Raw genomic sequence first — 72,089 nt, 5'->3', positions numbered from 1 at the left:
TTTTGGCCTTACTGCATGATAGATTAGGTTGAATGTGTATGACTGCATAGCTAGGGGTTTTATTATGTTATTAATGTCTTTTAAATGGATCTAATTTTTTATTGTTAGATTTGTAACGTATTGTATTATTGCTATGCTGTGAGCCGCCCCAAGTCTTCGGAGAGTGTTCTGTCGGGCTCTCTGGTAGACTCCTCCCAAAAATTCACAGGTACAAATTTCAGACATACACACACGTTTGAAAATTCAAAACAATGTTCTTTATAATGAAAATTCACTTAAACTAAGCTCTCTTTTGGTATAGCAAAGAGCAGTCGTCTCCAACCAAACTGGTAATTTGTACAAGTCCCTTATCAGTTCTGTGATACTTTGCTTGCAGCTGTGAGGCAATTCACAGTCCTTCTTCTTTCACAAAGTGAAACACACTTTGCTCTGGTTTAGTTTCAAAGCGGGGAAAAATCAGCACACAAAAAGTCAAAGTCAGTAAAGCAGTCATGAAACACAAGGATCAGATAATCCTCCACAATGGCCAAACCCACAGGCTGCTATTTATAGCAGCCTCACTAATTACCACAGCCCCACCCAACCACAGGTGGCCTCATTTTCTTTGATAATAATCTCTCAGTTGTTGCTGCCTATGCATCGTTCTCCGCATGCGTGGCTGTATCATTAACTCTTGTTCTGAATCCAAGGAGGAGCTAGATAATTGATCTCCTTCTGAGCTGTCTGCCACACTCTCCTCCTCCCTGTCACTCATGTCTTCTTGGTCAGAGGAGCCTTCATCATCAGATTCCACCGGGGGCAAAACAGGCCTGCAGCATGTGGATGTCTCCCCCACATCCACAGTCCTTGGGGCAGGAGCTGGGCCAGAGCTAACCACAACAGAGAGATGCGGCATACAAATCTAATAAACTATAAGTAAACTATAAACTAAACTATAACTATAAAGTGGAAACGGCCCAGGGGAATCAATTTCCCCATGCCATGCCTTTTTTACGTTTATGAAAAATCTTAATGCAACACTGTTAAAAATATATCAGTGAGTCTTCTACATTTTCCAAGGAAGGACATGGATACACAATTAGATTAAGGACTGATTCTTTTTTGAAGCCACCCCAAATTCCTCCCATGTCCAAACTACATGGAGGAATGTGTACACTTTTTGCCTCAAACAACATGTTCTAGTGACTTCCTGGATACATTCCTAGAATCAGTGAGGGCGAGGCTGAATTAAATCAGTATTCTGGTTCAGATTATGGAAGATACCATACATGGGCTTCCTTTAAAAAAAAAAAAAAAGAGATGAGAGAATGATGGACGGTCAAAGTTTTAAAGGAAAATATAAGCCTCTAGGAAGATTATACATTTTATAATAATATATTTTAGCAAACTCTTCCCCAGCTCTTCCTGCGTATATGGCTTTGATTTAAGATGGTCCAACTATGAACCTTTATGCAGTTAGGTGAAAGAAAGATATCACTATTAATACCAAAGATAGGAATATTTTCTGTGGATGCAAATTTGGGAATATACTTCATTAGATATACTGGCTCCTACAATTACTTATGTATTGAATTCTAATACATTTCACTGCTATTTTAGAACTTGATTTTCTCTTATTCAGAAAATTTATTTTATTTATTTATTTATTTATTTATTTATTGGATTTGTATGCCGCCCCTCTCCGCAGATTCGGGGCGGCTAACAACAATGATAAAAAACAACATGTAACAATCCAATTTAATAAAACAACTAAAAACCCTTATTATAAAAACCAAACACACACACAAACATACCATACATAACTTGTCATGGCCTAGGGGAAGGAATATCCTAACTCCCCCATGCCTGGCGACAAAGGTGGGTCTTGAGTAATTTGCGAAAGACAAGGAGGGTGGGGGCCATTCTAATCTCTGGGGGGAGTTGATTCCAGAGGGCCGGGGCAGCCACAGAGAAGGCTCTTCCCCTGGGGCCCGCCAAATGACATTGTTTGGTCGACGGGACCCGGAGAAGGCCAACTCTGTGGGACCTTATCGGCCGCTGGGATTCGTGCGGTAGAAGGCGGTTCCGGATGTATTCTGGCCCAATGCCATGTAGGGCTTTAAACACTTTGAATTGTGACTGGAAACCGATCAGCAGGCAGTGCAGGCCGTGGAGTGATGCAGAAACGTGGGCGAATCTAGGAAGCCCCACGATGGCTGTCGCGGACGCATTCTGCACCATCTGAAGTTCCCGAACACTTTTCAAAGTTAGCCCCATGTAGAGAGCGTTGCAGTAATCGAACCTCGAGGTGATGAGGGCATGAGTGACTGTGAGCAATGACTCCCTGTCCAAATAGGGCCGCAACTGGTGCACCAGGCAAACCTTTGTTGCTTAAAATCAACTTTCTGAGATGAAATATATACTACTAAAATAAAATAAAACAAAATAAATTCAAAAAGCAAACAAGCTATGCAAAACAATTCTTGCCCACAACCATACAAATCATACCAAAACTCTACCACTGATTTTCTCCAAATTACCATTTTGAAGCCAACAAAGGAGACAGAAATATTATATTATAATATATAAATATTAGAGGTGATGAGTGCTACAGAAATTATAGCAGGTGGCCTCAGGTTCAATAGTGATCCTGCAATGGAAGGCAGAGCCCAACCTCTTTGACAGGAGTGGGAAAAAGTTCTCTGGGTACAAGGTACTGACATGGGCCATGAGGACATTGTTTATAACTAGCTTGATTTTGCTGAGAACTGCTCTTGGATATGCCAGTTGATTGACACATTTCCTCAAATGCTCCCAATATACTTTTGAGAATGACCTAAACTATCATCATTGTTGACTCTTCCCACTTGGCCAACAAATAATCTAAGAGGAAATGCCCTGAGGAAGTCAGCGCTATTGATGAAGCTGGGAAAATATAACATATCGGCCTTTTTGTCTCATGCCCATTGCATCTTATTGAGGGACAAGAAGCCCATGATCTCCAGGGCAGAATGCGGCAAAGATGGCCAAGGAACTAGGCAGAGGAAAACATAGGCCATTCAAGTATAGGTGTCCATGCTTTCCCTTGCCCCAGTCCTATGATGTCTTCCTTACATTTGGATGAAAATATGCCCCCACAGTAGAACCACTTTCTCATAGGTGGCCTGCTGCTAAGGTGGTCTGAAGCAAGATATGGTCTTGTTGGGTTGCAGAACCAAATCAGACAGTTATAGAGGTGGAGATGACAGACTCAATAATTCCTCTGTAGAGCCGTATCAGCAGCTCCTTGGGCAGTTTGAGCTTTCTGAGTTGGTGCAGAAAGAATATTCTTTGTTGGGCTTTTTTGATGATGGTTTTGATGTTAGGTGTCCGTTTTAGATCTTGCGATATGGTTGAACCTAGAAATTTGAAGGTTTCTATTGTTGATACTGTTTTGTCCAATATTGTAAGAGGTGGTAGAATGGGAGGGTTTCTCCTAAAGTCTACCACCATTTTTAGTGTATTCAGTTCCAGATTGTTCTGGTCACACCACAAGGTTAGTTGTTCAACCTCCTGTCTGTATGCGGATTCATCAGTGTCTCGAATGAGTTTGATCACTGTTGTGTTAGCTGCGAACTTCAGTTAAGTTTAACAGATGGATCGTTAGAGATGCAGTCATTGGTATATGGAGATAAGAGAAGTGGTGAGAGTAAGCAGCCTTGGGGGGGAGGGCTGTGCTAATTGTACGGGTATCTGATGTGATTCTGCTTAGCTTCACCTACTACTGTTTGTTGGGAAGCATATGATCCACTTACAAGTGCATTCAGGTATCGCTAGCTGATTTAGTTTAGTTAAAAGGGTGTCTGGAATGATGTTATTGAATGCTGATCTAAAGTGTACAAAGAGGACCCTTGGGTAGGTCTTTGGCGATTCAAGATGTTGTAGGAGGTAGTACAGAGCCATATAAACAGCATCATCTGTCAATCTATTTGCTTGGCATGCAAATTGCAGGGTGTCTAACTTTGGATATGTGATGTTTTTTAAGTGGAACAGCACTAGTTATTCAAAGGTTTTTATAACTACAGATGTTAAAGCAACTGGCATATCATTCAGTTCCTTAATGGAGGGCTTCTTCAGCACTGGGTTGATAGTAGAGCATTTAAATCAAGAAGGAGCATAGCACATCTCTAGCAATTTACTAAAGATTCGGGTGAAGATGGGGTCCAAGTAGTTATCTTGACTGGGCCTGGAGCTTTTCCTGGCTTTTGTATGTGAAATAGGTCTTGCACTTCCTTTTCTGTTATCACCAGGGGTTGTAAACTCAATGGTATGGGTGCAGTTGTAAGAGATTTGGCTGTTGTTGGTGTGTCTGGGATGGGGGTTGTGGAGATGGGTGGCTGTAGTTTCCTTTCAAACCTGCAGTAAAACATGTTCATGTCATCTGCCAGTTGCTGATTTCCTTCAGCCTGGGAAAATAACCAGTGATATTTTTAAGAGTTCTCCATAGGTTTGCTGGTTCATTTGTTGAGAACTGATCCTTTAGCTTTTCAGAGTGGCTTCTTTTTGCTGCTTGGATCTCCCTCGTTAATAAATTTCTGGCCTGATTGTACAGCAAAAATGAGGTGTACTTTTGTTTCTTAGTCAATTTAATCCTTTCCTTTCTCCACCATAAACATTCCTCCTTTACTAAAAGCATGTGGTAGAAATAGATTGGGGTGAGGAGAGGGCGAAATTAATTGGAAAATAGAAACATCTTCCATGAAATCAGAGCAGCTGTACTGTCTTACTTACTTATTTTATTTATTTATTCATTCATTTGTCCAATATGCAAATACATAGGAAGAAAAATAGACATGTAGTAATATATATAAGGGTAAAGTGAACTTAGAGGAGAGGATATATGAAAGAAAGAAAATATATATGATAAGTGAGAGAAAGGAAAGACAATTGGACAGGGGACGAAAGGCACACCAGTGCACTTATGTACGCCCCTTACTGGCCTCTTAGGAACCTGGAGAGGTCAATCGTGGAGAGTCTAAGGGAGAAATGTTGGGGGTTAGGGGTTGACACAATTGAGTCCGGCAATGAGTTCCACACTTCGATAACTCGATTGTTGAAATCATATTTTTTACAGTCAAGTTTGGAGCGGTTCGTATTAAGTTTGAATCTGTTGCGTGCTCTTGTGTTGTTGCGGTTGAAGCTGAAGTAGTCATTGACCGGTAGGACGTTGCAGCATATGATCTTGTGGGCAATACTCAAATTGTGTTGTAGGCGCCGTAGTTCTAGGCTTTCTAGGCCCAGGATTGTTAGTCTATTTTCATAGGATATTCTGTTTCGAGTGGAGGAGTGAAGGGCTCTTCTGGTGAAATATCTTTGGACATTTTCAAGGGTGTTGATGTCTGAGATGTGGTATGGGTTCCAGACAGATGAGCAGTAGTCTAGGATGGGTCTGGCAAAAGTTTTGTAGGCTCTTGTGAGTAGTGTGAAATTGCCTGAGCAGAAGCTGCGTAGGATATTGGCAAGGCACAGTAATGCACAGCAAGGCACTGTAGTGAAGGCAGCACTACTTACAGCAATAACACTTAGCCTTATATACAGTTTCACAGTGTTATGCAGTCCTCTCTAAGCAGTTTACAGAGTCAGCATAATGCCCCCAACAATCTGGGTCCTTGTTTTACCCACCTTGGAAGGATGGAAGGCTGAATCAACCTTGAGCCTGGTGAGAATTGAATTACTGAACTGCTGGCAGTTGGCAGTCAGCAGAATTAGCCTGCAATACTGCATTGTAACCACTGCACCACCACAGCTCTTATATTGAATACTCTCTTTTTAAGAAATAAAAATACCATACTAGTATTGCAGTGTGGATGAAACCTTACCACCACTCATAATTGTTGAGTGCCTTTCTCTCTCAGCATCAAAAGGGACAGATTGTGGCATTTCCTGTGGCTTGGAACATCTAGAGCAGTGTTTCCCAACCTTGGCAACTTGAAGATATCTGGACTTCAAGTCCCAGAAGTCCCCAACTAGCGTATGCCAAATCGCCAAAATCTCATACACATGCACATCCCCTTGCAAGATTTTCCTGATATGCACAAACCAAAAATAAGCAGGCACGGGCTTGCAAGAGAACTAAATCTGTGCGCACAGCACACCATTAGCTACCTGGTACGCCGTCCTCTACTGCAGTGTTTCCCAACCTTGGCAACTTGAAGATATCTGGACTTCAACTCCCAGAATTCTCCAGCCAGCATCTGGGAATTCTGGGAGTTGAAGTCCAAATATTTTCAAGTTGCCAAGGTTGGGAAACACTGATCTAGAGCACTTGTTTGCAAAATGCTCTCTTGTTCCACCTACATGGTACTTCATGGATAATTCAAAATGTGAAGGTTTAGAAGACAAATCCCACACTATAAACAAAGTTCTTGTGTGCATCAGCAATGGTTTTCTGCAAACAACGTGACTTTGCTATGTGGATTTGACAGTCAAAGACTCTAAGTAGTAGGGAGAAGGAGAGAGGCATGGCATTTCTTTTCCCCATACATAGTCACAATTCTTTGAGTCTTATGTCTAGTCTGACACCCATTGGATTTACACTCCCAAAATGTCTTGACTGCCCTGTTGATTTAGCCAACATAATTTATCAAAGAGGCTCAATTTAAACAGTTGAATTAATAGTTCCTCATTCCAGCCTAAGCAGAAAGTTGAAAATCAGCCATACATGTCCATACTCTTCACATATTTTATCACAATTGCTGAATCTAATCTTGCGTTGCTTAGGCAAATCACTGATGGGGATATTGTTGTGGCCATTAAACCAGCAGCATTGCATAGAATAGTTTAAACCCCAAAAGCAATTGTTCGCTTTGCAATTCTCCTAGGTCAAGGATTCAATTATAAACCATACCTGGGAGAAATCTGGGAAAGTTCTTCAGTTTCAAGAAAAGTTACAATTTATATTTAGCAATATAGGGTTAAATTCTCTAATGAGATCCATTGTATTCCCCTACAAAAAATCTGAAAACATAAAAGATCCTGCCAGGCTGGTGTTTGCTGAATCTTGCTCATCCATTTTGTCAATTGATTGGTCCAAATGGTTAAACTGGGCAGCCATCTACATCTGAATTGGCGGTTGTTTTTTTTTTACATTTTGTGTGAAAAGCCATCCAAATAGAATACCTGCCGGTGTCTTCATCCCCGGCACGTTTTGCGGCAGGGCCAGGGGACACAACCTTCGGCAAAGCCGCCATCTTGGGAAAGGCCGAGATCTCGCGAGATTTCGCGAGATCTCGGCTAAATTCAGGAGGCTTCGGCCTTCCTGATGACGAGTCCAGGGCGGAGCCTGCCAGCCCTATAAAAGGGCTGGGCAGGCTCAAAAGCCTCCTTTTCGCCCTGGACTCGGCAAGCGAACACCCACCCTCCCTCCCTATTCTTTCAGTGTGCCACTGAGGGTCGCCCTAGGGGGCCGAATAGGAATTTTTGGCAGTCTTGGCATTTGCTACGACCGTTTTTTCACCTATTCCACACTGCGGCAACGGATAGGCGGTTATGGGGTGCTTCGCCCCTGTTTAGGCTAATTGGCTTACCTTTGGTCATTTGGGTAGGCAGGTTAGGGGCAGAAAACTGGGTGGTGGTTTAGCAACTGCGTGTTCTCCGTTGGGCATCTTTGAGGATGATTGACAGGTTCTCTCCAAAGGCTTGTGGTTTGAGCAACCTGAGCTATTGGGGGGAACCTTTGGGTCCCGCCCATTTAATTTCCCTTGTAGGGGTTAGCAGGCGGGACCTCCCACATGCAAGTGCATGGCAGGGTCTCAGGTGAGGGCGCGGTCCCTCACCTGGATCAGCATGGAGCTACGCCCATAAGTTGCCCCGGAAGTTTTTCTGATGTCATTTTCTGCCCCGGAAGCAATTGTTTGACCCTGCGGGTCCTTGTTAGGGTTATAGTTAATTATGCTAATTTATGCTAATTTATTCAATTAAATTATGCAAATTTAATTAATAAAAATGACCCAGTTTAAATCCAGCTCTTGTGTCGTGTCGTTCCTCCTCCTCTTCTGCAAAGACATTGCAAAACTGAAATGAAATAAATATTCTTCTATCTCCCTGGTTGTCCTGTTCCTTCCTCTTTCACTGATTTATTTTGTCTTAGTTCTGAGTTTCATATTGTAATTGAATTCTGAATCCTTTCTCACAGAGGTAACGCACTGAGGCTACCAAACATGACATTTTATTATTCTCAGCTAGGATAATTGCTGCACAAATGTTATTACTATCTCATGGTATTTTGGTACTTCCACATCTGGTATGAGCTGAAATCAGGAAGTACTACGGCAGGGGGAAAATTTATAAATCCTGCATTCTCTAAGGCAGTGTTTCCCAACCTTGGCAACTTGAAGCTATTTGGACTTCAACTCCCAGAATTCCTCAGCCAGAATTCGCTGGGTGGGGAATTCTGGGAGTTGAAGTCCAAATAGCTTCAACAAGTTGCCAAGGTTGGGAAACACTGCTCTAAGGTGAGACCTGATGCTGTCTTGTTTTATGACCTGTATGACTGGTGTCAGTCTAGGTCTTCCCAGGGCCCTGACCCGTATCTCACTAACTTTATAAGTGATGCTTAGGCACACACAAGGAAGTAAACAAAAGAGACTCAGGGGGGCTTGGGCTCCATAAAAAACAAAAAGGAAAAATGCAACCTCTGCCAAATGGAAAAGGACGAGGGAAGGAAACTTTATTGTCAACCATTAAACAGGAATCTTGCAAACAAAAGAGGCATGTGAAAAACAAACTGAAGAAAAGACAAGGAAATGTACTGAGCAAGGAATCAACATACATTCGGGAACGGTACTGATCTTTAAGAAATATTTCAACAATATACGAATTAGCCCAGCCACCAAACTTCAGTAAAAATGTGTACCACCAGTACTATTCTAGTATTTAACTTTTTAACAAATCTATAGGTAAGTAAATTGGCACAATTTACTTTTCTAGATTTGATGGCAGGGAAGTTCGTAATCATCTTAACCCATCTGCTAATGAGTCTAAAGCCTGAAACTGAACATCTGTGGCAACCAGTGTGCCTTTCGTCCCCTGTCCAATTGTCATAGAAACATAGAAGACTGATGGCAGAAAAAGACCTCATGGTCCATCTAGTCTGCCCTTATTATACTATTTCCTGTATTTTATCTTACAATGGATATATGTTTATCCCAGGCGTGTTTAAATTCAGTTACTGTGGATTTACCAACCACGTCTGCTGGAAGTTTGTTCCAAGGATCTACTACTCTTTCAATGAAATAATATTTTTTCACGTTGCTTTTGATATTTCCCCCAACTAACTTCAGATTGTGTCCCCTTGTTCTTGTGTTCACTTTCCTATTAAAAACACTTCCCTCCTCAACCTTATTTAACCCTTATTTGTCTCTCCTTTATCTTATATATCTTTTCTTCCTTTCATACACTGTATCTTCTCCTATATTTTTATATCTTTTCTTCTATCCTTTTCTTTATATATATTACTACATGTCTACATGTATTGTGTATTGAACAAATAAATAAATAAAATAAAAAATATAAATTTCACCACAATTGTCAGAAACATCGAATTAACAACCTGTAATGGGCATCCCAAATCTTCTGGGTGAAATGGTCCAGCGCATACCATCTCTTCATGGCTGAGTTGAAAAAAGGTGTATAGAAAACACAAACAAACTTCAGGAAAATGAGGGATGGGGGGCTATTTCCAAAAGTGCCACCCGATTCCATTCTGTTTCTGAATTCCCATTTTATTCCCACCACAAAGTCAGTTAATTTCAGATAAGTTGGTTGTTTTTGTTTCTCCTAAAAGCTTTGGTACTAATATTATTGCTATCATTTCTATTATAATTTTATCTATCTATTCTCCAGGACAGTGATGGCAAATCTATGGCATGGGTGCCACAGGTGGCACGCGGAGCCATATCTGCTGGCATGCGAGCTGTTACCCTACCTCAGCTCCAATGTGCGTGCATGTGCTGGCCAGCTGATTTTTGGCTCACACAGAGGCTCTGGGAGAACATTTTTGGCTTCCAGAGAGCCTACGGGGGGATGGGGGAGGGCGTTTTTACCCCTTTGGAGCCTTTGGAGTCTGGCGAGGGCAAAACACAATCCTACTGGGCCCACCAAAAGTTGGAAAACAAGCCGTTTCTGGACTCCAGAGAGCCTCTGGGATGTGGGGGAAGCTGTTTTCACTCTCCCCAGGCATTGAATTATGGGTGTGGGCACTTGCACATGCACGACAGTGCACGTCCATGCTCTTTTGGCACCCATGGAAAAAAAGGTTCGCCATCACTGCTCCAGGCTCTCTACTTTAACCTCACAATAAAAGCCCTAAAAATTGTTCTGCCGGCGTGTTTCAACCGCCCATAATTACAGGGTAATTAGTCCAGGAAGACACATACCACATGATAAAAGGAAAACCCAAAAGTTTTTATAAACAGAAAAACAGAAACAGCTCCCTTTTTAAATGTCAAAGGAATTTTCTGGTATACACAAGGCACAGGTTAAATGCAATCCAATTGCTCACCCAATAACTGGGAAATTGAGTCCAATTCTAAAGTCCAGAGAGTCCACACACAATCTTGAACAGCACAAAAATCGTGGGATCTTGACGAAACCATGAATCAGATAAACTGCCATGAGGCTAAAACACCAGGTTGCACTTTTATCTGTAGCACTAATTACAGCAGCTCCACCCAACCACAGGTGGCCTCATTTTCTCTTGTAATAATCCTTCAGTTGTTGTCGTCTATGCATCACTCTACGCATGTGTGGATGTGTCATTAATTCTTGTTCAGAATGCAGGGATGATACAGATGATTGATCTCCTCCTGGGCTGTCTGCCAAACTCCCCTCTTCCCTGTCACTCACACTTCCTTGGTCAGAGGAAGCTTCGTCGGCAGATTCCATCGGGAGCAAAACAGGCCTGCGGCATGTGGATGTCTCCCTCTCTTGACCTAGAACATTGATGGAGAATCTTTTAGACACCAAGGGCCTAAACCGCGTGTGCACGCATGCCCTAACGGAAATGCGGGTGCCAGGGGCAGATTGCCATTACCGCCGCTATTGGTGCGCTGCGTGTGCAGCTTCAGTTCTCATGCGTCCCAGTGTCTTTTTGCTTCTGTGCACAGAAAGCAAAAACATGGCGAAATCTCAAGAGGGGATGTGCACGCACGTGAGATTTCGGAGATTTTTTTTGCTTCCGCGCATGCGCAGAAACAAAAAAAATTGCCAAAATCTCATATGCATGCACATCCCCTTGCAAGATTTCCCTGATATGCACACAGCAAAAATATGCTGGGATGCATGCAGAGGCTTGCAAGAGAACTAAATCTGTGCGCGCAGCACACCATTCGCTACCTGGTATGCCGTCCTCTATTGCAGTGTTTCCCAACCTTGGCAACTTGAAGATATCTGGACTTCAACTCCCAGAATTCCCCAGCCAGCATTCGCTGGCTCGGGAATTCTGGGAGTTGAAGTCCAAATATCTTCAAGTTGCCAAGATTGGGAAACACTGCTCTACCTTATCGGTAGCAACCCTCTACTGGATGCACTGCACAAACACGTGCTTGCTCCGACATGCATGCACACATGCGCTGACATGTGTGTATGCACACACCTACATGTCCATGTGTGCAGCAAAGACCCAAAGACCAGCTGGGCAGCTGGTGGTGGGATATCCCAACAGTGGCAGCACATTAAAAGGTAAGATCTTTTTCTATTGTGAATTTCTTTTTCATTGTTTGCAAGATTGTTGTTGTTGTTGTTATTATTATTATTATTGTTATTATTATTATTATTTATTAGATTTGTATGCCACCCCTCTCCGGAGACCCGGGGCGGTTCACAAAATACAGTACAAAACAATATGTATACAAATCTAATAGTTAAAACTGTAAGCTAAAATCCCATAATCTTAAAAAGCAGTCAATTTACTCAATCACATCCACACATAACATTTAATGGTCAGAGAAAGAGGGGGCATGATCTAGCTGCCCCATGCCTGGCGACATAGATGGGTCTTAAGGCTCTTGCGAAAGGCGAGGAGGGTGGGGGCAGTGCGAATCTCCGGAGGGAGCTGATTCCTGAGGGCTGGGGCCACCACAAAGAAGGCTCCCCTAGGCACCGCCAGATGACATTGTCTGGTCAATGGGACCTGGAGAAGGCTAACTCTGTGGGATTTGTGCAGCAGAAGGCAGTCCCAGTTGCGAAAGAAATGCCATGGAGATCTGACCTACACTTATTACAAATCTAAATAATAATAATAATAATAATAATAATAATAATAATAATAATAATAATAATAATAGTATGCATGAGACTTTGTCAATTTTTGGAGATTTCTTTGCTTCTGCGCATGTGTGCATGCACGCAAGCATCTTCAGTGAGATTTCACTTCCCGCGCATGCGCAGAAGCAGAATCACATGTGGGTGCATGTGTGCACGCATTGGGATGCCGAGATGCATGTGCACCTCAATTTTTCCAACTGGGACTGTGCCCCAGACCATCCATGCAGCAGCCCCCTACTGTTCACATCCCTTGTCCCCCACCCACAAAATTATCACGTTGCCCATTCAGATTGTGCCAATGTGGCACGGCCCTCCTCTGCTTCCGCCCAGGTGGTTGGGCATAGGATGGCCTTGAACCACTCGAAAGAACACTTTGTGGCTGCATCTGTTCCCTCATGAAAATCACCCCTCCTAAGTTCCCATAAACACCAAGCCTTCTACAGATAATGTGGCAAGCCTTTAATTTATCACCAACTTCTGCACCGGCTTGACACAGTGGTTCTATTATAGTCTATGCTGTCAAGTTTCATACTGACCATAAAGTTACCACATTGATGAAAAGCAGTAGGAATGTTTTCCCAATTTATTCTAACGAGGCAACTACAGCAGTGTTGTATTTGTTCCCATTCCTGACTGAAATCAGTTTTATAACTCTTTTATTTCAGGAAAATAAGACTCCTTGTTAAAAACATAATGTACCCTAGGCTGTTGTAAAGATGGGGATTTCGTTATACTGTGAGCTCCACGGCCCCCAATTCTTATATCACTGCCATCTGAAGGTGCTCGTCCTTCATGTTGATTGTTGGATTTAAAGCCTCAGAGTGGATATTTCATATCCTTGTTCCCTTAGCACATGAAACTCTGGAACAATAGGCTGGAGGTGGAAGGGGGGTGGGGAGCTGGCATCGCAAGATCCAAACTACAAACAGGAAACACTCTCCATGTCTTCAAAGCATTTATAAACACTGGAAGTAGAACAGGGATGAGGGGAGCATTTGGGCCAGACCAAACATGCTTGTATGCATTAGTGGACAGACATTTTAAGGCAATCACCCTCTATCCTGTTTTTGTACAACAAAACACATAACTCTCAAATGTAAAGCTTTACCTGGGGCTTTGCCATCTGAATTTCCAATTGTTTTTTTAATCAACAAATTAAGATTAGCGAACAAATCCACCCCTTGATTTTTGACACTTCAAATCTTACTATTTTTGTTATTATATTATTTCTTCCCTTGATGGGTATTCATCACCCTGGTTTTATGTTTCAAAAATCTGATGCAGTGCAACACAATTTGAACAATTTGTGTTTTGATCAATGGAAGTGTGGTGCCTGGCCACATCTAATATGATAATATTTATTTGTTTGTTTGTTTATTCAACCAATCTCAATTGCATGACTATAGACAGCTAATGATTTGATTTGATTTATTTGACTTCTATGCTGCCCAATCTCAATGGATTAAAACAGTGAAGGGCTACCAAAATTTTTACTACCACTCTCTGGGCGTGGCTTATGCATTTTCTTTAAATATCTTTCAGTGCAAATTGGGTGCTCTGGGGTGGAGCTCCATTTTCGCTACCCCATTGCATTCCTCCCCATCTGGGCAGCAGCCCACCCCTGAATTAAAAACATGATAAACTGAAACTATAACTAACATAAACTAGTAGTTGAGCAACCACATGTAACATACATTCACCATCAGTGCAGCCAAGTAATGAGTTCAGCAGAGTCCTTGGGCCCCAGGCTTGAAGGGTAAAACCAAGTCTTCAAGGCTTTGCAACAAACCAGCAGGTTCGGGGCAAGTCTCATCCAAGGGAAGGATGTTCCAGAAGGTGGGCACCAGGGGTGGGTTCCTCCCAGTTTGGACCAGATCACCCAAACCAGTAGCACCCCACTGGCGATGTCACGGTGGTGTCATGGATCTGGTTCAATTGGTGCAAGTCTGTGGGTCCCGCCAGGGTTTCCCCCCCCCCCCAATTTTTTTACTGTTTGGAAGATTTTTCCTCTGCTCCTGCTTGAAAAAAGGCCTTCCCATCCACCCCCAGGTTTATACTTCATTCCTTCGCCTGAAGCACAGCTGATCAACTCCTCAGCTGTGTTTTGGGCTGATTCTGGCTACTGAGCATGTGCAGAAGCAGAATTGCATGAATGGGCGTGCACGCCCACGAAATGTTGTGATGCAAACCGGTGGCGAAGGTAAGTGGAACCCTCTCCTGGTGTCCACTTTGATGGAGTCCTCCTTTTGACACCAAGGCCTCGTTTACTGATTTCATCTGAAATCATTTTGAACCCGTGGTTTGGATTGTGCTAAAGTGCCATTTGATTGATTCAAAGCCATCCACAGATGCCAAGTAAGGCGATTTAACCTGCTTGGAAGGTTTGTCCTCTGGATTTCCTCTGCCTCTTTGTTAGCTACAGATTCATTGAAGATATATTAAAAACAACAAAACCCACTAATTAGGGAAGGGGGAAACCTTTGTTATTGTCTCTGGGCCTCTGCAGCATAAAGTTCCAGGATTCCTTTATTTCCAGCTGCTCCGTTCTGAAAGCTTTTCCTTTTTAAACTTCCTGTTCACACAGGGTGGGGGGGTGGGAAATGGGAGAGAGAGGTTAGGGATCGAGGAAAAGGAATTAACCATTTCCCTTCTTTGACCTTCGGAAATATCTCTATGTGAAAGTGGCACCGTGTGTATCTAAGAATTATAAACGATGCACGCAACTTGGCACCAGAGCTGGAGAGGAAAGGGAACCAAGAGTATGCTCTTTGGACAGAGCTCTATGGTAACAGGAAATCTAGAGTTAATCTCTTTAATTTGCAAGAATCAGGGTGGCCAATAGGGTGGGATGCTGAAAACTGAAAACTCTTTACTGCCCTCAAGTGGTCATCTGAGTTTTTACTGCTCTCAAGTGGTCGCCTGGGCTGTTCACAGCTCAGATCTTGTAGCCCTAAGGAAGTCCTTGCAACTGAATTAATAACAGGAAGTTGCAGAGGCTTGAGATAGATATGGAAATAACTGTGCGAGTGTATCATACAAAGAGATTTACAGTGTGTTGACAGCAGGCTGGAAGAAAAAGGATTGGACGCTCTAGAGTTTCTATTTGATTTTTCCAGACATATTGCAAGTGGATGGCAATCTTGATTCCCTGCCTTAGAAATACAGTGCCAGAATTGTTTATCTTTCTCCATATGCAGAATGCAGCTTTAAATACTGATTAGAAAAGAAGTATTATAAAAGGGCACAAGAACTGGGAAGAGGAATTGTTAGATTTGCACGTAAATGAGGAGGCGAGGCTCAGAAATAGTTCAGCACCTTTATTGTCTGTTGTAGTGATGGTGAACTTTTTTCCCCCTCAGGTGCCGAAACTATATGCGTACACGCTACACGAGTGCATGCACAAGTGCTCACACCCATAATTCAATGCCTGGGGAGGGTGAAACTCCCCAGAGGCCTTCTGGAAGCCAGAAATGGCTTGTTTCCCAACTTTTGGTAGGCCTGGTGTTCTGTCGGGCTCTCTGGTAGAATCCTCCAAAAAATTCACAGGTACAAATTTCAGACACACACACATTTGAAAATTCAAAACAATGTTCTTTATAATGAAAATTCACTTAAACCAAGCCCTCTTTTGGTATAGCAAAGAGCTGTCGTCTCCAAACAGACTGGTAATTTGTACAAGTCCCTTATCAGTTCTGTGATACTTTGCTTGCAGCTGTGAGGCAATTCACAGTCCTTCTTCTTTCACAAAGTGAAACACACTTTGCTCTGGTTTAGTTTCAAAGCGGGGAAAAATCAGCACACAAAAAGTCAAAGTCAGTAAAGCAGTCACGAAACACAAGGATCAGATAATCCTCCACAATGGCCAAACCCACAGGCTGCTATTTATAGCAGCCTCACTAATTACCACAGCCCCACCGATCCACAGGTGGCCTCATTTTCTTTGATAATAATCTCTCAGTTGTTGTTGCCTATGCATCGCTCTCCGCATGCGTGGCTGTATCATTAACTCTTGTTCTGAATCCAAGGAGGAGCTAGATAATTGATCTCCTTCTGAGCTGTCTGCCACACTCTCCTCCTCCCTGTCACTCATGTCTTCTTGGTCAGAGGAGCCTTCATCAGCAAATTCCACCGGGGGCAAAACAGGCCTGCAGCATGTGGATGTCTCCTCCACATCCACAGTCCTTGGGGCAGGAGCTGGGCCAGAGCTAACCACAACACCCGCTAGGCCTGTTTTTCACCCTACCCAGTCTCCAGAGGCTTTCCTGGAGTCTGGGGAAGATAAAAATGTCCTCCTTCATCCCCCCCAGAGACCCCCCAGAAGCCAAAAATGCCCATCCATGTGTGGCGTAGGTTTACCGTCACTGGTCTATTAGCTAGAACTAATACAAACTGCCAGCAAGTTGCAGGGAAGCAACTTTTAAGGGCTTCCCTGAAACCTGCTGGCCACTGATAGGAGTTTATTTCTCCCGCCGCTAGAATAGCCAATCTGCTGAGGTTATGCAAATTCGTACTCCATATCTCAATACGTAACAGGAATGATATTAATTGCACCAAAACACCCTTTGCCTTTCACTGCCCTAAGATGTTTTGTCTGAATTATTTTAATTTTTTAAAAAGCAATGATTCCCCACTCCCCATTGATTCATTCACTTATATATTCAGTATAAATATTAAGGAGAAGGACCTCCAAAGCAGTTAAGCTTGTTCTTGGATTGATATCCTACCTTTCCTACCAAATGTCCAGGACACAGTTTAGATAGGGATCTCCCATTATTATTATTATTATTATTATTATTATTATTATTATTATTATTATTATTATTATTATCACTACTACTACTACTACTACTACTACTACTACTACTACTACTACTACTACTTAAATTTATAGGCCAGCCTTCTCCTTATGGACTCAGGGTGGTGTACAAAAATAAAACAGAAATACAAAATTTTAAACCCCAAATATTTTAAAAATACATTCATCCACCACTCATCCATTACTACTGGCATCACTCATTCATTACTACTGGCTGAAGCAAAGTGTTGTCGCTTTATTTTATCCACCCCATAGCAACTCTTTCAGATAAACCAAAATGATCAGGGGTCTAGAAACCAAGACTTATGAAGAGAGACTGCAGGAACTGGGCATGGATAGCCTAGAGAAAAGGAGGGCCAGAGCGGACATGATAGCAGTCTACAGGGGTTGCCACAGAGAGGAGGGGATCATTTTATTCTCCAGGGCACCGGAGGGTCGGACGAGGAACAACGGCTGAAAGCTGACCAAGGAGAGATTCAACCTGGAAATAAGGAAGAACTTCCTGACGGTCAGAACAATCAACCAGTGGAACAACCTACCAGCGGACGTTGTGAACTCCAATACTCTGGACATTTTTAAGAGGAAATTGGACTGCCATTTGGCTAGGATGCTATAGGGTTCCTACTTAGGCAGGGGGTTGGACTTGATGACCCGCATCCCTTCCAACTCTAACAATAAATAAACAGACAGACAGACAGACAGACAGACAGACAGACAGACAGACAGACAGACAGACAGACAGACAGACAGACAGACAGAGCAAACACTGAATTATTGGCCCAAAGTTACCCAGGAGTTCCATGGTTGAAGGTAGACTTGAAGATGGATCTCCCCAGTCCTACTAAAAAGAATTTACCTTGTACTCTACTGCACATTGTGAAAAATACTGATCCTAAAACATTTCCTTCCCTGCCATGTGGGTATCAGCTCTGAAGCCCCCCCCCCCTTCACTCACAAAGAGTCCCCTCAGTCCAGGGAAAGCTCCCTGCAGCCTGCCAAATACTCAAGTGCCTTGGCATTCGGGAGAAAATTGTCTGTTTTCTTCTTTGGCTTAAGGAGCATTGCAGTTTGCTTCTTCATTGGACAGTCTGAGTCGCTGCCCTGTTCCTGCCTTCAGAAAATGATTTGTACTTTTTTTTTAAGTGAAAGAGATGGCCTGTTAACCCTCTGCAGTCTCTTGACAACACTTGTCAAGCCAATAGACATGCCATGGCGGGATGTTTTATAATAATAATAATAATAATAATAATAATAATAATAATAATAATAATAACAACAACAACAACAACAACAATAACAATAACAACAACAACAACAACAACAACAATAACAATAGTAATAAGTGCACCATCGTGCCTACTGTCCCTGTCCTAATGTTCTATTATCTTCTATCATTACTTTTTATCATTACCTATCTAATGTTTATTTGTACATATTACCAAATATGCCCATGTTACACCAACACTCCGCAGTCTGCATTGGTTGCCGATCAGTTTCCAGTCACAATTCAAAGTGTTGGTTATGACCTATAAAGCCCTTCATGGCACCAGACCAGATTATCTCAGGGACCGCCTTCTGCTGCACGAATCCCAGTGACCAGTTAGGTTCCACAGAGTGGGTCTTCTCCAGGTCCCGTCAACTAAACAATGTCACTTGGCGAGACCCAGGAGAAGAGCCTTCTCTGTGGTGGCCCCGGCCCTCTGGAACCAACTCCCCCCAGAGATTAGAATTGCGCCCACCCTCCTTGCCTTTTGTAAGCTTCTTAAAACCCACCTCTGCCGCCAGGCATGGGGGAACTGAGATACTCTTTCCACCTAGGCCTTTACAATTTTATGCATGGTATGTCTGTATGTATGTTTGATTTTATAATAAGGGTTTTTAACTGTTTTAATATTGGATTGTTATATGCTGTTTTTATTACTGTTGTTAGCCGCCCAGAGTCTAAGGACAGGGGCAGCATACAAATCCAATAAATAAATAAATAATTGTTTGACAAACAAACAAATAAACTAAGAAGCTAAAGAGTTCTCCAAACTCATTGTGAGAGAGATCAGAAGAGATGTAGCTCTCTGTTCTGCCCCAGCTACAGACCAGGAAAAACATAGCACACACACCGTTTGTTCAAACCTATGTTTATTCAATTAACAACTAATAATAATCTTGCTTAATAATTGACACACACAAACACAAGTTAAAGCAGTCTTTTTTTTAAAAAAAAAACCAGCTGTTAATTAAAGAGCATTAACAACTAGCATAAGTCCATAAAGTCATAAATTAAGTCTAAGCAATTAGTTCTGGATATCTCATGAAGCTTACAGGGGTTGGCAAAATGCTTAGAAGCAGTGGGAAGGAAACAAGCCAAAACAGATAAGCTGAGCAAATGTTTTCAGACCACAGAAGCACCTGAATGAACAAACATTGTTTCCTGCAGAGTTTTTGCTATCCTCCTCATCCCTTAAGTAGGCTAGGGAGTGGCCAATTAGCCCCAAGCCTTACTCCCAAGGAGGCCTCCTCCTGAGTAGCCATTCCTGCCTTTTGGCAGCTCTGCATGTGCCAGTTGCACAGGCCACTGGTGCATCACCACATTGGCCTCTTCTGGTGAGGGATCTACTACCATCTGCAAGGGTTTCTAGTGGGCCACAACACTTCATTGTCTTTAAGAATTACTTGTGAAAGAAACAATAAGGGAGAAGCAATATTCTAATCTCTGCTTCTTATTTATGAGAGGAAAAAATAATTCATATATTAACATTGACATGTTTAAATCCTGGTTCAATGGTTTCATAGAGTAAATTAGATTACATAGCATTGAAATGGTAGTGTTGCATGTCATCAATCAGTCTTTAAAATCAACTCTCAGGCACAGTCCCAAGATCATTTTCCAGGGTGGAAAACACCAATACAGATCCTATCAGCATCCCTGTAAAGTATGTATTTTTTGCTTTAATATGCACTGTGTGTTGGCATTCTCCAAGAACTTCAGACATTTAGAGAACAAGAATGCATTTCCTTCTTCAGTAACCTAACCTTTATGTACATTTCAAAATGTTATTTTAATTATGTTTTTCATCCATTTAAAAATGTTACTTTTTATTTATAACTAGAACAGACATTAAAGAAACTCTTTTTTAAACTTTCTGGGATTTTTCTTTTTTAAAGATAATGTTGCAGTAACTGCTTTTCAATCCAAAACACAGAAGCTCATCTTGGAGATGTTGCAGATGTTTATGGGAATTTTCTTAATGGATTCCATCTGGAGTTAGAGATCCGTGTCCTCGCTTATCAGTGACATCTAAAACATCCTCTTGTTTCACCAACGTTAGCCTCAATATTTTAAATTCCCTTACCGAAAACAATTTATACTGACGCAAGCATTTGTTTTACATCTTCCACATTGTCATCTGTCTGAACTGGGCAATATTTCTTTTTCTTGCTGTGCTCATTCCTTACAAGCTGGCTTCCAATCCATTGACTTTCTCTGGATGTTCTCTGGATCTGCTCATACCCAAGCATGGCTAATTTACAAAAGAAATATGTAAACGGAAAGTCATAATAAGTGAATTATCTATCTGATTGCCTTTGTGTGCTTCATATGAAAAATGGCTCCCATCTTCTGGTTTATATATTCAAGGATTTACAGTCCTTTCTTCTCCTTGCCAGCATTATTCCACACGCTCAATATTTCATGGGAAATATTTATTTTATTTATTTATTTTGTCCAATACACAATACATATTGAAGAGAATAGACATGAAGTATTATATATAAAGAAAAGATATAAAAATAGAGGGGAAGATATATGAAAGGAAGAAAAGATATATGATATAAGAGTTAAGGAGAGACAGTTAGACAGGGGATGAAAGGCACACTGGTGCACTTATGTACGCTCCTTACTGACCTCTAAGGAACCTGGAGAGGTCAATTGTGGATAGTCTAAGGGAGAAATGTTGGAGGTTAGGGGTTGACACTACTGAGTCTGGTAATGAGTTCCATGCTTCAACAACTCGATTGCTAAAGTCATATATTTTACAGTCAAGCTTGGAGCGATTAATATTAAGTTTGAATTTGTTGTGTGCTCTTGTGTTGTTGCGGTTGAAGCTGATGTAGTCATTGACAGGCAGGACGTTGCAGCATATGATCTTGTGGGCAATACTTAGATCGTGTTTTAGGCATCGTAGTTCTAAGCTTTCTAGACTTAGGATTGATAGTCTGCTTTTGTAGGGCATTCTGTTTCGAGTGGAGGAGTGAAGGGCTCTTCTGGTGAAGTATCTTTGGACATTTTCTAGGGTGTTGATGTCCGAGATGTGGTATGGGTTCCAGAGAGATGAACTGTATTCAAGGATGGGTCTGGCAAAAGTTTTGTAGGCTCTGGTGAGTAGTGTAAGATTGCCGGAGCAGAAGCTGCATAGGATCAGGTTAACAACTCTAGAAGCCTTTTTGGCGATATTGTTGCAGTAGGCTTTAGCACTTAGGTCATTTGATGTTAGTATTCCAAGGTCTTTTACTGAGTGGGGGTTGGCTGTGAGATTTTGTTTATTCAGTTTATATATGAGGTTCTGGTTCTTTTTGCCAATGTGGAGGGTAGAGCATTTGTTGGTTGATATTTGAAGTTGCCAGGCGTTAGACCAATCTGAGGCAAAGTCAAAGTCTTTTTGGAGAGTAGATGTGTTGTCCGTGGTGTTGAATAGTTTTACATCGTCAGTGAAAAGAACACAGTTGCTTGTGATATGATAGCAGAGGTCATTCAGATTAATCTAGGTTTACCATAAGAGAAGGCTGAATGTTAGCACAGAGAACCATTCTCCTTCAGTTTACTCAGTTTTTGTGCATTATTTAATTCTCATGCTAGAGTTTGGGAAGGCAGTTCTGGTACCATTTAGTTATCTTCTGCTGCTATCATTAAGTCAAATAAATTACACACAGCGGTTATTAAACTCTGTCCCTTCACCTCCCTTCTCTTTTTTCTTTTCTTTCCTCCAAAACTTAAGGAAACAAACATATACTGCATTAGTAGCCTGGTGAAAATAATTGGCCTTGTTATGCTTGAAGGAGCTGCTAACTACCCTCTTAGATTCTCAAGATCATAGAATTGGAAGGAGCTATTTCATCCATTGAATCCAGCCTTCCACTGATGCAGGTACCCAAATTTAAGCACGCATGACAGATGGCTTTCTGCTTAAATATATCCAAAATGTTGAGTGTTGTGTGATTGAAACTGCCTGTTTTTATGTATGGCACATTAAAAACCCAGGCAAAGCTTCAGTCACAGAATCATCACTTCCATCTTGGTTTTTTTTTTTTCAAATAGAAATTTTATTTTTCTCCAACAAAGAATAAAAAAACAATGCATAAGTACAAACACTAAAACCATGCTTAAAGTAAAACAAATTAGGAACTGGAAAAATGGAGTTAGATTTATAAAATGTATTTATGGCAGGTTTTTTTGGCAAACATGTATACGTCGGCAACATGTACCAGTATACTTCTTTCTCCTTTTTGTTCTGTCTTGATCACTTGGTCATCTTTTCTTTCTATGTTGTGGGTAAATATTTCGGAATTATCATTTCTGAGAACAGACAGAAAAGGGTTGATGTGTTGGGCGAACAGAACCTGCACAATTCGGGTCCGTATTGAATTTTGCGGTGTTTGGCATGCCGAACCCGATTTGTTAAAAAAATTCGTGCTCCGGTTCAGTGTTCGTGCCAAACACTGCAAAAGCCACCGCCCGGCTGTCATCTGCTGAGAAGAGGAGGAGGAGCCGGACACTGGTGGCAGCGGAGGAAGGCGAACACCGGGGAGCTGTCGGCCGGTCGGGAGGCTGGGAGGGAGGCACAAGAGCTGGGGAATCCCACGAAGAGATTCCAGGGGGGGAGCTTTGATGTCACATATACCGGCAGGTTGCTAAGCACGCCAAGGTGATCACTTTCTGGACTCCATCCTCCCTCCATTATTCTAGTGCCGCCCCCGGAATCCAGGAAGTGATCACCTTGGCGTGCTTAGCAACCTGCTGGTATACGTGACGTCAAAGCTCCGCCCCTTGAATCTCTTTGTGGGATTCCCCAGCTCCTTTTGCTTGCAGCGCCGCAAGCAAAGGGAGGCCTTTTCATGTAAAAATATTTTTTTTATTTTTTACGTGAAAGGACGCCGCAGTGGCGCTGCAAGCAAAGGGAGGTCCTTTCACGTAAAAATAAAAAAAGGAAATCCCTTTGCTTGCAGTGCCGCTGCGGCATCCTTTTTTGTAAGAATAAAAATAAATAAAAATAAAAAATCCGTTAAAATAAAAACGATGGGATTCTGGGGGTGGAGCTTTGATGCCACGGACCGTTTGGGTTCAGGTTCGGCCAAACTTTGCACGAAGTTCATCCGAACTCGTCGAACCCGAACACCGTTGGGTTCGCCCATCACTATTTACTAATCATATATTTCTTTCAGGATCTGATATACAATAGCTGGAAGTATTTGGCTGTTCCACTATTTGCCTTAAATATAAGCTCCTCCAGTCAATGAGCTCACCAACACTCTTTGCACTGTTTTCTTTGCTGTTCCTATTGTGTCTCAGCAGCAGGGCAAGCAACTGTGGTACCTCCTCACAGATTTATTGTGGAACATCTTAAGGAAAGCAAGTGATGAATTCACACCTGTCAGCAGGGGAAAAAAATGCCACCAATTCCTTTCCCTAAGGGAGGAGGCAGTTTAAAAGAGGGCTAGAACATGTGTTCTGAAGTAGTTGATCCTTGTAGTTGTGTGTCCATGTATGCTGGTGGCAGGTTGTTCAATTGAGCAGAACCTCTACAGCAGAATTATTGTGAAAAATTGCCCACACTTCATACCAGCAACGGTACAGTACTTCTAAAATGGAACAGCTAAATGTAAATGTACTTTCTCTGCATTGTACGCTGTGGGTGAGATGAAGGTGATACCATGAGAACATGCCCTACAAAAACAGAGGCGTCTCTTCATGTCACAGTTAGCAGAAACTGAAAAAAGGATCCTCTTACCAATAGAATAATTAGTGTTACTTTGATTGGAGTATTGCTGCTTTTAGTTCCCGGATTCACCTTGAGCTAAATGATAATGCAAAACAGTGTTAAACATTATTCTGATTTTCATATTTTTAAAAATACTTTATAAGTCTGAGGTTTTTTTTTAATAAATACAGTAGGAAAACATTGATTTGGGTAGAATCAGAAAAACTTGAAGACCACCCAGAAACTTGAGTTGATTTTATAACGCAGAGGCCTGTATAGCTTTGTTTAAGTCTAAATTTTCATATGTGCCCAGTCATGGGCTGCTGCGTACATAGGGGGTGGGGGGTGGCAAAAATGGAGCTTACATATAGTAGATAATACATATTTTTGAGTGCCTGTATATAATATGTGACATCAAGTTGGCCATCTTCAAGCCTGTCACATGACCTTTAAGCTACCCACTGGTCACATGACCATCAAGCCACTCCCACCCGGTTACATGACCATCAAGCCACACCTACAAAATAAGCCATGCCCACCGTGTGGTAGTAAAAAAAAATTGTGGCCCTTCACTGTGTGCCATATTTTTTCTGGGAACTGCACTGGCAGTCAATCTAATTCTGGGTACAGTTCAAGTTGCTGGTTATCACCTTTAAAGCGCTACATGGCTTGAGACCAGGCTGTTTGAAGGACCACCTCTTCTCCATTGAATCTAGCTGGCCCAACAGGAAGGGAACAGATTATATTGTGGCTCTCATCTATTACAATGTACATCTTGTTGAACCACAAAAAGGACCTTCTTGGTGGTGACCCTTTCCCTATGAACATCTTTATCCCGGAAATATGAATACTCACCACCGGTTCAGGGCCGTAGTCACCCCATCAGAACCCTGTGAAATAGAATTTTGCTGATTATTTATCTGCCCAGGGTTCTTCTTCATCTCAGCCTTTTTTTCCTTGCACTTCCTGAGGAAACCATATGTTGTAATAACACAAAGTCAGGGGCAGGTTCTAACTTACCTTGCTGCTGGTTTGCTTCGTCCTGTGCCACGCGGGCATGCTGCGAAGCGCATGCTCAGTGTTGAAAAATCGGGGGTGGTAAATATACAATGGACAATCACTAAGGAAATGGCAGTACTAGTTAAAAGCAATGCAATGGGAGAATTTAGAGAAATAAAACAAACAGCAATAGAAAGCGCTCAGGCGGTAATAGTTTTGGGTTGGAAGGATGTGACAAAATGGACAATGCAAAATTGGTATAGGTGCATGGTGGACCATATTCAATTTGAAATTATGGATAAAAGGATAAATTTTGATAATGAAACTGAATTGAGACAACTGATGGGACGGTGGGACAAGGTAAGACGATATATGATGAGTAGAATCCGAGACCAAGCTATAAGAAATAAATTGGAATCACTCTATAATATGTAAATAGATATATTGCTCTTGGGTCAAAGTGGATTATATAAGAAACACCCCCGATTGGTGCTGGGGTATGTGTGTGTGTCGGGGTGGTGGGCACATTTCACTATGCACTGTTTTATGTTGTGTGTATATTAAACTTGTTTAAAAAATTAATTAAAAATATTATTTAAAAAAGAAAAGAAAAATTGGGGGTGGGGGGGTGGAGCCCAAAACAAGAGGGTGACAACATGCACAGTGCCAGAAACTTGACTTCTGTGCATGCTCAGAAGAAAAACAATTAAAAAAAATAAATTAAATTTTTAAAAGATGGCAGCCCCCATGGATTGGGACCAACTGAACTGGGTCGGTGATGTCATCAGCGGGTCACTACCGGTTCGGGCGAACCAGTCTGAATCGGTAGAAACCTACCCTGCACAAAGTCATCTTAAAAATGAAAATACTGACTAGGTCTATAAAATAGTCAAATGTCTGCACAAAGATGTTTCCACAAAGAGGTTTTGTCCCTCAACTCAAGAGAGAATGCATTAAAAACTATTGGTTACAAGACAACACTCCATCCTATCAAATGATAATAAGAAAGATTCTTGCGTATGCAGAAATGGATAGTCTATCTATGGAATTAAATAACAGAGAAGAAATGGAATATTATAAAATTTGGACTATATGGTATAGCTGGCTGGAAGATAGGTGTAAAACTCTCAGATAAGGATTACATAAGATCTATGTTTAAAAGGGGAATTATTTTATAGATATTTATATATCAATATCAATATTTATTTGTAAACCCTGTTATAATTCAAAAGTAGAAAATTAAATGATTACATAATATAGGACATAACAATTTATAAAATTAGAAACTATGTTAATGAGTGATATCGATACTGAAAGGCCATAATCAGTGAAAATGGGGTTTTCAAGGTTGAGACATGTCTAATAAAAATTTATTTTAAAAAAATTGAACATCAGCAAAAGAAGCTCAGCCTTAAATTGTGAAAAGGTGACCTGCGGCAACTAGAGGGGAGAACTATCTCTATCTTTATTAGGGGTGGGGAATCATATAGAGTAAGTTATTCTCTCAAGCCATTTGGACCAAACTGTGTAGGGTCTACTTGAAAATTAACTAGCAGCCAATGCAAAGCCATCAGCCTATGTATTTATTTATTTTATTTATTTATTTATTTATTTTGTCCAATACACAATGAGGGTTTTAGTGGGTATATATATATATATATATATATATATATATATATATATATATATATATATATACACACACACACACATAGTAAAATACATGATGAAGGTTATAGAGGAAATACTCATAGTAAAATATATCTAAGAAATAATAGAAAAGAAGATATAGTAATAGAACATATCAATGAAAGAATAGAAGAAGAGATATAGGAATAGAAGAAAGGTATAGGAGATATGGGAGAGCAATAGGACAGGGGACGGAAGGCACTCTAGTGCACTTGTACTCGCCCCTTACTGACCTCTTAGGAATCTAGATAGGTCAACCGTAGATAATCTAAGGGTAAATTGTTGGGGGTTTGGGGATGACACTATGGAGTCCGGTAATGAGTTCCACGCTTCGACAACTCGGTTACTGAAGTCATATTTTTTACAGTCAAGTTTGGAGCGGTTAATATTAAGTTTAAATCTGTTGTGTGCTCTTGTGTTGTTGTGGTTGAAGCTGAAGTAGTCGCAGACAGGCAGGACGTTGCAGCATGTGATCTTGTGGGCAATACTTAGATCTTGTTTAAGGCATCTTAGTTCTAGGCTTTCTAGGCACAGGATTGAAAGTCTAGTCTCGTAGGGTATTCTGTTTCGAGTGGAGGAGTGAAAGGCTCTTCTGGTGAAGCATCTTTGGACGTTTTCAAGGGTGTTGATGTCTGAGATGCGATATGGGTTCCAAACGGATGAGCTGTATTCGAGGATGGGTCTGGCAAAGGTTTTGTAAGCTCTGGTATAGTGTGCTATGGCCAAAAAAATTCAAATGAGAACCAGCATGGTACCATTGAAGCTCTGTTTTTTAAGCATGTTGTTTGTGCCAAAAGATGTGGAACTTCAACCACACTGTCACGGCTGCTATCTTGATTTCTTTTATTTTTTTTAACCATCCAGTGGGCACTGGATCATGCTTTCTTTCTTTTTTTCAAAGAACATCCTGGTGATTGAAATCGGTGTCAAGAAAAGTCATAATGCAGAGGAAATAAAGTAGAGGAAATAGTGGTTTGAAGAAAAATCAACAGGCAAATTGCCAAAGAAAATTAGGAGGCACAGGTCAACCTCATTTTTTTCCTCTCCTTTTACAAAATCAGTGGGCAGGATTTTTTTTTTAAGCCGGCAACAAACACAGATAAATAAAGAGCTATATTGATTCTACGTGCCTTCATCAACATAACAGGTCTAAAGAACAAAACATACACAACAAAACCTAAAGCCTGCATCTGCAGTAATATTGGTTACTAAAAGAAGATGCCTTTTCTCAGGGGTGGGTTCTAATTTTCTGCTGGTTCAATTCCCCCTGTTGTTGTGGTTGGCTCTGGCCCAGCTCCTGCCCCAGGGAATGGGGAGGTGGATGCAGGGGAAACTTCAACATGTCACAGGCCTGTGTTATTGCCGACAGAATCAGTTCAGAGTTTAGTTTCCTCGGACGAAGAAGAAGGTGGGAGTGACTCGGTAGAAGAGGGCTTGGCACACAGCCCAGGCAGTCAATCTCCCTTATCTTCCTTTGATTCAGATGATGATGTTTTGGACCCATGCAAGCGCAGAATTATGCGTAGAAGAGACCAAGTAAGAACATATTACAGGAAATAAGGGAGGCCACCTGTGTTTGGGTGGGGCTCCAGTAATTAGGGCTGCTGCTATAAATAGCAGCATGTGGGTTGGGCCGTTGTGGAAGAATATCTGATTGCAGTTCATCAGGAATCTTGTGTTTATTATTTTATTTTATTTATTACTTAGATTTGTATGCCGCCCCTCTCCGAAGACTCGGGGCGGCTCACAACATGTAAAAACAAATCATAAGCAATCAGACAAATTTAAAATATTTAAATATTTAAAAAACCCCATATGCTAACAGTCACACACACAGACATACCATGCATAAATTAAACGTGCCCAGGGGGAGATGTTTCAGTTCCCCCATGCCTGACGGCAAAGGTGGGTTTTAAGGAGTTTACGGAAGGCAGGAAGAGTAGGGGCAGTTCTAATCTCCGGGGGGAGTTGGTTCCAGAGGGCCGGGGCCGCCACAGAGAAGGCTCTTCCCCTGGGGCCCGCCAACCGACATTGTTTAGTTGACGGGACCCGGAGAAGGCCCACTCTGTGGGACCTAATTGGTCGCTGGGATTCGTGCGGCAGGAGGCGGTCTCGGAGATATTCTGGTCCGATGCCATGAAGGGCTTTAAAGGTCATAACCAACACTTTGAATTGTGACCGGAAATTGATCGGCAACCAATGCAGACTGCGGAGTGATGGTGAAACATGGGCATACCTAGGTAGGCCCATGACTGCTCTCGCAGCTGCATTTTGCACGATCTGAAGTTTCCGAACACTTTTCAAAGGTAGCCCCATGTAGAGAGCATTACAGTAGTCGAACCTCGAGGTGATGAGGGCATGAGTGACTGTGAGCAATGAGTCCCGGTCCAGATAGGGCCGCAACTGGTGCACCAGGCGAACCTGGGCAAACGCCCCCCTCGCCACAGCTGAAAGATGTTGTTCTAATGTGAGCTGTGGATCGAGGAGGACGCCCAAGTTGCGGACCCTCTCTGAGGGGGTCAATAATTCCCCCCCCAGGGTGATGGACGGACAGATGGGATTGTCCTTGGGAGGCAGAACCCACAGCCACTCCGTCTTATCCGGGTTGAGCTTGAGTCTGTTGACACCCATCCAGGCCCCAACAGCCTCCAGGCACCGGCACATCACTTCCACCGCTTCGTTGACTGGGCATGGGGTGGAGATGTAAAGCTGGGTATCATCCGCATATTGATGATACCTCACCCCATGTCCTTGGATGATCTCGCCCAGCGGTTTCATGTAGATGTTGAATAGCAGGGGGGAGAGGACCGACCCCTGAGGCACCCCACAAGGGAGAAACCTAGGAGTCGACCTCTGGCCCCCCACTAACACCGACTGCGACCGGCCAGAGAGGTAGGAGGAGAACCACTGAAGGACAGTGCCTCCCACTCCCAACCCCTCCAGCCGGTGCAGAAGGATACCATGGTCGATGGTATCGAAAGCCGCTGAGAGGTCAAGGAGCACCAGGACAGAGGATAAACCCCTGTCCCGGGCCCGCCAGAGATCATCCATCAACGCGACCAAAGCGGTTTCCGTGCTGTAACCGGCCCTGAAACCCGACTGCTGGGGACCTAGATAATCGGCTTCTTCCAAGGACCGCTGGAGCTGGAGTGCCACCACCTTCTCGACAACCTTCCCCATAAAGGGAAGGTTGGAGACTGGACGATAGTTGTTAAGTACGGCTGGGTCCAGGGAGGGCTTCTTGAGGAGGGGGCGCACAAGCGCTTCTTTATAGAGTGATGGGAAAACTCCCCTCCCCAAGGAAGCGTTGGTAATCTCCTGGGCCCAGCTCCGTGTCACCTCCCTGCTGGCCGAAACCAACCAGGAGGGACACGGATCCAGTAAACAGGTGGCGGAACTCACAGCTCCAATGGCCTTGTCCACTTCATCAGGTGTCACCAGATCAAACTCTTCCCAGACAGGTGGACAAGTACGTGCCCCAGTCACCTCGACTGACTCGTTGTCAGTCGACTCTGTTTTACAATTGGAGTCGAGGTCGGCCCGAATCCGAGCGACTTTATCAGCGAAAAACGTGTTAAAGTCCTCGGCACTACTCTGCAAGGGCTCCCCAACTCCCCCCTGATTAAGAAGGGAGCGGGTCACCCTAAACAGAGCGGCCGGGCGGGATTCCGCTGATGCAATCAAGGCGGCATGGTACGCGCATCTTGCCGCCTTGAGCGCCACTTTGTAAGTCTTAATAAAAGCTCTTACAAGTGTTCGATCAGATTCAGACCTACTCTTCCTCCATCGCTTCTCTAGACGTCTCTTCTGGCGTTTCAACTCCCGGAGCTCCTCGTTGAACCATGGAGCTCTACGGGGTCTAGCGCCACGGAGAGGTCGCAAAGGCGCAATCCGGTCAAGCGCCTCTGCTGCAGCCTCGTTCCAGGCTTTCGCAAGAGACTCTGCCGAACTGTGGACAAGTGCCTCTGGAATAACCCCAAGCGCCGTCTGAAAGCCCTCTGGGTCCATCAGGCGTCTGGGGCGGAACATCTTAATTGGTTCCGCCTCCCTGCGGGGAAGGATTGGAGCCAGGAAGTCAAGCCGTAGTAGAAAATGGTCTGACCATGACAAAGGCACTGCTTCTAAGCCCCTTAGTCTCAGACCATTACTCAATTGCTCGGAAAGGAATACCATGTCGGGTGCGTGCCCCCCTTCATGAGTCGGACCCTGTACTACTTGAGTCAGGTCCATGGCTGTCATGGTGGCCATGAACTCCTGTGCCAGCCCTGTGCCAGCTGGACTTTGTTGCTTTTTCACACCTTTGAAACCAAAGCAGAGCAACGTGTGTGTGTGTCTCACTTCGTTGGAAGAAGGGGGTATGAAGTTTCTTCACAGCTGCTAACTAAGTACTTAATGACTGCTTAAGGGAAATTGTACAGACTATCCGATTGTTTTGGGACGAGTGCTCTTTGCAATACAAAAAGAGTGCTTTGTTTATTTTGAATTTTGTGATAAAGAACATTGTGTTGAATTTTCAAATGTGTATGTGTCTGAAATTTGTACCCTTGAATTTTCGGGAGGCTCCTATCAGTGAGCCCGGCAGAACACCTGTGGGCAACCAAGATGCCAACCACATGCACAATGCTGGAAACTCAGCTTCTTCACATGTTCAGAAGGAAAATAAATAAATAAAAATTCCAAATAAAGAAACTCAGCTTCTTCACATGTTCAGAAGGAAAATAAATAAATAAAAATTCCAAATAAAGATGGTGGCGCCCACGGACCAGCACCAACCGAACCGGGTTCGGTGACATCATCGTGACCTCACCAGTGGATTGCTACTGGTTCAGGTGACCCAGTCCAAACTGGGGGGAATCCACCCCTGCCTTTGCTTGAATTTCTTATTTTTCCAGAGTTGTAAAATGATTATGCTTTTATTGTGTTTATGTTATAAACTTTATGGGTATTGCACTGTCACGTGTTGCTGGGCAATAGCTGTGTTTTGAAAAACGAACACTACTGCACTTTGCACGAAGAAAAATTCTGGTGTTTTCCTTTGTGTGCCTTCCGTCCCCTGTCCAATTGTCTCTCCTTATCTCATTTATCTTTTCTTCCTTTCAGATTGTTCACCTATACTTTTATATCTTTTCTTCTATTCGTTTCTTTAGTTATATTACTACATATCAATTCTCTTCAATGTGTATTATGTATTGGACTAACCTCATATATGAACTCATATATGAACTGAACAAACAAATTTTCACAGCAAACCCACACTCAGTAAAAGACCTCGGAATACTAATTTCAAATGACCTAAGTGCTAAAGCCCACTGCAACAATATTGCCAAAAAGGCTTCCAGAGTTGTAAACCTGATTCTACGTAGCTTCTGCTCTGGCAATCTCACACTACTGACCAGAGCCTACAAAACCTATGCCAGGCCCATCCTCGAATATAGCTCATCTGTCTGGAACCCTCACCACATCTCAGACATCAACACTCTCGAAAACGTCCAAAGATACTTCACCAGAAGAGCCCTCCACTCCTCCACCCGAAACAGAATACCCTACAAAAACAGAGTAACTATCCTGGACCTTGAAAGCTTAGAACTGCGGCGCCTAAAACAAGATTTAAGTATTGCCCACAAAATCATTCGCTGTAATGTCCTTCCGGTCAATGACTACTTCAGCTTCAACCGCAACAACACAAGAGCATGCAACAGCTTCAAACTCAATGTTAATCGCTCCAAACTTGACTGTAAAAAATATGACTTTAACAATCGAGTCGTCGAAGCGTGGAACTCATTACCTGACTCAATAGTGTCAACCCCCAACCCCCAACATTTCTCCCTCTCAGACTCTCCTCGATTGACCTCTCCAGGTTCCTAAGAGGCCAGTAAGGGGCGTACATAAGTGCACTGATGTGCCTTTCGTCCCCTGTCCAATTGTCTTTCCTTTCCATTTTATCATATATATTCTTTCCTTCCCACCTACTTCTCTTCCTCTTCACTTCCTATCTTTTATATATCACTTAATGTCTATTCCCTTTCATATGTATTGTATATTGGACAAAGAATAAATAAATAAATAAAATAAATAAATAAATAAATAAATAAATAAATAAAATAAATAAATAAATAAAACTGGACCTGGCCTCTGTTTTGCTAACAAAAGGTATAGTCATTCATTCAGCTGTCACAGAATGAGATTAATCAAAACCTCATTGGATGAGTTATTCAAAATGGGCCTTGGTTGCCAGTATAGTATTGGTCCTAATTCTAAGCAGTTATTCTGAATATAATGTTAAAAAATGTAAAGATTTTAAAGCATCTAGGTTCTTTCAATTTATTTCCTATAAATGTGCCTATGTTTAAGATCATTTTCAGTATGTATACAAGATAAGTGTAGCCTTCTTCTCTTTCCACAAAAATATTCCATCTCTCTCTCGCTCTAAATTTTAAAATTTAAGTTTGAAAGTGATGTTAGCTGTTGTGATGTCTATATAAGAATTATATTACATAGAAAAACTTTAAAATACCGTGTTTCCCCGATAGTAAGGCAGTGTCTTACTATCTTTTTACCCCCAAAAGCCCCACTGTGTCTTACTTTGGGGGTATGTCTTACATTGTCCCGGGCACCGGGGCCGGCTCGTCTTCGGGCGCGGGGAGCTGCCGGAAAGGAGGCGGGCGCCGACCTCGACGTTCGGCGGGTTGCGGGGAGCATCCCCTCGCCGCTCCCGGCAATGTTTCTCGGCAGGGGAGGCCAACTCCGCGGCGACACGGATGCTCGGCTGGCTGGCTAAAGGCAGGTCAAGGGGTGGATGGGCAGTCAAAAAGGGTGAGCGGCCGCCGCTGTGCCCTCCTTCCCCCGCCTCCTTTCCGGCAGTTCCCTGCGCGCCCCTCGCCTTCGCTCGCCGCGGCGCCACCGCCTCTTCCCCTGCCGAGGCTCAGCTGCAAGCGGCTCCGAGGCGAGCGGAAAGGAGGCGGGCGAAGGAGGGCGCAGCTCCGGCCGCTCGCCTCGGAGCCGAGCGGCCTCGCTGGCCGCTTGCAGCTGAGCCTCGGCAGGGGAAGAGGCGGTGGCGCCGCGGCGAGCGAAGGCGAGGGGCGCGCAGGAAGCTGCCGGAAAGGAGGCTGGTGAAGGAGGGCGCAGCTCCCTGCGCGCCCCTCGCCTTCGCTCGCCGCGGCGCCACCGCCTCTTCCCCTGCCGAGGCTCAGCTGCAAGCGGCCAGCGAGGCCGCTCGGCTCCGAGGCGAGCGGAAAGGAGGCGGGCGAAGGAGGGCGCAGCTCCGGCCGCTCGCCTCGGAGCCGATCGGCCTCGCTGGCCGCTTGCAGCTGAGCCTCGGCAGGGGAAGAGGCGGTGGTGCCGCGGCGAGCGAAGGCGAGGGGCGCGCGGGGAGCTTGGAAGCAATGTCATCGCCCCCCCCCGCAATACCGTTTATACCGTGTTTCCCCGAAAGTAAGACATATGTCTTACTTTCGGGGTATGGCTTATATAAGCCGACCCCCCTGAAACCCCCCATATGTCTTACAATCGGGGGGGTCTTACTATCGGGGAAACACGGTAGTAGTGTTCATGCTGAATAGAGTGATACGCACTGTAGTTTTATGAAAATGTTTTTTTATGCCATAGATCAATTGGGAATGCAGTACTAAAGTATGCAATATATTATTACTAGCAATAACAATATCCTTGGAGTCCTTGGAGAGGGGCTGCATATAAATCCAATAAATAAATAAATAAATAAATGGCCTACTGGCCTTCTGCAAGGCCTGGGGGCCATGAGTTGACATCTATCATGGCCAAATTGAGTGAAGGGAATGCATGTATGCTGATAGTTTAACTGTGGGTTTTAATTGGGGTTTTATAGTTTTAGACTTTATATTTGACTTCTTTTTTTATTGTATTTGTAATTTTATATTATTGTAAACTGCCCTGAGTCCTGGGCAGCATAGAAGTTGAATTAAATCAATCAATCAATCAATTAATATCAGTAGTGATCATGTGAAATATTGCAGCCCAGATCTGGCAGCTCTAATGTCAGTCATTTGATCAGTGAAATGTATTTATTTATTTGTTTGTTTTCTTGTTTATTTATCCTGCCCCCCCCCCAATCTTTCTGACTCTAGCATGGTGTGATTGTGTAGAATTGAATGGTTTTTTTTAGTAATAGTGGATTTTTAAATTAGTTTTAATATTGGATTTGTATCATATTGTATTTTGTTGTTGTTGTGAGCCGCTCCGAGTCCTCGGAGAGGGGCGACATACAAATCTAATAAATTATTATTATTATTAAATTATTAGTATTAGTATTAGTATTAGTATTAGTATAGTATTAGTATAGTCTTAGTATTTAGTATTTATTAGATTTGTATGCCGCCCCTCTCTGAAGACTTATTATTATTATTATTATTAATTTATTTATGCTACTTATTTATTTATGTATTTATTTATGTATTTATTTATGTATTTGTGTATTTATTTATTTATTTATTTATTTACTTACTTACTTACTTACTTACTTACTTACTTACTTACTTACTTACTTACTTATTTATGCTATTTGTAAGCCGCTCAACTCCTGACGGACTCTGGTGTCAGGGTTTGTGGTGTTTGCTAAATCACAATTTCATGGATAGGGTATATTTCTGCGTTGCTGTTGTTTTAAAAAAAGCTCTAAAAAGCTCTTTGGAACTTTTTGCTTACCTTCCTACTTAAGGAGACAAGTTATAAGCTGATTCCAGCTGCATAAAAACAAGACTCATCCCCAAAGGAGCAAAACTCAAGCCTTTGCCTTGAATATAACTTATCATTTGCTTTGCCGAGCGTGAGGACATTAGGAGGGTCAAAGCCAGTTCAAGATGATTCTCTCCCCCTTCCTCCTTTTCAGTCGCAAATTATAAATGCTGAGCATCTACAAAGAACTAACCAAGCTGCCCTGCTCCTTCTCACCCAGCCTCTTACGACATGGCCCACTTTCGATCTGTAGATATTTTTCCAAGAGCAGCCTGCAGACTTTTATAAGCCGTGTTTGTCCTTCCTTCAAAGCAAGAAGCTGAAACATTGCAATGTGTATCGAATGCCGAGGATTATGTGGAACCTCAGAATAAGGAAAAAGAGTTGGCTTGTTAGGGATGTCTCTCTTAGTACACATTTTTTCCATACTTGTACAGAACTGTTTTAACAGAACATGTGTCGAGTCCCCTATCGACTATGGAAAAACCTTTCCAGACATTGTCCAGTGTTAACATCTTATTTCTCAACCATTAAAGGTCTTTTCTATTCAGATGCAAATAAACTCCTTCCTGACAACAAATGTTGAGTAATTTTGACGTCAATAGCTGTAGCCGGACATTCCAAGAATAGATCTACCATTTGGGAAAGGAACAGAAAGGAAGCACTGCAGATCCTCAATAGGAGCAGTTCTTTGCAAGGTGGGAGGCAGAGGAAAGATGAGCTAAAAAACGATTGCTAGCAACCAGCTAGGACTACGTGATCAATTGCGCTGAAGCAATTTCTGCATTTACAGGGAAAACTAGAAAAATTAGAATATCGTGCAAATGTTCGTTTGTTTCAGTAATGTAACTTAAAAGGTGAGACTTAATATATGAGAGATACTCATATCATGCAAGGCAAGATAGTTCAAGCTGTGATTTATCATAATGGTGATGATTATGGGGTACAGCTCTTGAAAACCCCAAACCCCCCATCTCAGAAAATTAGAATATTACATGCGATCTATAAAAAAGGATTGTACACAGACAAATATTGGACTCCTGAAAAATATTTTATTTATTTATTAATTATTTATTCATTTTGTCCAATACACAAATACATAGGAAGAAAAATAGACATGTAGTTATATATATAAGGGTAAAAGTGAACTTAGAGGAGAGGACATCTGAAAGGAAGAAAATATATATGATAAGTGAGAGAAAGGAAAGACAATTGGACAGGGGACAAAAGGCACACTAGTGCACTTATGTACGCCCCTTACTGGGCTCTTAGGAACCTGGAGAGGTCAATCGTGGATAGTCTAAGGGAGAAATGTTGGGGGTTAGGGGTTGACACTATTGAGTCCGGTAATGAGTTACACGCTTCGATAATGCATATGTACTCAGCATGCATATGTACTCAGTACTTCATTTGGGCCCCTTTTGCAGCAATTACTGTCTCAATGCGGTGTGGCATGGATGCTATCAGCCTGTGGTGCTGCTGAGGTGTTATGGAAGACCAGGATGCTTCAATAGCGGCCTTAAGCTCTTTTGTATTGTTTGGTCTTATGTCTCTCATCTTTCACTTGATAATGCCCCATAGATCCTCCATAGAGTTCAGGCTGGCGAATTTGCTAGCCAATCAAGAACAGTAATCCTATGGTCATTGAAACAATTTTTGGTGCTTTTGACAGCCTCGGGGGGTGACACTTCCTGCTGGAAAATTTAACTCACCGTCTCCAAAAAGCTCAAATGTGGATGGAAGCATGGAGTGTTTCAAAACCTCCTGGTAGATGGTTGCATTGACCCTGGATTTAATGAAGCAGAGTAGACCAACACCAGCAGATGACATGGCTCCAAATGCGAACTGAATAATCAAATTATCACAGATAACCTCCACTCGGTTAAAGACCTTGGTATACTAATAACAAAAGAGGAGGAGGAGGAGAAGCCGCAGCCGCCACCGCCGCAGGAGAAGTCGCAGCCCAAGGCGGGAGGTGGAGAAAGCCAGAGAGGGGGCGGATCGGGCGGGTGGGGGACAGCGGCGAGAGGCCAGGTGCGCGAGGGGGCCAGAGGCACCGTGGGGAGGCGGGGGCAGCCACGGCTCCCTTTCCTTCCACCCAAGTCTACTGCCGGCGCCTCCCCGGCTCCGCCTCTCCGCAGGCTGGCAGGGGGATGGGGAGCGTGCATGGCGCCTCCGCACTTTTGTTGCTCCCCGCCCCAAACTCCAACGCCCTGCTCCTTGGGTGCCCTTGGAAAAGGGTGCGTGTGGGGGGGTATTCTGTCTTATTCAATGTTTGCTATACTGTTTGGAGTGGTACTCCAGGAATTTGGACAGAAATAAAATAACCGACATCTGAACCACCATGCTTAATTTTTGGCATAACATAGTTTAAAGATGCTAGATATTGTCAGGCACAGTGGCAAAAATATTGAGGAGATTATGAGTAATTTTTGGTGGAATAGAAGGAAGGCATAATCATGAGGGGTCCTCTGAGTTTGGTTGTTCTTTTGCAAATGTTTTATTACCCAAAATAGGTAACATCATTACCTCTAGTCCAAAACATAGAAACATAGAAGACTGATGACAGAAAAAGACCTCATGGTCGATCTACTCTGCCCTTATACTATTTTCTGTATTTTATCTTAGGATGGATATATGTTTATCCCAGGCATGTTTACATTCAGTTACTGAGGATTTACCAACCACGTCTGCTGGAAGTTTGTTCCAAGGATCTACTACTCTTTCAGTAAAATAATATTTTCTCACGTTGCTTTAGATCTTTCCCCCAACTAACTTCTGGAAAACTGGATAACATCATCACTAGCTCTGATGATGCTACGTAGTGAGACCAATGAATTGTCAGCAAGAAAACAACCAAGCTCAGAGAGCACCAAGGAGATATAATCCCCAAGAAAACTTAGAATTTGGATTTAGGTTACAGTAAAGCAGTGAAGAAAAGTTATCTCTATAATGAATAATATTACTCTTTTACCATTTTATTGAGCCCTTGCGAAATAATATATTCCATGTGAGGGTTTTTATCTATAAATGACTTGCTAATTATTTAGGCAGCCACCTCCAATCGGATGCCCCAGGTTATGTTTAGAATACCATTCTTAGAATTCCTAAATAATGTAGCTTGCGGTTATGCAGCCTTGAAATTCTGGAAGACATCCACAGACCATGGACAAACCTTCCAATTGTGCAGAAAGATAAAATCTCAACAGTCTCAAAAGGGCTTCTATGATTATACCTTTAATTACCTGATCCTGGAGAGGAGATCTCAATTTATTAAGCCTCTATGACAGAAAGTTAGTTTAAGGATCAAAACATGTTATTAGTAGCAACTACAACTTTTCCCAGCCTATGTCCTCCAGACATATAAAATCTTAATGCAATAATTTTCTGGGAGCATGGCCAAAGGCTTCAAAATATTTGACATCTACTGTATTTTGCGGAGTATACGATGCACATTTCCCCCACCCCCTAAAAGAGGCTTAAAATTTAGATGGGTTTTATACTCCAAATGTAGCTCTTTTAAAAAAGCTTTTTCCCCAGCCTAACAAGGTGCTAACAATCTTCCGAGCTTACAGGCTTGTTTTCATTGCTATTCCCTCCCCAAAAGTTTTTTTTTCAACCCTAACTAAGGGATAAAATGATGTGCTGAAGCTGACCAGACTAAGGATGCTAGCCAGATGAATACCTGGTAGGTAGACACACACACCCCCATTTGCCTTTCCCAAACTAATGTGCATCTTATACTCCAGTGCACCTTATACTCTGAAAAATACGGTAGTTTGTTTGGCTGACAATACTTTATGGTATTCATCATAACTTGTCGTCACATAGCTCAAAAGGATGACTCACATACAGCCTCACTGTTACTTTGTTAGAAGCAATTAGAATAGGGAAGATGACTCATTTGCTTTGAGATAGTTCTACCTAAATTAGTAATAGTTACTATTACTAATTATCAGCTCATAGTAATAGTTACTGTTACTATTACTATTACCATCTCATGGTAATGTGATTACCATGTCATTTGATAGTCAGATAGGGATAGTTAATGTGATTTGATAGTCAGATAGGGATAATATAGCTCTTTTCTCGAATCTATATTATGGACCTATAGAACATAGGGCTTCCTCCTTACTAAGATGTAAACACCCCCCCCCCCCAGTCCTTTGATCTTTTCTCCATCTAGATTCTGCAACAACAATAACAACAAAAAAGAGCCAGGACATCAGAGGTCATCTACTGTCCTGTACACCTCTGTCTTGGTTTGCAAAACTCTTTTTGATACCGCTCTAATATAATGCATGCAAAGAAAGGAGGTTTTGCTAGTATGTAACTGTGGCTGCAAGACGGCATGATGCAAGTTGTAAGATAATTTGTAAGGAAACTTATTTTTCACAAGACTGCTTTGACCAGACACCTTGGTGTTGTCGCAAAGGCATTGGATTAGGAATGGATTCAAGTTCCTTCCACCACGGAAACTCACTGGGTGATTTGGGAAGTCACGCTGTCAGACCAGCTGATCATGCCAAGTTTTTGTCATTAGAACGAAATGAAGGATAATTCATGTACACAGAACTCTTGGATAACTGTAGGGAATACTGTATACCTAATAAATAAGCAACTGTATATTCCTTTGTCATTGAGAAGCACCATTGCTTACCAATAATCTGTTGGTAAAATGTAATTCTGAGCTGCTTCAATGATGTCCCATGCCTTATTGGCATCCAACAGATTCAAAAGAAGAGGTTAGATCATCAGTAAAAGAAGCAACAGTGAAACTATTTCAGAAAAAGTTTTCCAACCCTACATAAATGCATAGAAAGGCACTGGGAAAGGAAGAGGGAATCGAAAATACAGTACAAATATTGATTTGATTTGATTTGATTTGTATGCCGCCCCTCTACGCAGACTCAGGGCGGCTAACAACAGTAAAAAGACAATATAAACAATTCTAATATTAAAAGTAATTGAAAAAACCCCAATTTAAAGAACCAATCATACATACAGACATATGTTTTCAACTTATGACAACAATTGGGATTGGAACTTCTATCACTAAGCATCATTGACTTTCCTGGTTAGAAGCCCCTTGGGAAGGTCATAAATAGTGATCATGTGTCCCAGGGTTGCTGCTGGCCAAGCACCCAAATAATGATTTAGTGTCCTTGGGAATGTTGTGATGGTTGTACATTCAAGGACAGATCACACGGTACTTTTTTCATCATATCATCAAACGGTTGCTAAATGAATGGTCATAAGCCAAAGGCTACGCTACCTGTATCGTATCTCATTCAATTATTATGTTTCTGGTTGACTTTTTTTCTCTGAGATTATATTTAGTAAGACAGCTGTTGGATTTGGTTAAAAACACAAAGTAAAACTCACAGCTTAGAAAATTAGAATCCTTCTGTTCTATGTTACGTACTATGTGACCGGGGTGGGCTATCTATCTATCTATCTATCTATCTATCTATCTATCTATCTATCTATCTATCTATCTATCTATCTATTCATTCATTCATTCATTCATTCATTTATTGGATTTGTATGCCGCCCCTCTCCGGAGTCTCAGGGCGGCTAACAGCGACAATAAAACAGTGTATAATAGTAATCTGATATTAGAAATGATTAAAAATCCATTAATATAAAAACCAAACATACATACATACCATGCATAGAATTGTAAAGGCCTAGGGGGAAAGAGGATCTCAATTCCCCCATGCCTGGCGGCAGAGGTGGGTTTTAAGTTGCTTTCGAAAGGCAAAGAGGGTGGAGGCAGTTCTAATCTCTGGGGGGAGTTGGTTCCAGAGGGCCAGGGCCGCCACAGAGAAGGCTCTTTCCCTGGGTCCCACTAGGCGACATTGCTTAGTTGACGGGACCCGGAGAAAATCCACTCTGTGGGACCTTACTGGTTGCTGGGATTCGTGCAGCAGAAGGCAGTCCCCTGAGGTAATCTGGTCCGGTGCCATGAAGGGCTTTATAGGTCATAACCATATATTGTCCGGGTGGGGTGGGGGGAACGCAGTAGGGGTAGCAAAAATGGAGCTCCACCCCAGAGCATCCAATTTGTACTGAAAGATATTGAAAGAAAATGCAGGGCATCCTGCATAAGCCACACCCACAGTATGGTAGTAAAAGGTTTGGTAGCCCTCCACTGTATGTGACACTTACTGCCAACCTGCCTTCCATTGAGGACCTAAGAGGGCCATGAAAATATTTATTGACCCCTCACATCTTAGACATAAATTGTTTCAACTCCTACTCTCAAAATGACGCTATAGAGCAGTGTTTCCCAACTGGTGTGCTGCGGCACACTGGTGTGCCGTGAGACATGGTCAGGTGTGCCGCGAAGAAAAAAGCTCAGCTTCTGGTCTCGCAACTTTTTGCGAAGATCAAAAAGTTGTGAGACCGGAACCTGAGCTTCATTATTTGTGCCTTCCAAGTTTTGCGGCAGCTGCAGCGCCCCGCCTGGCTGGAGCTTTCCTGGCGACAGCAGCAGGTGAGCTTTGGGGCCTGGTGGGAGGGCGGCGGCAGCGGGAGGGCGGCGCGCAGCGGGGAGAGTGATGGTGGCGGCAGCGGCAGCAGTAGCGGGCAGTAGCTGTGGCGCGGCGCCAGGGTGGTCAGCTGTGAGGTGGAGCTCCGGAACGGAGGCTCCGACCGGCAGCGGCTGGACATGCTGGAATTGCGTGGCTGGCACTTGCCTGCTGGCTGGGCTGGGACGGAGGCTCCAGCCCCATGTCCATGCCCAGCGCAATGCCAGCATGTACGGCGTCTAGCAACAGGTCTAGCCGCCGCCGTCTGTGCCTCGGTTTCGGAGCTGTGCCTCACAGCTGATCACCCTGCTGCTGATGCTGAGAGAAAAAGAGAGGAGAGAGGGGGGGAGAGAAAGAGATAGCAAGAGAGGGAGAGAGAAAGAGAGAGGGAGAGAGGGGGTAGCAAGAGAGGGACAGAGAGAAAGAGAGAGGGGGATAGCAACAGAGGGAGAGAGAGAAAGAGAGAGGGGGGAGAGAAAGAGAGAGAAAGAGAGAAAGAGAGAGGGAGAGGGGGGAGAGAAAGACATAGCAAGAGAGGGAGAGAAAGAGAGAGGGAGAGAGAGAGGGGAGACAGAAAGAGAGAAAGAGATAGTAAGAGAAGGAGAGAGAGGGGGAGAGAGGGGGAGAGAAAGAGAGAAAGCAAAAAGAGAGAGAGAAAGAGATAGCAAGAGAGAGAAAGAGGGAGAGAGGGGGGAGAGAGAAAGAGATAGCAAGAGAGGGAGAGAGAAAGAGAGAGGGAGAGAGGGGGGTAGCAAGAGAGGGACAGAGAGAAAGAGAGAGGTGGGATAGCAACAGAGGGAGAGAGAGAAAGAGAGAGGGGGAGAGAAAGAGAGAGCAAGAGAGGGAGAGAGAGAAAGAGAGAGGGAGAGGGGGGAGAGAAAGACATAGCAAGAGAGGGAGAGAGAAAGAGAGGGAGAGAGGGGAGACAGAAAGAGAGAAAGAGATAGTAAGAGAAGGAGAGAGAGGGAGAGAGAGGGGGGGAGAGAAAGAGAAAAAAGCAAAAAAAAAGAGAGAGAGAGATAACAAGAGAAAGCAAGAGAGAGAAAGAGGGGGGAAGGAGGGTGAGGGAAAGACATTGAGGGAGGGAAGGAGGGAGAGAGAAGGAGGGCAAAAGAGAGAGGAAGGAATGGAGAAACAAAGAGAGATGGAGAGAGAGGGGGAAAGAAAGGAAGGAAGGGAGAGAGAGAAAGAGGGAGAGAGAAATAGAGTGAAAGGGAGGAAGAGATTTTTTTGTCCAAACTCCCCCCCCCCCCCCCCGCTCAATGTTCCCCAGGATTTTGCAAATGTGAATAGTGTGCCACGGCTCAAAAAAGGTTGGGAAACACTGCTATAGAGCACTCTGCTAAATAAATAATTCCCTCACCACTGTCAAACTATTCACTAAGGCTGCATTACTATTACTATTAGTCTTTTCATCCTTCCTAACCCCCATCTCATCAAGCTTACCATGACTGTAACTTGTTGCTTGTATCCTTATGATTTACATTAATATTGATTGTTTCCTAATTGCTTATTTGTACCCTGTGACAATCATTGTGTGGCTCATGATTCTTGACAAATGTATCTTTTTCTTTTATGTACACTGAGAGCATTTGCACCAAAGACAAATTCCTTGTGTGTCCAATCACACTTGGCCAATAAAGAATTCTATTCTGTTCTATTACAGACATATAAGGAAGTTATTTCTTGTTTCTGGACACAAGCATGCTATAAGTATTTTTAAAATACCACTGTTCAGAATGAAAGAATTATAATTTCTACATCATTAGTTTTTTGGGGGTCAAGGCTGTGGCCTCAGTAGCTGATTTCCTTGACATTCTGGTACATTAGCAGAAGTGAAAAGGCCCTCCAGGCTTATTGCTTCTCTCAGTATTTTCTCATTAAAATATTCTTCCATTTCCATGGATACAGTATTAATTCAGTATTGTTGAATCCTTGCAGGAATGAAGGACTGCAATCTTGTAATAAGTACGGTTCTTTATTAACAGAAGTAACGGTTACAGAACTGGAAACGAGACAAACATGGCCGTGCCTGGCAGCTATATATATGCCGGGCTGCCAGGCTGAGCCAACCAATCACCTTGCAGTATTTTCCCGCCCAAGGAATGTGGGGCGGGTACAAGGCCTAACTGTCCTCTGGACACAACACGTAGGGACCTCAAAAGGGTTCCCCCCCCCTCGTATTATTTATTGAAGGAATGCCTATTCTTATTTTACAACATTCAAAGAAAAGTCTGCCAATACAAAATCATAAATGTTATTCTGTTCATAATTAATGTGTGGCACTATATAAAAATGGAGCGCCTGGAGTTTATTTATGTTAAGTCTCTTAATCTCTTCATTGTTTTTCTATTTAAAACAAGAAGCTGCAAAATTAAAAATTGCAGAAAGATGAGAAAGAAAGGTGAGACAGCATTAAAAATCATATCACAATGTCGTTTGGCGGGACCCAGGAGAAGAGCCTTCTCTGTGGCGGCCCCGACCCTCTGGAACCAGCTCCCCCTGGAGATCAGAACTGCCCCCACCCTCCTTGCCTTTCGTAAAGTTCTTAAGACCCATCTCTGCTGTCAGGCATGGGGGAAGTGAGACATCTCCCCCAGGCCTATACAGTTTATCCATGGTATGTTTGTGTGTATGCTTGCTTTTAATAATGGGTTTTTTAGTGTTTTTTAAATTATTAGATTTGTTCTTACATTGTCTTTGTTATTGTTGTGATCTGCCCCGAGTCTACGGAGAGGGGTGGCATACTAACTAACTAACTAACTAACTAACTAACTAACTAACTAACTAACTAACTAACTAACTTGTGGTTAAACTTCAGATGCCAAATTTCCTCCAAGTTGAATATTATACAAATATTAACTTCTGTTTTGGCCTAATTAAGCTGTCATTTTGGTTATAGTTATGACAGAAAATACAAAGGAAACAGCATTGGGCTAATGTAATTTTACATTTCCCTTGAATACAGAACAAAACAATAATATTTATTTTTCAGTGCAACTTGCGCATATTCTTCTGGGCTACATATGTAGCTCTGAAAAGGAACATTTAAAACGATGCTCTGCAGATAATTTCTCTGTATTCTACTGTGGGAGACAATTAGCCCCTGACAACAAACTCATTAAAAAAAATCTGACCTGGCTTTTGATAGATCTAAAAAAAAAAAAGTTCCTTTGGGCTTCCTGCTCACATCCCCTAGTGTTTTAAAATAGCTGTGACCCGCGAAGTCCCTATGTGCTGTTGGGAGCATTCAGCAATTTTTGTCCCTCTTGTGCCACGTATTGTTTGTGTGTTTAAGTGCAAACTCGTAAAGAAACCAAACCTGTCCATTAATGAAAACACAGAGGTGCAGCTATGGGGCGAAGGCAGAGAAGAAGGCTCGGAAGCAGCTTCCTCCCAAGGCCGTAGTATAAACTCCAGGCCCACGTAGACCAGATTCTATCCCTGAGCAATTGGTTGGGTTTGTTTTTCCTTAAAGATGGAACTTGGAAGGGACTTTGGGCAGGAAACACCTGCTTTTAACGTGACGACTGTCTTATCTGACCCAGTCACATCAGGTGGCTTCCTTGTTTACATTAGCAATAGGTCCCTAGTGACCCGCCTGCTTTAGCCATCATTGGCTGACTGGCCTGCTTCTTTTTCCAGCTTGCTCGCTGATCTGAAGAGAAAAAGCAACGGCAGGCTTTCCCAGCAAATAAGCTGCAACTTCATTTCCTTTCTTCTCCCCCAACCCCCCTTCCTTTTACTGAAGCATAGTAGTAGAGTAAGAACTCTGGCAATCCTCAAAGGGAGTGGCGAGATAGTTCCAGCAGGGACCTATAAATGGGGGGTGAGGCAGATGGAGAAGGTCATTTTGCTATCTTCCACGCTAAGAGGATGCCCTGAGTTGATTAAAGAAGGTCTGTTTAATGTTCATTTATTTATGGCACTTTTACAGCTAATAACAGTTGCTCCCTGGATACTATGTATTCAGTTAAAGGACACTAAAAAAAATAAAGCAATATAAAAGCCAATATGGAGAACAAGCTCAACACCCAGGCAGTGTTCCCTCTAATTTTTTTTTGGGGTGGGCGGAAAAGTATAGTGTCTGAGCAGCAGTCCCTTCGGGACTGGGTGGCACAGAATGAATGAATGAATGAATGAATGAATGAATGAATGAATGAATGAATGAATGAATGAATGAACGAATAAATAAACAAACAAACAAACAAACAAACAAACAAAAACAAAACAACCCCCACCCTGTTTTGCCTCAGAGAATTTCAAAATAAAATACTGTACTGTGTGTCTATAACAGTGAGGTCATAATAGGGCAACTCTATCAATATCAAAATGCCACTTAAATAGTTGAGATAGTTTCAAACTAGATTTTGATTTTCTTTCTCTCTTCCTTACTCCCATTCTTTTTCTTTCTCTTTTCCTGCCTCTCTTTTTTCTATCTGTTTCTCTCTCTTCCTCTCTCTCTCCTTCCCTCTCACTCTTTCCCTCTCGGCTTCTGGGCAGGTTTGGAAAACTCTGAGTTGATGATGATTTTTAAGTGAGCGATTGCTCACTGCTCAGACAATACAATATTTATACTAATCCATATGCACCACAGGTTTGAATTAGTTTGATAATTTTTTTAAAGGTTTATTTATTTATTTATTTTTACATATTAAAAGTAGATATTCATCACAATAGTCTTTTACAGATCATAGCCCACTTGCTATGGTTCTTGTTTACATATCTACAGTGTAATTCATTCAAAGAAGAAGAAAAAATAAGATAGGTATAGTAAGTAGGATGAATAGATAGTAGATAAAGGGTCTCCAGAGAGGCAGCATACAAGTCTAAATAATAATAATAATAATAATAATAATAATAATAATAATAATAATAATAATAATAATAGACTTTCGACTTCAGATTGACCGAATTCTGAAGCATAACACACCAGACATCCTGATTGTGGAGAAAAAGAAAGTATGGATCATCGACATCGCAATCCCAGGGGACAGCAGAATTGAGGAGAAGCAGCTAGAGAAATTAGTGAAATACGAAGATCTAAAAATCAAGCTGCAACGACTCTGGCATAAGCCAGTGAAAGTGGTCCCAGTGGTACTTTGCACACTGGGCGCAGTGCCAAAGGATCTCAGCGGACATTTGAAAACCATTGGAATTGACAAAATCTCCATCTGTCAATTGCAAAAGGCCGCTTTACTGGGATCGGCAAACATAATTCGCCGCTACATCACTCAGTCTTAGGTGCTTGGGAAGCGTCCGACTGGTGATGAAATACGAAATCCAGCATAGTAATCTTGTTTGCTGTGTTGTATTGACATAATAATAATAATAATAATAATAATAATAATAATAATAATAATATACATTTTTATGGATATGCAGAGGTATTGATAAATAAGCATAACAGGTAGGTAATGAGGTAAGTATGAGAATGGCTTTCTCTATTTGTCTGTCTGTTTTTGTATTCCCTTATGCATTATCTATTTCATGTTTATATGTTTATCTGTTTTTGTATACACTAACACGCTGTATCATACAACCTTGTTTCTTTCCTCAGCTAATTTATACCAATTGTTCCAAGTCACGTCAAATTCTTTATCATTTATTCCCTTTATTTCCATAGTCATTTTGTCCATTTCGACACATTTGTAAATTTTATCTACAGTGTTGCTTTCTGATGTGGTCCTTTCATTTTTCCATAGTTGGGCGTAGGATATTCTAGCAGCAGTTGTTATATGCATCATTGGATATCTAGGTTTTTTGGAGTATTTTTTCTTTCATATCCCTCATACCATGCCTTCAGGGGTAATTTCTGATAGCCACCTATGTATTGTTGAATTAGTTTGATAACTACTCAGCGATGGATTTTGCAGAATAGGGATATCATTTTGAATGTAATCTGGAAACCTGCAGAACTATAAAGTTGAAAGGGACCATAAAGAGTCACTCAAGAATCTTTTGCAGATGACAATCTGGCCTTTGTTTGAGGCCTCTGGCTGAGGAAAGTCATGACCAAGTTTTTGTTTCATTAACTGACAGCTCAGAGAGTCATAAGGTTCCTTCTGATGTCTCATCTAAATCTTGCAATTTGGTTCTGCTTGCAATTTTAATTAATTGGTTCTGGTCCAGCCTTGCAAAGCAATAGAAAATCTACTTCCTTCTTTCTGAGAAGGAATGACTTATAGCAAACTATTGGACAAATATTTGACCACTAACAAAATATTGTCATTAGGCTGTAAACTGCTGCTGGCATTATTATCATTATTTTTAATCATTAACAATGCAGTAAAATATGACACCAACATCCATGCACAGATGAACTGGTTGACCTATATTTTGTGCCAAGAAGCCTTGGCTGCTGTTAAATTAATGAGAAAATGGATAAAATCTCCTAATCTACTACTGCAGTTCTGCTAATTTAAGGAAAGAGCTTCCAAAATATTTTCAACATGTCAATTGACCCACCAGAGGCAAGAATAGTTTAGACCAATGTTTCCCAACCTTGGCAACTTGAAGATATTTGGACTTCAACTCTCAGAATTCCCGAGCCAGCCAAGGTTGGGAAACACTGCTTTAGACCACTGCTACAGAACACTAAAAGATGCTTATTGGTGCGTACCACCAGCAGTTGTGAGCTGCTCTGATCATTGCATGATTCACCTTGTACCTGCTTATAGACAACGATTTAAAGACACAAAACCAACAATTAAATCAGTGAGAACTGAAGAGGCGAAGTTAAAGCTACAGACTTGTTTTGACTGCATAGACTGGAATAATTTTGAAGTAAATATTTTCACTGCCATCTTTTTGACTCGTGCAGTATACATGTCCTCAATGGAAGGCAGGTTGATAGCAATTGTTTTTTCTGCTCTCTTCAGATTATCCTCTGAAGTCTCTGTTGGTCTTGTTGGGTTGCAGAACCGAACCAGACAGTTATAGAGGTGCAGATGACACATTCAAAAATTCCTGTATAGAACTCTATAGAATTGTGGTCATAAATCCAGGACTATCTGAATATGGATGGCAATTATCTCTGCCCCAACCTCTAACTGTTTGCTTTCTGAACTGTCTCACCTCATCTATTCAAGTCAGTTGAGGTTTTGCATGGGAAGAAACTGAATACGCTGAAAACATCTCCCCATCTCAGAGAGTTCTCAATCTCAGAGCCTGCATGTTTACTTCAAGGGTTGTGGAGGAGGAGGGAAGCACAATAAAGGGTCATTTGTATTTGCCAAATAAATGGAATATCATTTTCTCCCATGGCATACATTTCTCTGATCCTGCCTTTTAGGAAAGCTCTAAAAAATGGTTTGTCCAACAACCCCTGGGGCAAAGTCATTTGTAGACCCACCTTCACTCCTCCACTCGAAACAGAATACCCTACGAAAATAGACTAACAATCCTGGGTCTAGAAAGCTTAGAACTACGGCGCCTAAAACACGATTTAAGTATTGCCCACAAGATCATATGCTGCAACATCCTACCGGTCAATGACTACTTCAGCTTCAACCGCAACAACACAAGAGCACGTAACAGATTTAAACTTAATGTTAACTGCTCCAAACTTGACTGTAAAAAATATGACTTTAACAATCGAGTTGTCGAAGCGTGGACCTCATTACCGGACTCAATAGTGTCAACCCCTAACCCCCAACATTTCTCCCTTAGACTATCCACGATTGACCTCTCCAGGTTCCTAAGAGGTCAGTAAGGGGCATACATAAGTGCACTAGTGTGCCTTTCGTCCCCTGTCCTATTGCTCTCCTATATCTCCTATTCCTTTCTTCTATTCCTATATCTCTTCTTGTATTCTTTCATTGATATGTTCTATTGTTATACCTTCTTTTCTATTATTTCTTAGATATATTTTACTATGAGTATCTCCTCTATAACCTTCATCATGTATTTTACTATGTGTATATAGATATATACTCACTAAAACACTCATTGTGTATTGGACAAAATAAATAAATAAATAAAACAAATAAATATTTCATGATTTCTTTTTTTCTTTTCATTTTCCAATTTTTACCCTGCCGCCTCTCAACTTGCTTTTGTGATTACAACAAGCAGCATATAAATACTTGTTTGCTTGTTTGTGCATATAATCTGATCCTAAATAGCAGGATATATATATTTTGTATTTGCAAAGCAGCCAGGATGGCTTCTTAACTAAAAAAAAGCTGGGGAAGACCTCTGCTGGCAAACTTGCAGAGCTGCTGTCCTTGAGAGCAAATAGCTTCAAATGAAACCGAGCAATGATCTGGCTCTGTATTTTCAGTGTCATTGAACACTAAAAGAATGCCTTCATTTTATACTTAAATCCAAAAACCAGAATGTGTACGGCCTAATTGCATCTCAGTGGGATTAAACATTAATTGCTTTATTTTTTTAATACTCATACCGTTTGAGCAAATGAGGGTGAAGCCTCATTATCATATGCAAGGAGTTTCAAAGCTTTGGGACTGTTTGAAACTTGATATGTCCAGCTCTGCCTGTATTCGGTTCCAGGTAACACCTTGGTGTCAAAGCCTTTGTATTATAGATGTGCAACAGAAAAGAAAAGCAGAAGAAGATAAAATGCTTCGGGGTATTGAAATTCTACCCAATGGACACAATTACTATTTTTCTTTTCTTTTTTTTCCCTTCATAGCCACAATATCCTTTTTTCCCCATAAACAAAACATCTCTTCTCTTTGAGCATCCAGACAGTTTTGGAGTTGGGTTAATTTAGAACTGTTCTCCCTTCAACCATACTGATTCAAAGACATCCAGAGAATTCAGCAATTTAATCAAGATGAAATAAACGTTCCAAAATGATCATACAAACTTACGTTCATCCAGCATCATGATCCATATACTAGAAAGAGTAGAGTTTTCGTTATAATATATGTATTTTGAAATTTGCTCCTTGTGCCCCAATAACAGACCTGGGCAAAGTGTGGCAGAGGTTGGAAGGAAGGAAGGAAGGAAGAAAGGAAGGAAGGAGAAATGAAGGAAGGAAGGAAGGAGAAATGGAGGGAGGAAGGAAGGAAGGAAGGAAAGAAGGAGAAATGGAGGGAGGAAAGAAGGAAGGAAGGAGAAAGGGAGGGAGGGAGGGAGGGAGGAGAAATTCTCTTTCCATGCCCTTTTGCAAAAGTCCAATAAATGCTCATTTTTAATTGTTCATTGGTTTCATTGGCCTTTCCAAGGAATTTAAAGCAAACCCCCCCCCACCTCTCAGGGGAAAAAGGGAAGAGGAGGAGGAGGAAGAAGAGGAATCCAAAGCTACTTTCAGGCAAAGCCTCCACTATGTTTTCTCAACTGACAATGTAGGTCAGTTGAAGAGAGGCACCTGAAAGGAATATTTTGAAAGAGAAGTAAAGAACTGCCCAAAAGCAGAAATAAAAGGCAGATAAAATCAGAGAGACAGAAGCTTCTCTCCATCTGGAGAAGGAAGGAAGGAAGGAAGGAAGGAAGGAAGGAAGGAAGGAAGGAAGGAGAAATGGGGGAAACAAGGAAGGAAGGAAGGGGTGGGCAATTAATTTATAATTATAATATACAGTAATTATAATATATAATTATATATATAATAATATAATATATTATAATATAATATGTATTATAATACAATATATTATAATATAATGTAATGTAATGTAATGTAATGTAATACAATACAATACAATACAATATAATCACGCACGGACACGCAGGTGCACCACAAGTGTGTGTCCATGCAGGATTTTGCTACCTGCCCAAGTGCAGTAGCATAATTGTGCTGGGCTCTGCTAGCACTCAGAGCCACGGAGGTGAGCATATGTCACCATTCCACCTTAGCAGCCCATCTCTGAGGCCAGGGACTCCCATGGTTGGATTAAATGACCAACTCTAATAATAATCTAATCTAATAACATATTAGACAAACATCCTCCACACTATCAGCCCAAATAAACTGACCTCAAGGGGAAAATCAAATGGATTACATTGGTGGTATTGTTCATGCTTTTAAAGGCTTTCCTTGGTCTGTCTATGGAAATCCTGATGATTGCAGCTTCATGTTAGGAAGCATTTCCTAAGCAGAGTTGTTTGATAATGGAATTAATTACTTAAGAAGGAAGTAATATTTCTCCAACCTATTTGGAGAGCCAGTTTGTTGTATTAGTTAAGGCATTGGGTTAGAAACTGGGAAATATGGTAAAAAGCCACATGGGTAACCTTGGACCACTCACTCTTTCTCAACCCTTGAAAGGAGGCAATGGCAAACCATTTCCAAAAAATTATGCAAAGGAAACTGCAGGGCCTGGTTCAATTTTTTTGCCTCTTCTCAAGAACCATTTTCTACTTACAAACCAAGCCTCCGAAACTGTAACCGGAAAAGGCAGGGAGAAGCCTCCATGGGGCCTCTCTAAGAATCTCCTGGGAGGAAACAGGGCCAGAAAAGGCAGGGAGAAGCCTCCATGGGGCCTCTCTAAGAATCTCCTGGGAGGAAACAGGGCCAGAAAAGGCAGGGAGAAGCCTCCATGGGGCCTCTCTAAGAATCTCCTGGGAGGAAACAGGACTGGAAAAGACATGGAGAAACCTCCATGGGCAGGGCCACCATCAGGAATTTTGGGGCCCCATACAGCCTAAGTGTTTGCCCCCGCCCCCGCCATTTTAAAACTATTTTAAGTCGCCAAGCCACTCCATCCCCCGGGAATCATTTCCCGCCTCACGCCAAGCAAGGCGGTCCCATAGGCCAGTGTTTCCCAACCTTGGCAACTTGAAGATATCTGGACTTCAACTCCCAGAATTCCCCAGCCAGCAAACGCGAGGAGCTGGAAAGGATGAGGGGAGAGAAAAAGCAGGGTACCAGCAGTCAGGCGGGTGTCTTGAGGGGGCACTCCCATCTGGAAGGAAGGGAAGAAAGGCGAGGGCGAGCTATGAAGGAAGGAAGGAGGGAGGGAGGAATGGTAAAAGGGGCGATCAAGAGAGGAATGGGTGAATGAATGGACGGAGGGTGGGAAGGAAGGAAGGAAAGAGGGAAGGGACAGGAACAGAGGAAGGGTGCAAAGGAAGCAAGGAAAGGTGTGAAAGGGGAGAGTAAGAGAGGAAGGAGTGAAAGAAGGGAATGAGGGAGGAAAGAAGGGAGGAAGGAAAAGGAAAGCAAGAAATGGAGGGAGGAAAGGAAGGAAGGAAAGAAAGAAAGAAAGAAAGAAAGGGGAAGGGACAGGAACAGAGGAAGGAAGCAAGGAAACTTATGAAAGGGGAGAGTAAGAGAGGAAGGACTGAAGGGAGGGAGGGAGGGAAGAAGGTAGGAAGGAGAAAGAAAAGAAGAAATAGAGGAAGGGAAGGTAAAAGAGAGAAAGAAAAAGAGCAAGAAAGAAAGCAAGAAAGAGAGAAAGAAAGAAAATGAAAGAGAAATAAAAATAGAGAGGGGGAATGAAAGAAATGGAAGGAGGGAAGGAAGGAAGGAGAGAAAGAAAGAGAAAAAAAGAAAGAAAGAGAAAGAAAAAAGAATGAAAGAGCAAGAGAGCAAGAGAGAAAAAGAAAGAAAGAGAGAAAGAAAGAAAGAAAGAAAGAAAGGCAACTTCAAAGAAAGGCTCACTCAGCATCTCTCACTCTCTCTCTCTTTCTATCCCTCTTTCTTTCTCTCTCTTCCTTTCTATCTCTCCTCTTCCTTTATCTCCTCTCTCTCTCTCCCTCTCTCCTTCTCTCCCCCCTCTCTCCCCCTTTCCCTCTCTCTTTCTCTCTCTCCCTCTCTTGCTATGTCTCCCCCTCTCCCTCTCTCTTTCTCTCTCTTTCTCTCCCCCCTCTCTCCCCCCTTTCCCTCTCTCTTTCTCTCTCTCCCTCTCTTGCTATCTCTCCCCCCTTTCCCTCTCTCTTTCTCTCTCTCCCTCTCTTTCTCTCTCTCCCCTCTCCCTCTCTCTCTCCCTCTTTCTCTCTCTTTCTCTCCCCCCTCTCTCCCCCTTTCCCTCTCTCTTTCTCTCTCTCCCTCTCTTGCTATCTCTCCCTCTCTCTTTCTCTCTCTCCCTTTCTTGCTATCTCTTTCTCCCCCCTCTCTCCCTCTCTCTTTCTCCCTCTCCCTCTCCCTCTCTTTCTCTCTCTCCCCCCTCTCTCTTTCTCTCTCTCCCTCTCTTGCTATCTCTTTCTATCCCCCCTCTCTCCCTTTCTCTTTCTCTCTCTCCCTCTCTTGCTATCTCTTTCTCTCTCTTTCTCCTCCCCTCTCCCTCTCTCTTTCTCCCTCTCCCTCTCTCTCTCTTTCCCCCTCTCTCCCTCTCTCTTTCTCTCTCTCCCTCTCTTGCTATCTCTTTCTCTCCCCCCTCTCTCCCTCTCTCTTTCTCTCGGCGGCGGCAAGGTCGTCAGCTCTGAGGTGGAGCTCCGGAACGGAGCAGTGACGGCGGCGGCTAGACGTGTTGCTAGACGCCATAAATGCTGTCCAGCTGCCACGGTCAGTGCCTCTGTTCCAGAGCTCAGCCTCCGCCTCACAGCTGACCACTCTGCCGCTGCCCCACGGCTACTACCCATTGCCTGCGACTGCTGAGAGAGAGAGGGAGAGAGGGGGGAGAGGGGCCTACTACCCGCTGCGGCTGTTGCTGCCGCCGCCATCACCCTCCCGCTGCGCGCTGCCCTTCCGCTGCCGCTACCCTCCCACCAGCCCCAAATCGGAGGAGGGGAGGGGAGGGAAAGGAGGAGCCACCCCGCCGTAGCGGCTTGTAGAAGAGGGGGGCAGCGGCTCGCCCAGCCGATTGGGCAGGTGTGTGTGTGAGAGTGAGTTGCGAGGAAGGGGCTGGAGCAGCGGCCGCATCGCCCAACGCCGCCGCCCCAGGAAAAAGCAGAGCCGAAGCGGCAGCCCAGAAGCGGCAGCCCAGAAGCCGGCATGCAGAAGCCAACTTCCGCATCGACGCTCTCCTGGCCGAGGAGCCGGCGCGGCCGGTGCCCAGCATCTCCCCGGAGAGCTCCGCCAGCAGCCCCAGTGCCTGCCTGCGCACCGAGACGCCTTCACCCTGCGCCCCGCCGGGCTTGGTCCCCCTGCCCGCCGCCGCCTTCGTCCCCAAGCCCGGCTTGCTCAACCTGCCCCCGCCGGCCTCCCTCGGCGGCTTGCCAGCCATCTACCCGCCTCCGCTTTATCCAATCCCGGCTCTGGCCGGCCAGCACGCCGCCTTCGCCTACCCCACCAGCCCCAAAGCTCACCTGCTGCAGCTGCCAGGGAAGCTCCAGCCGGGCGGGGCGCTGCAGTTGCCGGAAAATTTGAAAGGCGCTAAGAAGGAAGCTCAGCTTCCTCTTCTCACAACTTTTTGAACAATTAGGGGCCCCGGCCTTCTGGCGCCAAATTTGCAGCTCCTTGCACATGCACAAAAGGGCCCGGCCTTTTTCTTTTCTGAGGTGACAGTCTGCGCATGTGCAAGGAGCTGCTGACTGCGGGCCCCTCTAATTGGTCAATTTCACCGGGCCCGGTACGGGACTCCCAGTAGTACCGGTCTATTGGCGGCCCTGTCCATGGGGCCTCTCTAGGAATCTCCTGGGAAGAAACAGGGCTGGAAAAGGCATGGAGAAACCTCCATGGGGCCTCTCTAGGAATCTCCTGGAAGGAAACAGGATTGGAAAAGACATGGAGAAGCTTCCGTGGAGCCTCTCTAGAAATCTCCTGGGAGGAAACAGGGCCAGAAAAGATGGGAGAAGCTTCCGTGGGGCCTCTCTAAGAATTTCCTGGGAGGAAACAGGGCCTCCCCCCTCCCTGTGGTTTCCCCAATCGCACGCATTATTGGCTTTTACATTGATTCCTATTGGGAAAAATTGCTTCTTCTTACGAACCTGGCCACAGAATGAATGAAGTTCATAAGTAGAGGTACCACTGTATTTCCTAAGATGATTCTGTAAAGAAATCAAATCCAACACAATGTGCTCAGGTATTATGCTGCCAAGTGGGCCGGTTCCAGATGGAGCATCCTCTCCATCATGTGCTAATGCTTCTGTCCTCAGGGTGCCTTTTGGCACCGACAGCAGTTGGCGAAACAGGCAGGCATGCTGCTACAGCCCAGCGGCCTCAATAGAAAGCAGAACCAGTGTAAACATTTTTTTTCTTTTTGCAATTGACAGTTCGCTTGGAATGCATCAAATAGCCTGATGGATTTCCACCACCACGCGTTTCCACTTGCCTCTCTGTAGCCCTTTGTGCAGGTTAACCTCTCGCTGCGGCACTGTGGCACTACCTGTGCCTCCGCCTGCAGAATCTGCCTTCTGGCAAGTTTGGCTCCTGCAAACCTCAGCCTTTGTGATCCTTGTAGCAGGAATTCTCATTTTTACAGCTTGTCCCTGAGATTTATTTTGGCTTAGCGAGATGCTGGTGACATCTAGCAAAGTTCAGGGCATTGCCAGAAAGAAAGGTCGGTGGTTGTTTGTATTGAAATAACAACAGTAGTTCCCACTCTGCGTGCCACACAACACCCCGTGAACCCTCCTCCAGAGGGTAAGGAAGGAGGGGCAGCTGCTTCCTCTCCCCTTTCACCTCTCGCCTCTGAAGTCATGGCCTTCCCAGACTGCCCTCTGATTATAATAAGCCAAGGCCGTTTGGAGGCCTCTTTCTGGCTATCAAACAGGAAAAAAGAAAAAGAAAACCACCAACACGACCAGAACCAAAGGCCCCTTTCGCTCACTTCGCCTTGGGAATGGTGGAAACAATACTGAGGTCAGGAATCTTTAAGATTATGAATCATTTCACTACTACAGGGGAGATAAACTCAGCCTAAGGAATTTTAATCAGAAGTGGCTTTCCAAGCAGTGCATTATAATTGCATGTAAATATTGTTGGAAAGTGATGGCCAACTTTTTGGGGCTTGGCGTAATAAAAATTTGGAAAGTGTCTAACTTGACCAAGCTGGTGATGGAGTTCTTACCTCACAATCAAGAGGTTGTGAGTTCAATCCTAGGTAGAGGCAGATGTAGGGTCTCCTGCTTGGGCAGGGGGTTGGACTGGATGGCCTACAAGGTCCCTTCCAACTCTGTTAATCTGTTAAATTTTCTATTTCCCCTCCCCACTACAATTCAGCAGCAGCACTAAGACTGGGCCTAGAGCAGGGGTGAAGTGCTCCTAAAGTGACCAGACGCCCTGCCTTCAGCGGGACAGTCCCGCTTTTGAATGATTGTTCCCGCATCCCGCAGCAGTTCAAAAATGTCCCAATTTTGGAGCTGGTTCCCCCCTCCCAGTCCTGAAGCCTGGCAAAGTTTGCAAAATGTTTGGAGCAAACGCGCGTGCAGCCCTTTCAGGGAGGTGCTGAGGTTCCACCCTTTGGCTACGGAGGTTGCCTCTCCCGCAGCTGCAGCACCCCGGCCGGCTTCCCTCATGGTGGCAGCAGGTGAGCTTTGCAGCTCTCCGGCGGCAGGAAGGGCTTGGGCCCGAGGTGGGCCTGCAGGGGCAGCGTGGGCGGCAGCTCTGGTGGGCGCAGGACAGCGAGCCAGGCAGTGAAGGCGGTGCCGCCAAGCAGGGGTTGAAGTAGGAGTGGGAGTGCGCACCTCTGTCCCGGTCCAGCCAATGGGCCAGTGCCAGCCACATGCCCATGCCCAGTGCAGCGCCAGCATGTATGGCATCCAGTAATACATCTAGCCGCCGCCGTCAGTGCCTCTGCCCTGGAGCTCCTGCTCGCAGCTGACCGCTCCACTGCCGCCCCATGGCTACTGTCCGGTGCTGCTGCTGCCGGCACCCTCCCACTCCTACTTGAACTTCTGTATGTGGTATACAAGAGAGAAAGAAAGAAAGAAAGAGAGAGAGAGAGAGAAAGAGAGGGGGAAGAGAGAAAAAGGGAAGAAGGAAGAGAGAGAGAGAGAAAAAAGAGGAAATAAGAGAGAAAGAAAGAAAGAAAGAAAGAAGGAGAGAGAGAGATAGCAAGAGAAAGAAAGAGAGAAAGAGAGAAAAATATTTTTTTTGTGAATTTTTTTGTGTGAAATTTTTTTAGGCCCCCCCCCCGCCCGCCAATGGTGTCTCTTTTAAAATCTTAACATCTGGTCACTTTAAATGCTCCCACTTTGGGCGGGCCAGTGAATTGTCATAGAGCCAGTAGCAATCTACCCTCCCAGATGCACCCATTCGCCTAGCTACCCAGCCTGAGGCAGGCGGTGACCCAGGAAGGAGTGTGTGGGAAAACAAATTGTCGCCCAGCAAAGTGACACTGGTAAAGTTATAAGTTGAGGACTTACCGCTGCTACTGGTGCTGATGCGAGCACAGCTCCGGGTAACCAGCGGGCATGTGGGCGTGTCTCGCTCTGATGCATTGCTTCCACACATGCATCAGAGCGAGATTTGGCTTCTGTGGATGCGCAGGAAGCAAATTTTGCAAGAACACACACGGGTGCATGAGTTTTTTGGCCATTTTTTTTTGCTTCTGTGCATGCGTGGAAGCAAAAAAATCACCAAAAATCCCCGAAATCTATCTCTCTCTTTTTTTTTCTTTGGTATAAGATTTTTTATTTTTTCTCCACCATAAAATAAAACAATATATAGTTATAAACACAATAACAATGCTTAAAATCAATCATCTACAAACTTGTGCGTGCACATCCTCCTGGGAGATTTTTCTTCCTGCACATATGCAGAAGCCAAATCTTGCCCTGATGTGCACGCAGCTCCATTTCCGCTATCCGTGCAGCATTCCCCCCCCCACATAGGAACCCAGTACTGGTCCTAACTCTATCAGTTGTGGAGCTGACCGGAAAACCCACCGTTTGCCATAGAATCTCCGCCTGGCATGCCCTGCTCCTCCCAGCCCTAACCGGAAGCTCCTCTCAACATCGTGGTGCCGTCCGGTGACAGGGAGCCTCAGCAGAGGGATGAAAGAGTCACATGCGGCTCCAGAGCTGCGGGTTGCTGACTCCTGGACTAGTGCAAACCTCCTGCCTTGAGCACGGGGTTGAACTCAAAAACCTCTGAGCATAGATCCCTGTAAGATGAGTTATGCGCCATAGCGCGCTTAGCTGCAGCTCTCAGCGCACATTTTTTGAACCCTGCCCAGGAGCCAATCGCCAACCTTTTGCAAAAGCCTACCTTTGGCGATTGGCTCCTGGGCAGGGTTCAAAAACTGAAAGACGCAGCTAAGTGCGCTAGAAAGGCAGGGGGAGAGAAAGATAGAAAGGAAAGAGGGAGAAAGGAAAGAGGGAGGGAGAGATAGAAAGAAAAGAGGGAGGGAGGAAAGAGGCAGGGAGAGATACAAAGAAAAGAGGGAGGGAGAGATAGAAAGGAGGGAGAGGGGTAGTAGGATAGGGAGAGGGAAAAGGAAGGGCTTGGAGAAAGGCAGGGGGAGAGAAAGATAGAAAGGAAAGAGAGGGGAGAGATAGAAAGGAAAGAGGGAGGGAGGAAAGAGGGAGGGAGACATAGAAAGGATAGAATTATGGATGCAAGAACTCGCTCATGTGTGATAGCGCACGCCCACACTTTATTTATTTATTTATTTGTCTGTCTGTCTGTCTGTCTGTCTGTCTATCTATCTATCTATCTATTTATTTATACTTACAGTATATGCTGCCCAGTCCCAAAGGGACTGCCGCTCAGACACTATACTTTTCCGCCCACCCCGAAAAAAAATTAGAGGGAACACTGCCTCTGAGGTCCTTTCCAGCCCCTAGGATTCAATGTTCTAATTTAATTAGAAGAAACTTTTAAAATTCAGGAAATTCTGATGGTGCTTGGTGAGATCCAAGGTGGATATCTTTGCGAAAATGTGTGCTTGCAGACCCCAGCCTACCTAGCCAGTGCTATGTGGATGTGAAATATTAATCTAGTCAAGGAAACAACTAGGAAAAATACATTACAGGGGATTTCTGTTACTGAATGTTTCTTTTGGTGGAATTTGGGGTGTGTGTATAGCAAGTCAATATTTAATCAGTATCAGGGCACCTTAACTTAAATAGATCCTTGTATTACCAAGAAAACAGGGAAATATATGAATTGTGCATTTTTTTTCTCTCTCTGATTTTTCTGTGGTTCTATTATTTATTTATTTTTATTTATTTATTTTGTCCAATACAAATTGAAATTTAAAGAGAATAAAAACATGTAGTAGTAAATATCAGGGAAAGGATAGAAGAAAAGATAAGAGAATAGAATACGTCAATGAAGAGGAGAGGAAAGGATATATGAATGGAAAAAAAAGATATATAAAATATAGGAGAGACAATTGGACAGGGGACGGAAGGCACACTAGTGCACTTATGCTCGCCTCTTACTGACCTCTAAGGAACCTGGTGAGGTCAATCATGGATAGTCTAAGGGAAAAATGTTGGGGGTTGACATTTTTGAGTATTTGAGTTATATGTTAATGTTTTATATGTTCATACAAGTCTAAGGAGAGATAGGATAAAGGCATACAGAAATAGTAAATGAATTGATTCACAAGATTTGCCCCGCAAGTTACTTTTTAACCACCAAAACTTGTGCAATTTCATTCATTCGTCTTTTCTCTCTTACCTCTCCTACAAAAGGATTCATTAAGAAGGTCGGATATTCCAGTCTCCCAGCCATCAGGACATGCTGCAACAGAGTGCAAAGCAGAACCAACACCATGAACGAGCAAGGTGTCAGATTGCCTTTGCAAGCTGGGCTCATTTTCCACATACTTGTAACCATTGTCTTTTGAGAATTGTTGGCTTTCTCCTTGGTCTTAATATGCTGTGGCTTGTCCCAGCTGATGAAAGCAAAAAGCAGGAGCAGGACAATTCCAAAGGCTTCCACAATCAGGAGTGGGTGATTTTAAGCCGCAAAAATACACACTAGCCAGTCCTTGGTATTGGCTAGGAAGCAATTAAAAAAAAAAAAATCTGCTAAAAAATAGAGACAATGCTATCTACAAGTTTCTTTTCTCTTGTCCCTTCTTTGTGTTGTGGTAGAATCAGAGTGACCAAAAACAAGTGGCAAAAAGTTAAAGAAACATAGAAACATAGAAGTCTGACGGCAGAAAAAGACCTCATGGTCCATCTAGTCTGCCCTTATACTATTTTCTGTATTTTATCTTAGGATGGATATATGTTTATCCCAGGCATGTTTAAATTCAGTTACTGTGGATTTATCTACCACGTCTGCTGGAAGTTTGTTCCAAGGATCTACTACTCTTTCAGTAAAATAATATTTTCTCATGTTGCTTTTGATCTTTCCCCCAACTAACTTCAGATTGTGTCCCCTTGTTCTTGTGTTCACTTTCCTATTAAAAACACTTCCCTCCTGGACCTTATTTAGCCCTTTAACATATTTAAATGTTTCGATCATGTCGATCATTTTTACCCTTTGAGACTTCTAGTGCAATAATAATAATAATAATAATAATAATAATAATAATAATAATAATAACAACAACAACAACAACAAAACAACCATCCAGCATATCAATCTCGTTTGCTGTGTATTACTGTTTTTGTGAAGATAATGATAATGATAATGATAATGATAATGATAATGATCATGATCATGATCATGATCATGATAATGATAATTTATTAGATTTGTATGCTGCCCCTATCCGGAGACAACAACAACAACAACAACAACAACAACAACAGAGTTGGAAGGGTCTTGGAGGTCTTCTAGTCCAATCCCCTGCTTGGGCAGGAGACCTTACACTACTTCAGACAAAAATATGTACAAAAATATTCTTTATAATAAGTAAGTTGTGATTTCTGGAGTAAGTATAACAATTGTACAATTTGATACCTGTCAAAACTCTTGGATATTTTTTCTAGGTCTGCAGCCTCCAATATTCTAGTTAGAAAATTCCATAGACTAAACTTGTAACTGAATACTTTCTTCCTCCGAAGGATTACCACATTATAAGTAGTCCTCATTTAGCGACCACAATTGGGACTACAACTTGGTCATTAATGAATCCATCATTAAGTGAAACATCACAACTTTACTACCTTACTTCACTTTTCCTTTGTTTCATAGATTTACAAAGGTTGTAACGACAAATGATGGCTAAATGAGGCAGTTTATTTATTATTTATTTATTTATTAGATTTGTATGCTGCCCCTCTCTGTAGACTCAGGGCGGCTCACAGCAATAACAAAACATGAATGACAAATCTAATATTTAAGTAACTAAAAAACCCTTATTAAAAAAGCAAAGCATACACACAAAGATACCAGGCATAAATTGTATAGGCCTGGGGGGAAGGGGATATCTCAATTCCCCCATGCCTGACGAGAGAGGTGGGTTTTAAGGAGCTTACGAAAGGCAAGGAGGGTGGGGGCAATTCTGATCTCCGGGGGGAGCTGGTTCCAGAGGGTCGGGGCCGCCACAGAGAAGGCTCTTCCCCTGGGTTCTGCCAAACGACATTGTTTAGTCGACGGGACCCGGAGAAGGCCAACTCTGTGGGACCTAACTGGTCGCTGGGATTCGTGCGGCAGAAGGCGGTCCCGGAGGTATTGCTAGACAAGGGCGCCATTGTCACGTGACTCTTTCTGTTAATGAATATGAAATAAATAAAGAAGGCTTTGTGGATTTGTATGTATCCTTACAATTTATATTGACTGGTTCCTAATATGATTGGATCGCTTATTTGTACCCGGACTATCATTAAGTGTTATACCTGATGATTCTTGATGAATTTATCTTTTCTTTTATGTACACTGAGAGCATGTGCACCAAAACAAATTCCTTGTGTGTCCAATCACACCTGGCCAATAAAATTTCTATTCTATTCTATTCTATTCTATTCTTTGCTTGCTATCAGTATCAATATATTGGGCTGCAGAAGTCCCAAAATTGGAATTTGAGTTTGTGTAAAAGCTTTATGATAGAAGAGAGGCTGCTTGATTAAAAGCCACATCTGCTAATTTATTGATCACTGGGCAATCTCCTGTAATTTTCCAGAGGTTAAGGACATAGTAGATCCATGAAATTGGCAAAAATGGCTTCTACAATAATCTGATGATTCAATCCATTTACATCAGGTTAATGATGCTGCTAATTGTTTTGCTGGATATCGGAAAAGCTGTCTTGGCTAGATTCAAACATTTCTTCCTGTTCCCTTCCCTTAGGCCTGGCCTTTCCTTTCCATGTGACATCTTTTATATCACCTCCTTTGTTCTCCATAATGCATAGAAAAATTACATATTGTTGGAAAGTTCCATTTGGAATTCTGCTGCTTTACTGCCTACTCAGTTTTCTCTGGATAAAAGTTATACCCAGGTCCTTTTATCAGATGGGCAGCCAACTAAACATAAGATTTCATGCAGGAAAGCATAAGTAAAATTCAAGTCCCTCTCTGTCAAAATGCCAATTGTGAAAGATTTTTTGTTTTGAGTTTGTTTTCTACTTATATATGGGAACTTGGGTGTGTATAATATGTCCATAAACCAGGAATATATAACCTGATTTGACATTATGATTCAAAGAATCTACAAAATAGCAGATTGCCTAACCCCAATTTAAAATAACATTTTCTCATTGCTGGGTTCTTTTTGAAATATAATTAAAATTTAAAAAATGAATGTCATAGAAAACTCTGATACTTCACAATGTATTATCACCATTTTCACTCTGCTTGAATTCAATAAGTCATGGATTAAGATTGTCTATGAGTTATTAACTTCCCCTGAAATTTTTTGGTTATACAGCTTTATTTAATTAATCTCTTCTGTCATGTAAAGTTACTCCTAAATGAGTAATAATCAATCACAGTTCTCCTTGTTCGTCAATGTGTTTACTAAAGGTTCATCAGGTTTCCCTGAGGCATCAGACAAACTCTCATATCCATTTTTATGCTTTGTTTTCATGACATTCTTATCTTCTCATCTCCAGCCAACAGCTGAAGAAGCTTAACATCCTTTAGCTGTATCCATAGATACAAGCTAGGATGCTATATTAACCACATGGTTGCTAATACATTAGAAATAGGATCTATCCAACTCTTTTTTCCCCCTTTAATGTTTTCATACAAGCTCAGAGCTTGGGATCAATTAAGTGTTGATGCATTGGTTGCAATCTTAATTGACCTAGCAGCTTGTCTTCTGAGCCTGAGATTATAGGCTTGAGAGAGTGACTGGTTCAAAGTTACCCAGCCAACAATTCATGAGTTGGATGACCTCAACAGTCTTCTGGTTTCCAGTTTGGTGTCTTAATCACTAGATTAGGGGTCTGCAACCTGTGGCTCTGAAGCCATATGCGGCTTTTTTATCCCTCTCCTGTGACTCCCTATCGGTCAAAATATGCATCACAAACGGCCAGCAACAATTTATTGAGCTTTTTGACCCATCTTTTTTTTTCAGAGTTTTTGTTGCATGCAGAAATTTAAAAAAAATGTTTTCTCTGATTCATTGATTTCATAAATGCAACACATTTATATATATATATATGTTTTCGTAGATTTTCACGGGTACAGGTATGATGGTCTTGGCATATTCGGGTTTCTTCCCGTGTAGGATTTGGAAATTTCTGGTGACGTTTCGACGAGGTTCCACTCGTCATCTTCAGGCTGGTGTTTCTGTCCTTGTTCTAGGGTGAACACAGCGAGACCTGAGCTGCCTTCCTTCTATAAATACTGGTGGCTGGGTGTGGTTTGATGGCTCAGCAATTGCCTGCTGTGTAGAAACTTCCTGGTGAGTCAGTGGGGTAACACCTGGGGTCGTTGATGTAGCTGAGGTATGCTGATTAGTTAATGATTGTGGATTAGGCGTGATATCCTGAGTAGTTGGAGCTTGCAGTCTACTTGATTGTTTTGCAATGTGTGTTCTGAGTCTGGTTTCAGTTTCTATGGCTGGGATACGTTTATTAATAAGGGCTGGTTTCCAAATGTCTGGTAGGCGGGAGGTATCATCCCGCTTGTTCATATTTTGGGGATGTTTTTCTATCTCGATGGCTTCCATGATTATTCTTTTGCTGTAGTGTTCTGTTTTGGAAATTAATTTATTAATTAATTAAGGAAAAAAGAAAAAACCTTCTCCTTTTTCCAACACTTCAAAACTACAGGACATGAAATTGATTTTGACAGTACTAAATTAATTTCCAAAACAGAACACTACAGCAAAAGAATAATTTCCAAATCCTACACGGGAAGAAACCCGAATATGCCAAGACCGTCATATATATATATATATATGTCAAATGTTTTTCTAGCTGGAATTTTTTAAAATTAAGGGAGACTAGGATGGTCCCATTTCGGCCTTGTTCTGGCCTCATCAGCTAGCTACACCCTTCCTTACTGGGATATATATATATGACGGTATATAGCATAAAAGTAAAAAAATGATATATACAGTGTTATCTTCATTTTAGATGTCAAAGGGGTTTTGTGGTTCCCGATGTTTTCTTTTCTGTTCGAAATGGGTGCAAACAGCTCTTTGAGAGTTTATGTTTGCAGATCCCTGCGCTAGACTAAACCGGCTCTCTAGTTCTATTATTGATTATACAGTAGTAGTTTAGTCACAGGAAATTGCCCTTTACAAACATTTTGGGTTGCATGACAAATTGGAAATTTTACTTCTGCAAATCTGCCCATATAATGGTGACTGGTGCTTTCTGAAGTGCTGGTCAGGTGTTGTTAGGTACCTATTAATTAGTTTACTTCACTTTGGAAGAAGAGATGATTTAAAGTGATGATTTAAACTTTGTATTGCTGATTTTGCAACCACAGGTGCCTTAAGGGTTTACTATTTTTAGCAAGAAGCTTCATAGAGCAGTTATACAAGGGAGAAGTGGCACCATTTTACTTATTCTACTTTGGCTCCAGGGATATCAATAGCCTACATATGGCCGCCATAATGAGACTAAAATTGGACTCTGCTAATGCAGTTATTGTGGCTTGCTCATTATGGATTGTTCCTTTCTTGCTGCATCTCACAGCCCTTTTCCTTGCTTGTAACCTGTTGGCTGTGTTGATGTCTACAGTATTCAGAAATGGCTTAGCTAAGGTTATAGGTGTGAAGCACTGCATTTGTACTACACTAATTGATCAATCTGAGAGGTGGCTTAATTTGCCCAACACCATCCCATATCACATTAGGAAGAGTGATTAGTTGATTGTTTGCTTGTGAGCAAAATATGCTTGTTCCAAGGACAAATTAAGCTGGTGGAATCCACTGATAGCTTTCCTTTTAGGTTTTCTTTGCATTTCAAGGATTGAAGGATATAATTTTAGCATAGTTACTTGGCTGTGCTTTCAGAATATCCTATCGTGCTTAATCTCCGAGTCCTCGGAGAGGGGCGGCATATAAATCCAATAAATAAATAAATAAATTCAGCTTGCAAAATGTACACCCGTGGGAAGTTTGGGGAGGAGGTGAATGACTGAAACATTTTCCTTAAAATCAGTCAGGAAGATTTTCCCCCAGGACGGAAACTTTGTGAATTAAGAGAACATAGGGAATACCTTGGGGGGAAAAGAGGAAAAGCTGGGATTCGGGGTTTCCCACCGAACACGGGAGATATCTGTAGCATTGTGATGTTGGCCCCACCCCAGCCCTAACAGTGTTGTGGTTGGTTTCAGGCCAGCTCCTTTGGCTGCTGATTTTGACGCAGAGGAGTGGGGGCCGTCTGTTCACAGAAGACCTGTCTGGCTGGAGGCTGAATCAGACAGTGAACCAGTAGGAGAGACAGGGAGAGAAATGTATTTATTATTGTATTTATTTATTAGATTTGTATGCCGCCCCTCTCCGAAGACTCGGGGCGGCTAACAATAATATAAAAAGACAATGTAAACAAATCTAATATTAAAAATAATCTTTAAAAACTCAATTTAAAGAACCACTCATACATACAAGTATACCATGTATAAATTCTATAAGCCTAGTGGGAAGGGAAATTTCAATTTCCCCATGCCTGATGACAGAGGTGGGTTTTAAGGAGCTTGCGAAAGGCAAGGAGGGTGGGAGCAACTCTGATATCTGGGGGGAGCTGGTTCCAGAGGGTCGGGGCCGCGAGAAGGCTCATCCCCTGGGTCCCACCAAACGACATTGCTTAGTCGATGGGACCCGGAGAAGGCCAACTCTGTGGGACCTAACTGGTCGCTGGGATTCGTGCAGCAGAAGGCGGTCCAGGAGATATTCTGGTCCGATGCCATGAAGGGCTTTATAGGTCATAACCAACACTTTGAATTGTGACGGGAAATTGATCAGCAACCAATGGAGCAAGAAGGGACTGGAGATAGGGGAATAGAGTCAGTCAGATCTCCAGCCAGAGTGTCATCTGAATCAGAAGGGGAGGAGTTAATAAACAATCCTATTCTTAATGCTCGAGTCAGGAGAATACTGGGAAGACAAGAACAGTTGTGCAAATGCAGAAACAAATTATAGGTCACAGGTGATAAGAATTACTGACGCTGCTGCAACCTAGAAAAAGGGGAGGGTTGGAGAGATCTGTGTGGGAGTCTATCGTTCAGTTTTGAAGAAAGTTTGATGAACTGTGGTCCCATGTTTGCTGGGGATTTCTGGACATTCTGACATCTAAGTTGTGAGTTATTTCTGGCTGATGTAAGCCTGAAAGGCTCCTGCACTGACTGGAGTAACTCTGACCTATTGAACTCTTAGACTAACTTTGCTCTGCAGCTCCGTGGTTTGCAGTTTTCTGAATATAAAGAACAACCCTGGTTTTCTTTTTACAAGTCTCTCTGTGTGTGTGTTTGATTAATTACTTTGTTCCTGGGTGTCTAGAGGCCAGGCAGAACAAATAGTATGACTGCAAATTGGATTTTGTATTTAGTTCTGTATATGGTTCCACTTCCAGTAAAATATTCTTTTCCAAGAAATCTAAAGAACCATTTGTGAATTTCCCCTTCATCAGGAAATGCACTGTAGATAAACAAGCAAATGGTATAAATAAAAATGAAACTGGTTGAATAAAGCTGTGTGGTGTAGGTTCACCTTTATATAAGAATTAGATATTATGGATGTAAAACAGATAATTGTGTTTGCCACTTTATCTCATGAGATATGATTGAAAGGTAGGACAAAGTTGAAGAAGGAGAAAATTTCATTTAAAGCAGAAATAGTTTTAAAAACTGATATAACCACAACATCCTTTTTCAGTCTGGGATTCCCCAAATTGCTAGCCATAAATTCTCATAAACTCCTGACACATATACAAAGCAATTTATACAATGATTTAAAAAACTTCTGGATCTGATTAATTCAGTTTTACTAGAAAAGCAAGTTTCAGAGAAAAGAAACATCAACAGATTGGCTTCTACTGTGACAGAATATTTACAGTACATTTCTGATATAATTAGGGCATGCACTAGAATATGTCTATCGTCCAATAAATAAATACACATTTGTAGTGTTGATTATTTGTTAATCCTTAATATAAACTTTAATCAAGATCAAACAATAGCTATTAATACTGGTTTTGTTACTTTCCAGAAACAAAGTAAGAGTGGTTAAAGGTGACTCATTTTTTTTAAAGCAAAAAACTAGTAAGTTGGCCAGCTGGGTGGAACAAAAGAACCATGTCTTCATAATAAAAGTAGCTTTTTTTCTCCTTTTAATATAATTAAATTCTAAAAGAATATATCAACATCGTAATTCACACCAGGATTGTACTGATGACTAAAAATGAAACTTTGCAAAGAATTGCTAAGTGGCAACATACTTTAGAACCTATTTGCAAACAAACATGTTTATGCTAAATTGACTGCAAACCTAAAGTGATGACTGGAGATAAGCCATGTTAAACCGAGAGAGATTTCTGACTAAATAAATGTAATATTGTGGTATGTTTCCCTTTATATACGAATTAGATATTATGGATCTACACAGATAATGAGCCTAGTTCAGTAATTGCTAATAAATAAATAAATAATGTATAGCTATAGAGGAGAGAGCCATCTTGGAGGGAGGTGGACAGTTAGGATAAACAAATAAATAATAAAGTATTTAACCCCCCCGAGGATACGTATGGGTCCTTAACATCTACCTTATTCCTAAAAACCATCCTATGAAAATTTGCCCTATGAAGATGAAGCAATAAGGCGATATTCTCATCAGAAGAGGGTTCCACTTACCTTTGCTACTGGTTTAAGAATGGAAGCGGGTGGGAAATGCTAAGTGCAGAGTGTTTTTGATGACATCTGGTTGGTTGGACAGAGCCTCTGGCCGCTACCAATTCACCCAAACCAGTGCAAACTGGTAGCAACCCACCACTGAGTCTCACCTATTAGACTTAGCTGAACTTTAGCAACTTTTTTTGCTAAGTATAAACATAATAAAATAGTGTTTTCCTGAGAAACACAAAACAAGGGTCTTTTAGAAGCATTCTAAAAACTGTAATACTGTATTCACTAAAGAAGTATGGTGAAATATAAAATATCTGCTACTAAAAAAGAATTTCAAAAACAAAGGTGTATGTTTCTAATAGGAGAAGTCAGCAAGATTATTTATTTATTATATTTATTTATAACCGGTATATACAAAATCTTTCTTTCTTTCTTTCTTTCTTTCTTTCTTTCTTCCTTCCTTCCTTCCTTCCTTCCTTCCTCTCTCATTCTCTCTCTCTCCTTCACAAATACTATCTAGCAATTGATAAAGTATAAATAAGGTGACCAATTTTTTTACAATGAAAAGGAGGATGAAAAAAATTAATTAAAAAGTACAACGTAAATAAATGAAACATCTATGTCATTATGAATAAATAAAATTAATAATTAAAACTTTAATAACAAAAGCAATAAAACTTTACTAAATACTGGTATATATTTAAATTATTTTACACTTGTGTTGAAAACAGGGTTTTATAAAATTGAATTAATGAATTAATAAAATGAGAATTGTATTTACCTGAGTATAATATTCACTGAGAAAGAAATAATTTCATATTTCCGTTAGAAGTAAACACAAAGTATAATATAGGGGCAATGGTGGGAGATAAGTCCGAAACATGTGAAGTTCTCCTGTACTCTGTGCATGCATTTCATAATCACATCTTTCTGAACTGTACTGTCACATGACGCGTAATGTGTGGCATGGCATCTTTATTAATTAAGACCACAATAAATCTGTTACACCATTATTTCATGCAGTGAGATTCACTGAGCTTACTATACCTAAGTTGCATAGGACTTAATCCTGGTGTTTCAAGGTACCACCAGATGTGTTGCACATACAAACATAAAGAGAAGTGGCAGTATCCCACGTGAGACTATATCTCCTTATTTTCTTTTAAGCTGGAGCTGCCTTTCTCGACATACAGGAATCCTTTTATTGGATCTTAGCTTCCGAACCTCTATATTCACATCAAATTTCTCAACTACTCTCAGTCTGATATTTTCCAAATCTCTTCAGCCAGTTGGTTCCTTCCATCTATTGGCTGTTTTGAATTCTCTCTTGAAAGAGTTTTCATTATAAGCTTATTTGGGTCTGAATTATATTGATCAATATTGATTTTAATTACATTTGGACAACAATAATGATCCTCAAGCAGTGATAAAATTTTAAAATGGATGAAGCAAAAATGTGGCCATCAGAAAAGTAGGCCATGCTCATTTAGCCCTGCTTGATTGATGTCAGCCATGGAAGTTTATACCAGTATTTTAGTGATACAGTGGTACCTCATCATACGAACTTAATTGGTTCCAGGAGGAGGTTCATAAGGTGAAAAGTTCGTAACATGAAACAATGTTTCCCATAGGAATCAATGTAAAAGCAAATAATGTGTGCAAATCCTTCAGGAAAATCCCAAACTTTAGAAGGGAGGCGAACAGAGGGCAGGGAGGAGCAGCTAAAGGGGGCGGGTGGAAGAAGCAAGGCTAGGCTAAAGGGTGAGTGGGAAGGAAGAAAAGCAAGGGGGGCGCCCCTCCCTTTTCTTTCTTCAAAAGACACCATTTCAGTGCCTTTGCAAGCATGTTGTTCTCTGCAAAATCTTTTCTCCAAGCTGCCCCTCCCTTTTCTTTCTTAAAAAGACACCCTTTCAGTGCCTTTGCAAGCACGTTGTTCTCTGCAAAATCTTTCCTCCCCCAAGCTGCCCCTCCCTTTTCTTTCTTGAAAAGATACCCTTTCCATGCCTTTGCAAGCACGTTGTTCTCTGCAAAATCTTTCCTCCCCCAAGCTGCCCCTCCCTTTTCTTTCTTAAAAAGATACCCTTTCCATGCCTTTGCAAGCACGTTGTTCTCTGCAAAATCTTTCCTCCCCCAAGCTGCCCCTCCCTTTTCTTTCTTCAAAAAAGGAGGGGAAAAGAAACTCCTTCATCCCAGCAGCAGCTGCTTGGGTTCGTAAGGTGAAAATAGTTCGGAAGAAGAGGCAAAAAAATCTTAAACACCGGGTTCGTATCTTGAAAAGTTTGTTAGAAGAGGTGTTCGTAAGATGAGGTACCACTGTACTGTGTATTATGCTTATTAATTTTCTTTAGTTCAATCATGTTCAGTTATTGGAAACTTCCTGGACAGGTCTCTGCAGTCTTTGCAACAAGGGTTTCCAAAAGGGACTTAGCATTGTCTCCTTCCGAGTGCTGAGACGGGTCCAAGGTCACTCATCTGGCTTTGTGCTGAGGCAGGATTAGAATCCATGGCCTTTTCTTTTAAATCAAGGTAATGATTTGCATTGATTTTTGTATATGGCCAGTATCATTAATCCCTCATAGCTGTTTTATGAAGAGCTTTCCTTGGTTATACGCCTTTCCAGGTTTTTGTTCTTCTCCATCTTCTTTTGTTTGCTATTTTCTGGCCTCAGTGGGTATTGTTGCTGCTTGCAGGGGCTGCTTGAAAGGTTTTTAACCCTGGCATTGGTTCTTGCTTTTCCCTTTCCCTAAAATCTACTGTAACTTCCCCTCTGCTTTGCCTTTTCTGCTAGGATATTTTCATTTCATTTCATTTATTCATTTGTCCAATACACAATACATATGGAAGATAATAGACATGAAGTAATATATATAAAGATAATATGCAAAAATAGAGGAGAAGATATATGAAAGGAAGAAAATATATATGATATATGAGATAAAGGAAAGACAATTGGACAGGGGACGAAAGGCACATTGGTGCACTTATGTACGCCCCTTACTGACCTCTTAGGAACCTGGAGAGGTCAATCGTGGAGAGTCTAAGGGAGAAATGTTGGGGGTTAGGGGATGACACTATTGAGACCGGTAATGAGTTCCACGCTTCGACAACTCGATTGTTAAAGTCATATTTTTTACAGTCAAGTTTGGAGCGGTTAATATTAAG

This window comes from Erythrolamprus reginae, chromosome 1 (assembly GCF_031021105.1).
Source record: "Erythrolamprus reginae isolate rEryReg1 chromosome 1, rEryReg1.hap1, whole genome shotgun sequence".
Lineage (NCBI taxonomy): Eukaryota > Metazoa > Chordata > Lepidosauria > Squamata > Dipsadidae > Erythrolamprus > Erythrolamprus reginae.
This window is presented reverse-complemented; position numbering follows the sequence as displayed.